Raw genomic sequence first — 72,089 nt, forward strand, 5'->3', positions numbered from 1 at the left:
GTGTCCACTTATCCTTTGAAATGAATGGGTTAATTGGAGCACAGAGAAGCATGTTCAAGACAGGATTCAGAAGACTTTAGGTGCTGTCATTGTAAATCCATCCCTTTTTTTCCACTGTGATCTACAAGGAGATGCAAATTTTATGCAAATCATCTAATGTCCTTGTGTGTCCTCCTAGAGTGGCATTCGCAGCCTAATAAAACCACACTGGTGGAAATAAGATATTCCTCTAATTACGCAAAATTAACAAAAACACGAACAAGAAGAATCGTATCATAAATCTCATTTTATTTTCTTAATACTGGCCATAAGTGCCTTCTAAAGTAACCATCAGTGTAACCCAATTAATTTTCCATAGGAGACATCACTCTAGCCAAATAATAGCTGCAGGTGCATTCGTCTCACATACAGTATATCTAATGGATATAGCCAGGACCGCAGCTTCAGCTTCATGCAACAAAGCCCCATTGGGCATTTTCTTTCCAAGCCCCAGTGGGCACTTAAACTTTTTCCCTAAAGCCTCAGTTGCCCCTTTTTCACTTTTCAATTTCTCCTTCTTCTCCGGTTCAGCTGTTTTTACTTTTTTTTGTTTCGACTCTGCATTTTAAAAAGAACCTGTCACTATTCTTAAAAATATATTATTTTACGGCATTGTTTTCCATTTGTTCCTGTGCCTCTCTGTTCCTGAGATATGGCGCCTTCTTCCCTGTCTGTAAATTTTGTTTTTTTAGCCAACTGGGCATGGTCCTCAAGAATAATCCCACAGAGAAGAATTTGGGTATCACACCCACTTGGATAACTACTAGTTTGATATTCAGGGAAGAAGGGGCCATAAATCAGGAATGAAGAGGCGCAGGAACAAAAGAAAAACAATGCTGGATTTAGGAGAACATCAACATTTACAGCAGGTAGAAAAATACATATTGATGGCAAGTGACAGGTCCAATATAGACTGTCTAGTTTAAGTTTTCACTGTATAAAAGGCAGCTTTTATAAATCTGCCCCAATTTTTCAGTTTTTCCCATGACCAAAAATGCTGCATAAAAAGCTCATGTCTTTAACTCCAGGATGCTTATCTGAGGCCTTCAAGCCCATAAGGCTAGGTTCAGATTGCGTTAGTGCAATCCCTTTAGCGCCTAGCGCTAGCGGATTGCGCTAACGCAATGTGATATAAAGGGGTCGCGGTCTGCGAGAGCGGGGAACAGACCGTGGGTGCGCCTCGGACGCTGCAAACAGCGTCCGCGGCGCGCCACAAAACACCGGCACATCGCTAGCGCGTGCCGAAAATGGCACGCGTTAGTGATGCACGTCCCCATTGCTGTTAATGGGCGTGCTAACGGACGCGTTGCACGGCGTTAATTTCGCCATGCAACGCTGTCCGTTAGGCTAGGTTCCCATTGCGTTAATGGGACCGCGCTAACGGACAGCGTTGCACGGCGAAATTAACGCCGTGCAACGCGTCCGTTAGCACGCCCATTAACAGCAATGGGGACGTGCATCACTAGCGCGTGCCATTTTCGGCACGCGCTAGCGATGTGCCGGTGTTTTGTGGCGCGCCGCGGATGCTGCTTGCAGCGTCCGAGGCGCGCCCGCGGTCCGTTCCCCGCTCTCGCAGATCGGAGATCTGCGAGAGCGGGGACGTTTAACGCGACCCTTTATATCACATTGCGTTAGTGCAATCCGCTAGCGCTAGGCTCTAAACGGATTGCACTAACGCAATCTGAACCTAGCCTTAAGCGCAGTCCCATTAACGCAATGGGAACCTAGCCTAAGACCTAAAATTGTAAATAAGAGTGTCTCTGATAATAAAGGTCAGCCATGACACCCAGATGCCTTGTGTTCCTCAACTAATTCAGTCAATGGTAGCTCAGAATGAGTAACGGTCACATCTACCCTTTGAAGGAACTTCATTGATTGGCGTCATATAAAAAGAGAATAATAATGAAAGTGCTGAATAATATATAGTAGAGTTTTTCAATTGGAGCAAGATAGGAGAGAGAACTTCAATACTGACCTTAGAAAATTGAGAACAGGCTTTTCTGTACTTTACTTCGTTGTGATTGCTAGACCGCTGCTTTTGTTTTGTGATCTCCAGCTAAAGGTTCCTTCACTTAGTAGAGCAAAGTTGGCCAAACCCACCAATTTTGGCAAAATCGGCCAATTATCTTATGTTTATGGGAAGCTATTCCCCTCTGGCAGCAGAAAGGGCATGTTGAAATTCTATCTTTTTGTTCTCAGGGAAGATAAGCCACCACCAGAGGAGTCTGGCAGATGACTACTTCCCTATCCCCATTAAAAACACATGTTGGTTCAGTTGAACTGAGCATGCATGTGGTTGGAAGAAACTGCTGTCAACAGCTAATAAGGGCACCTAAAAAACACAAAGGTTAAAGAGACCAATTCAAGGGTGTATATACCTTTAGACAGACCAATCAATGGGGCTCATATAAAATAAGGTCCTAGTCCTCATTGTCCCCATTCTCTTTGTTAGGACCCATTCAGGGCCACACACTGACAGCATCTTACTAATTCAGTTTCAGACCCCAAATCTTGTATATACCAAGTCACTATAGGCAAAAAAAAACCTGTTACTAGTCATTATATGACTTGTATATAATATAATAATAATAATAATTTTTATTTATATAGCGCCAACATATTCCGCAGCGCTTTACAAATTAAAGAGGGGACTTGTACAGACAATAGACATTACAGCATAACAGAAATACAGTTCAAAACAGATACCAGGAGGAATGAGGGCCCTGCTCGCAAGCTTACAAACTATGAGGAAAAGGGGAGACACGAGAGGTGGATGGTAACAAATGCTATAGTTATTCGGACCAGCCATAGTGTAAGGCTCGGGTGTTCATGTAAAGCTGCATGAACCAGTTAACTGCCTAAGTATGTAACAGTACAGACACAGAGGGCTATTAACTGCATAAAGTGAATGAGAACATTCATTTTTTTTTTTTTTTTATATAGGCCACACAGGGATTGTTATGTTAATGCATTGAGGTGGTAGGCCAGTCTGAACAAATGAGTTTTTAGGGCACGCTTAAAACTGTGGGGATTGGGGATTAATCGTATTAACCTAGGTAGTGCATTCCAAAGAATCGGCGCAGCACGTGTAAAGTCTTGGAGACGGGAGGGGGAGGTTCTGATTATTGAGGATGCTAACCTGAGGTCATTAGCGGAGCGGAGGGCACGGGAAGGGTGGTAGACTGAGACCAGAGAGGAGATGTAGGGTGGTGCTGAGCCATGGAATGCTTTGTGGATGAGGGTAGTAGTTTTGTACTGGATTCTGGAGTGGATGGGTAGCCAGTGTAATGACTGGCACAAGGTAGAGGCATCGGTGTAACGGTTGGTGAGGAATATGATCCTGGCAGCAGCATTCAGGACAGATTGGAGCGGGGAGAGTTTGGTAAGAGGGAGGCCGATTAGTAGAGAGTTACAATAGTCCAGACGAGAATGAATAAGTGAAACAGTAAGAGTTTTTGCAGAGTCGAAAGTAAGAAAAGGGTGAATTCTAGAAATGTTTTTGAGATGCAGATAAGAAGAGCGAGCCAGTGATCGGATGTGGGGGGTGAATGAAAGCTCAGAATCAAGGATGACCCCAAGGCAGCGGGCATGTTGCTTTGGAGTAATGGTTGAACCGCATACGGAGATGGCAATGTCAGGCAAAGGTAGGTTAGTAGAGGGAGAGAACACGAGGAGTTCAGTTTTTGACAGGTTTAGTTTCAGATAGAGGGAGGACATGATGTTAGAGACAGCGGTAAGACAATCACTGGTGTTTTCTAATAAGGCAGGCGAGATATCAGGAGCAGAAGTGTATAATTGGGTGTCATCAGCATAGAGATGGTACTGAAAACCAAATCTACTGATTGTTTGTCCAATAGGGGCAGTATACAATGAGAAGAGGAGGGGGCCTAGGACTGATCCTTGAGGAACCCCAACAGTAAGGGGAAGGTGAGAGGAGGAGGAACCAGCAAAACATACAGTGAAGGATCGGTCAGAGAGATAGGAGGAGAACCAGGAGAGAACGGTGTCCTTGAGGCCGATGGAGCGGAGCATAGTGAGGAGGAGCTGATGATCCACAGTATCGAATGCTGCAGAGAGATCCAAGAGAATTAGCATGGAGTAGTGACCATTAGATTTAGCTGTAAGTAGGTCATTAGAGACTTTAGTGAGGGCAGTTTCAGTAGAGTGTAAAGAGCGGAAGCCAGATTGAAGAGGGTCGAGAAGAGAGTTATCTGAGAGATAGCGGGTAAGACGGGAGTGGACTAGGCGTTCGAGGAGTTTAGAGATGAAGGGAAGATTAGAGACAGGTCTATAATTAGCGGCACAGTTTTGGTTGAGGGATGGTTTTTTAAGTAATGGATGTATGATGGCATGCTTAAATGAGGAGGGAAAAATACCGGAAGCGAGGGAAAGGTTGAATATTTTTGTTAGGTGAGAGGTGACAGCCGGGGAAAGGGACTGGAGGAGATGTGACGGAATGGGGTCACTGGTGCAAGTGGTCGAGCGAGAAGATGCAAGAAGCTTGCTTACTTCTTCTCCTGTAACTGGTTCAAAGTCAGAGAGTGAACTAGATGCAGTGGGGGATGGAGGACAGTGCATGGTATGAAGAGATTGGGAGATGATTTCCTGTCGAATGTGGTCAATTTTTTCTTTGAAGTAATTGGCCAGATCGTCAGCGCGGAGATCCGTGGTTGGGGCCTGCTCTCTTGGGTTGAGTAGGGACTGGAACATGTCAAAGAGACGTTTAGGGTTATTGGACAGGGAGGTGATGAGGGTGTTGAAATAGGTTTGTTTGGAGAGGTGAAGGGCAGAATTGTATGTCTTTAGCATGAACTTATAATGGATGAAATCTTCGGGTAGATTAGATTTTCTCCACAGACGTTCTGCGCACCTGGAGCACTGCTGCAGGAAACGTGTTAGCAGCGTGTGCCACGGTTGTTGCCGTCTGTGCTGAGTTGTTTTATGAATAGGAGGAGCAGCTTCATCCAGAGCACTTTGCAGGGTTTCATTGTAATGCTTCAGAGCAGAATCAGGACATGAGATGGAGAAGATTGGGGCCAATGAGGACTGCAAGTTCTTCATAAGTTTCTGGGTGTTAATGGCCTGTATGTTTCTATAAGTGTGGAAAATGGGGGTGACCTGAGCGGGATGGCAGTTCTTGATAGAGAATGAAATTAGGTTGTGGTCAGAGAGTGGGAGAGGGGAGTTTGTGAAATCATCCACTGAGCAAAGCCGGGAGAAGACCAAGTCAAGGGAGTTTCCATCTTCATGCGTTGGAGAGTTAGTATGCTGCGAGAGGCCGAAAGAGGAGGTTAGAGATAAAAGGTGAGAAGCAGATGGGGAGAGGGGAGAAGCAATGGGGATGTTGAAATCACCCATGATAAGGGTGGGGGTGTCACAGGAGAGAAAGTGTGGAAGCCAGGTGGCAAAGTGATCCAGGAACTGATGAGAGGGGCCGGGAGGACGATACACCACCGCCACTCGCATAGAGAAGGGGATGTAGAGTCTGACCACATGGACCTCAAAGGAAGGGAAGACAAGTGAGGGCACTTGGGGGATAACTTGGAAAGTACATTTGGGTGAAAGGAGCAGACCAACGCCTCCACCTGCTCTGTTGTCCGATCTTGTGGTATGAGAAAAGTGTAGTCCACCATATGAAAGAGCAGCAGCAGCGGTGGTGTCTGACTGCTGGATCCAGGTTTCAGTAAGAGCCAGGAGATTAAGAGAATTAGAAAGGAAGAAGTCATGAATGAAGGAGAGTTTATTACACACATAGCGAGAATTCCAAAGGGCACAATTGAAAGAGACAGAAGGCATGCACGGAATATTAATAAGGTTAGAGGGGTTTTTGGGTGTAGCAATTGGGAGGTTTGACTGGCTATAACATGGGGGGCCGGGGTTTGGAGAAATGTCTCCAGCGACTAGGAGAAGGAGGATAGAAAGAGTGAGCAGATGGTTAAGTGATTTGTGAGAGCGTCTCTTGTGTTGGATGGTGGGACTGAATGGATCTGTGCTGTTAAGCAATGTGAACAGAGCATGAGTGCTATACATTGGAGAGGCAAGGATAGAGGGGCCGATATGGATGTAGGATAGAGAGTTAATGCGAGGGCTGTGAATGTGAGTGAATGCAGCAGCCAGGATATAGATTATACAAATAAATATGGTGAGTATTTGTGCTGTTTCAAGGGAATAGTGAAAATATTTAGTTTTTCTTACCTGTCTCCTGCCCTGTCTAACTGCCATGTTATAACTGCCGAGTACTTAGAAAAAAAGTACTTTGAATAAAAATACACAAATAATAGTGCACGATTGCACTATAGTGCACTATAGTGCAGGGATTCAAGCTTCAGGAGGCTAATTTGCATATTCCAGGTGCCTTCTGGGAGAAGCGAAGTCTCCCTAAGCTAGAAGATCGTTGGGTACAGCCGGGACCAGCTGCTTCGAAAGCATCACCAAATTTTTGCCTGTAGGACATTATTGCAAGAGAGCTTGGCTGAGTAGATTACACAAGAAGGAAAACACACAGCAAGTCAGCAGGATCTAGGAGCAACATGGCAGATGTGACAACCTACATGGTGAGCTGCAGCATGTGCTACATGTTCACAGATCGACCAGAAGAAGAATCCAATTTCACCTGTCAGAAGTGTAGACTAGTGGCCCTTTTAGAAGAAAAGGTGCGGGGTCTGGAAGAAAGAATAGCAACTTTGAAACTCATCAAAGAGAATGAAGACTTTCTAGACAGAACAGAAGCATCTCTACTGGTCACTGAAGGTGCAAAAAGTGTCAGAGAACCTCCAAAAGCAGATGAGTGGAAGCATGTGACCAAAAGAAGCAAGAAGACCATGGAGAAATCACCAACCACACAACTGAAGAACCGATATCAAATCTTTGTAGAGGATGAAGATGGCACACCTAAGAATGAAGCAATACCAGCAAGCAAAAAAGAAAAGGGCACACAGCAACAAGTGACAGCAAAAAGTACAGCCAAGAAGCAACGAAGAGTGGTGGTGGTGGGAGACTCACTACTGAGAGGCACCGAAGCAGCCATCTGCAGACCGGACATAACTGCAAGAGAAGTATGCTGCCTTCCAGGTGCGATGATCAAGGATGTGACCGATAGGATACCAAAGCTCTTCAGCTCCAAGGACGTCCACCCATTTCTTCTGATACATGTTGGCACCAATGACACGGCAAGGAAGGACCTACCGACAATCTGCAAGGACTTTGAAGAGTTGGGGAAGAAAGTAAAGGAACTGGATGCACAGGTAGTTTTTTCTTCTATCCTTCCAGTAGACGGGCATGGCACCAGGAGATGGAACAGGATCCTTGATGCAAACAACTGGCTAAGACGATGGTGCAGACAACAAGGATTTGGATTCCTGGACCACGGTGTGAATTACTGGTATGATGGACTCCTCGCCAGAGACGGACTACACCTCAACAAACCTGGGAAACACACATTCGCCAGAAGACTCGCTACACTCATCAGGAGGGCGTTAAACTAGAAGAAGAGGGGACGGGAAGAAAAACATTAGACTCGAACAAAGACGACCCAGGAAAACATACTCAGAAGGGAGGTAAGAACATTTCTAAAACAATCCACAGTGAGGAGATTGGAACAAAACAAAATCCTCTAAACTGCATGCTCGCAAACGCCAGAAGCCTGACAAACAAGATGGAAGAACTAGAAGCAGAAATATCTACAGGTAACTTTGACATAGTGGGAATAACCGAGACATGGTTAGATGAAAGCTATGACTGGGCAGTTAACTTACAGGGTTACAGTCTGTTTAGAAAGGATCGTAAAAATCGGAGAGGAGGAGGGGTTTGTCTCTATGTAAAGTCTTGTCTAAAGTCCACTTTAAGGGAGGATATTAGCGAAGGGAATGAGGATGTCGAGTCCATATGGGTTGAAATTCATGGAGGGAAAAATGGTAACAAAATTCTCATTGGGGTCTGTTACAAACCCCCAAATATAACAGAAACCATGGAAAGTCTACTTCTAAAGCAGATAGATGAAGCTGCAACCCATAATGAGGTCCTGGTTATGGGGGACTTTAACTACCCGGATATTAACTGGGAAACAGAAACCTGTGAAACCCATAAAGGCAACAGGTTTCTGCTAATAACCAAGAAAAATTATCTTTCACAATTGGTGCAGAATCCAACCAGAGGAGCAGCACTTTTAGACCTAATACTATCTAATAGACCTGACAGAATAACAAATCTGCAGGTGGTTGGGCATTTAGGAAATAGCGACCACAATATTGTGCAGTTTCACCTGTCTTTCACTAGGGGGACTTGTCAGGGAGTCACAAAAACATTGAACTTTAGGAAGGCAAAGTTTGAACAGCTTAGAGATGCCCTTAATCTGGTAGACTGGGACAATATCCTCAGAAATGAGAATACAGATAATAAATGGGAAATGTTTAAGAACATCCTAAATAGGCAGTGTAAGCGGTTTATACCTTGTGGGAATAAAAGGACTAGAAATAGGAAAAACCCAATGTGGCTAAACAAAGAAGTAAGACAGGCAATTAACAGTAAAAAGAAAGCATTTGCACTACTAAAGCAGGATGGCACCATTGAAGCTCTAAAAAACTATAGGGAGAAAAATACTTTATCTAAAAAACTAATTAAAGCTGCCAAAAAGGAAACAGAGAAGCACATTGCTAAGGAGAGTAAAACTAATCCCAAACTGTTCTTCAGCTATATCAATAGTAAAAGAATAAAAACTGAAAATGTAGGCCCCTTAAAAAATAGTGAGGAAAGAATGGTTGTAGATGACGAGGAAAAAGCTAACATATTAAACACCTTCTTCTCCACGGTATTCACGGTGGAAAATGAAATGCTAGGTGAAATCCCAAGAAACAATGAAAACCCTATATTAAGGGTCACCAATCTAACCCAAGAAGAGGTGCGAAACCGGCTAAATAAGATTAAAATAGATAAATCTCCGGGTCCGGATGGCATACACCCACGAGTACTAAGAGAACTAAGTAATGTAATAGATAAACCATTATTTCTTATTTTTAGTGACTCTATAGCGACAGGGTCTGTTCCGCAGGACTGGCGCATAGCAAATGTGGTGCCAATATTCAAAAAGGGCTCTAAAAGTGAACCTGGAAATTATAGGCCAGTAAGTCTAACCTCTATTGTTGGTAAAATATTTGAAGGGTTTCTGAGGGATGTTATTCTGGATTATCTCAATGAGAATAACTGTTTAACTCCATATCAGCATGGGTTTATGAGAAATCGCTCTTGTCAAACCAATCTAATCAGTTTTTATGAAGAGGTAAGCTATAGACTGGACCACGGTGAGTCATTGGACGTGGTATATCTCGATTTTTCCAAAGCGTTTGATACCGTGCCGCACAAGAGGTTGGTACACAAAATGAGAATGCTTGGTCTGGGGGAAAATGTGTGTAAATGGGTTAGTAACTGGCTTAGTGATAGAAAGCAGAGGGTGGTTATAAATGGTATAGTCTCTAACTGGGTCGCTGTGACCAGTGGGGTACCGCAGGGGTCAGTATTGGGACCTGTTCTCCTCAACATATTCATTAATGATCTGGTAGAAGGTTTACACAGTAAAATATCGATATTTGCAGATGATACAAAACTATGTAAAGCAGTTAATACAAGAGAAGATAGTATTCTGCTACAGATGGATCTGGATAAGTTGGAAACTTGGGCTGAAAGGTGGCAGATGAGGTTTAACAATGATAAATGTAAGGTTATACACATGGGAAGAGGGAATCAATATCACCATTACACACTGAACGGGAAACCACTGGGTAAATCTGACAGGGAGAAGGACTTGGGGATCCTAGTTAATGATAAACTTACCTGGAGCAGCCAGTGCCAGGCAGCAGCTGCCAAGGCAAACAGGATCATGGGGTGCATTAAAAGAGGTCTGGATACACATGATGAGAGCATTATACTGCCTCTGTACAAATCCCTAGTTAGACCGCACATGGAGTACTGTGTCCAGTTTTGGGCACCGGTGCTCAGGAAGGATATAATGGAACTAGAGAGAGTACAAAGGAGGGCAACAAAATTAATAAAGGGGATGGGAGAACTACAATACCCAGATAGATTAGCGAAATTAGGATTATTTAGTCTAGAAAAAAGACGACTGAGGGGCGATCTAATAACCATGTATAAGTATATAAGGGGACAATACAAATATCTCGCTGAGGATCTGTTTATACCAAGGAAGGTGACGGGCACAAGGGGGCATTCTTTGCGTCTGGAGGAGAGAAGGTTTTTCCACCAACATAGAAGAGGATTCTTTACTGTTAGGGCAGTGAGAATCTGGAATTGCTTGCCTGAGGAGGTGGTGATGGCGAACTCAGTCGAGGGGTTCAAGAGAGGCCTGGATGTCTTCCTGGAGCAGAACAATATTGTATCATACAATTATTAGGTTCTGTAGAAGGACGTAGATCTGGGGATTTATTATGATGGAATATAGGCTGAACTGGATGGACAAATGTCTTTTTTCGGCCTTACTAACTATGTTACTATGTTACTATGTTACTATATGAATGCACCCCTGCACGAATGCATCCCCAAGCTAAGTCTACATTTATAGAAGGCTAGCTCTTAGATCTCCCTTTTTTTTTTTTTTTGGTTAAAGCTCGTTAGCAATCAATCTAACTCAGTTGAGACAACAGGACACAATAAATGTAGTGATCAGATAACAAATGTCCAGGTCTACATGGATCATAAACCGCTTTGAAACAGTTATGTGATCTCTCTGAGTAAGGACATGCAAAAGTCAGTTAAATATCTATAAACACAAACAAATGCATAATAGGATGACTAACATATATAGATACATGCAGGATTCAATGCCGAAGATAGAATGAGTCAGATACCATCCAAGCTGCTTGCTGTCAGGGAATGGAGCAATAGACATGCAGGATATTTCAGTTCAGAGAATGAATGATAAGTTTACCATCCAAGCTGCTTGCTGTCAGGGAATGGAGCAATAGTATCCCACAATGTATCCCACATTTTCAAAAGTGTTCCTCTCTGCGGGCTCTATTCTTCTGTCTCTATGTAGTACATGTTCAGAAGTAGCAGCAGCGTGGAATACATCATACAGCAAAATTGAGCAGTGTAGCTGTGAATCCAGCACTTGTGTGAACACCTAATAAAAAGCAGCACCATGATCTTTATATGTATATGCCTCTTTCTCACTATGCTCCCCTTCACCAAAGACTCCAAAAGGCAGCTTCAACACTTCAAAGGGCTATCAGATCTTCTTTTGAGCAGGACTGATATTTTGCAGGTTTACAGAACAAATGGTGAGTTTAGGAAATAGGGGAGAAGGAAAGAAATGGCTCAGAAGTAGAGAAAGAAGCAGATTTTTCTGGTAAGATATATAACGAAGTTTCTTATATTCACTTGTACTGTTGATTTATTTCAAGCTTATTAAAGCAATATTGACCTTTTAAATCCTGTAAAACTCCTTTAACCCCTTAACAACCGCCAATACGCCTTTTAATGATGGCAGTTAAGGGTACTTATTCCTCAGCTCCGCTTTTTAATGGTGCTGAGAAATAAGTGTATAGCGCCTCCCAGCGTCAGACAATCTCCAGGTTTTGGCTACCTGGGGTAGCTAAGACCCTGGCGAACATGATTCGGGTTGTTTTTTTCTTTCCCCTGTGGCGTGATCACCGTTATTCAGTGAATAACGTTGATCAAAAAAAAAGTCTGGTTTTCCATTCATTTATCTCTCCTCTGATATGATCTAGCATACCATGGGAGAGAGAAATGGAGTCCTCTGATCCCCCCCATCCCCCGGTAACTCCGCCATCCCCAGACCCTCCTGCTTCGGCCCCCCCACCTGATCTTCCTGGAAGAAAATGGCGGGCGCATGCGCAGTGCGCCTGCTGAGATCTGCTGTCCGGTACCAAGCAACAATGGGAGATTTTTCCTATTGGTTCATTTTGACCACTGTGATAGGGTCTATCAGAGTGATCAAAATAAAAGAAATAGTAAATCAAACCTCCCTTTGTCACCCCCTTAGTTACATAAAAATAATGCAATAATTTTTTTATTTTTTCCATTTTTTGCAGTTAGGCTTGGGGTTGAGTTGGGATTAGGGTTGTTGTTATATTTAGGTGTGTGAGGGTTGGGGTTGGGTCTAGGGCTGTGTTAAGGTTGGAGTTAGAATTGGTGGGTTTCCACTTTTTAGGCACATCAGTGGCTCTCGAAACGCAACATGGTGCCCACCATCGATTCCAGCCAATTTTTCGTTCAAAAAGTCAAACGTGCTCCTTCCCTTCTGAGCCCTGCCATGCACCCAAACAGTGGATTTCCCCCATCCCCCACATATGGGGTACTAGTTTACTCAGGAGAAATTGCTCAACAAATTTTGGGGTCAATTTTCTCTTGATACCTTTGTGAAAATACAAACGTTTGGGTCTAAAGTAATTTTTTTCTGGAAAAAAGTTAAATATTATTTTTTTTTCCTTCCACATTGCATTAGTTCTCGTGAAGCACCTGAAGGGTTAATAAACTTCTTGAATGCGGTTTCGAGCACCTTGAGGGGTGCACTTTTTAGAATGGTGTCACTTTGGGGTATTTTCTTTCATATAGACCCCTCGAAGTCACTTCAAATGTGATATGGTCCTTAAAAAAAATGGTTTTGTAAATTTTGCTGGAAAATTGAGAAATTGCTGGTCAACTTTAAACCCTTAAAAAAAAAGTTTCCAAAATTGTGCTGATGTAAAGTGGACATGTGGGAAATTTTATTTATTAACTATTTTGTGTGACATAATTCTCTGACAAAAATTAAAAGTTTGAAAATTGCAAAATTTGCAAAATTTTTGCCAATTTTATTTTTTTCACAAATAAACACAAGTATTATCAAAGAAATTTTTACCACTAACATGAAGTACAATATGTCACGAAAAAACATTCTCAGAATTGTAAAAATTGGCCCGGTCATTAAGGTCAAAATTGGCTCTGTCACCAAGTGATTGAGTTACTTCTAAAATGTGAGACAAGACTCTAGACCTCTGTGCAATTTTCTTACTAGATTTATGCCACTTTCCTTGGTTTTTACCCTCACCAGGTTTATGATAAGTTACTATTATTCATCTCCCTTTAAATTCTCCTTTGCTTGCGCCTTTTAGATCCCGTTAATTAATATCTTGGTTCATACGTATTCAGCCCTCATTTCCATCTCGGGAGCATTTCCTCGGCACAGACATTAATTTTGTTCAGTCATTCCCTTTATGTCCAATAGACTTGTCTCGAACAAAAAGACTAAGGTTAGAGGAATATGATCCATGTTCAAACTAACTCTTCAAACACAGGCAATTTTCTTCTGAAACTTCTTCCTAGCTACATGGTACTTGGAGAAGTTTAAAGGTTTTTTTTTTTCTCTTCTGCAGTTCCCCCCTAGTAGGCGGGGAAAATCCCTGGTGTCAAACTTCAAAGGAAATCCTGAGTTCACGTTGCATTCATGTTGAACTCACAGCTTAACCACAGACTTCTAAAGCACCCACGCCCAAAAACATGCTGCTTTTTAAGCGGTGCTAGAAGCCGTGTGGACATGTCAAACTAGAAAGGAAGGAACACTGCTCTTGTCGAATTACTCCAGCAACCCCCTGTGATAAAAGCCAATATACATTCCTTTCAGGTAGAACATCATTTACTCCATCTAGTTACGAAAGTGATACCCATAACCCAGAGATGTTCTGCCAGTTACCAGGTCCCACTCTCGAGGACTCTCGAAAAAGCAGAAAATCAAAATTGATCTTGTCATTTTTCTTTCATTCGTTTTACTGCACCGGTATGGTTCTAATGAGGAGTTATAGTCTTCCGAGCTTGGAAAGAGGAAAAAAATAATACAGCGTCATACAGAGTTCCCAGAGAACAATCCAATCTAGGGCTGCATGGTCAGACAACATGAAAATCGCCATGTCACATAATGAGGACGCATTGTAGCATGTGACTGACCCACCGCAATCATGACATGACTGTCCAAAAAAATCCTGACGTTCCTGAAGATACCTGAACTATTATTTTATCTCACAAATGTCCATTTCTAAAAAAAAAATCCTCAGTGCCACAATCGATAACCACTGCTAGGCAATTATTACGTAACAATGTAGTAAAACTCCCTGTGCCCTCATAAAAGTAATAGTCACTTTGCCTCCATAGTAGCAATAATCACTGTTCCCCCATCATATTAATATTTCCTGTACCCCATAATAGTAATAGTCTCAGTGCCCCTCAATATAGTAATAGTCCCAGTGCATTAATAAAAGTAATAGTCACTTTGCCTCCATAGTAGCAATAATCACTGTTCCCCATCATATTAATATTTCCTGTGCCCCATAATAGTAATAGAACCAGTGACCCTCAATATAGTAATAGTCCCAGTGCCTTAATAAAGTAATAGTCACTTTGCCTCCATAGTAGTAATAATCACTGTTCCCCATCATATTAATATTCCCTGTGCCCCATAATAGTAATAGTCACAGTGCCCCTCAATATAGTAATAATCCCAGTGCCTTAATAAGAGTAATAGTCACTTTGTCTCCATAGTAGCAATAATCACTGTTCCCCATCATATTAATATTCCCTGTGCCCCATAATAGTAATAGTCACAGTGCCCCTCAATATAGTAATAATAATCCCAGTGCCTTAATAAGAGTAATAGTCACTTTGCCTCCATAGTAGCAATAATCACTGTTCCCCATCATATTAATATTCCCTGTGCCCCATAATAATAATAGTCACAGTGCCCCTTAATATAGTAACAGTCCCAGTGCCTTAATAAAAGTAATAGTCACTTTGCCTCCATAGTAGCAATAATCACTGTTCCCCATCATATTAATATTCCCTGTGCCCCATAATAGTAATAGTCACAGTGCCCCTCAATATAGTAATAGTCCCAGTGCCTTAATAAAAGTAATAGTTACTTTGCCTCCATAGTAGCAGTAATCACTGTTCCCCATCATAGTAATATTCCCTGTGCCCCATAATAGTAATAGTCACAGTGCCCCTCAATATAGTAATAGTCCCAGTGCCTTAATAAAGTAATAGTCACTTTGCCTCCATAGTAGCAATAATCACTGTTCCCCATCATATTAATATTCCCTGTGCCCCATAATAGTAATAGTCACAGTGCCCCTCAATATAGTAATAGTCCCAGTGCCTTAATAAAAGTAATAGTTACTTTGCCTCCATAGTAGCAGTAATCACTGTTCCCCATCATAGTAATATTCCCTGTGCCCCATAATAGTAATAGTCACAGTGCCCCTCAATATAGTAATAGTCCCAGTGCCTTAATAAAGTAATAGTCACTTTGCCTCCATAGTAGCAATAATCACTGTTCCCCATCATATTAATATTCCCTGTGCCCCATAATAGTAATAGTCACAGTGCCCCTCAATATAGTAATAGTCCCAGTGCCTTAATAAAAGTAATAGTCACTTTGCCTCCATAGAAGCAATAATCACTGTTCCCCCATCATATTAATATTTCCTGTGCCCCATAATAGTAATAGTCACAGTGCCCTTCAATATAGTAATAGTCCCAGTGCCTTAATAAAAGTAATAGTCACTTTGCCTCCATAGTAGCAATAATCACTGTTCCCCATCATATTAATGTTTCCTGTGCCCCATAATAGTAATAGAACCAGTGACCCTCAATATAGTAATAGTCCCAGTGCCTTAATAAAGTAATAGTCACTTTGCCTCCATAGTAGTAATAATCACTGTTCCCCATCATATTAATATTCCCTGTGCCCCATAATAGTAATAGTCACAGTGCCCCTCAATATAGTAATAATCCCAGTGCCTTAATAAGAGTAATAGTCACTTTGTCTCCATAGTAGCAATAATCACTGTTCCCCATCATATTAATATTCCCTGTGCCCCATAATAGTAATAGTCACAGTGCCCCTCAATATAGTAATAATCCCAGTGCCTTAATAAGAGTAATAGTCACTTTGTCTCCATAGTATCAATAATCACTGTTCCCCATCATATTAATATTCTCTGTGCCCCATAATAGTAATAGTCACAGTGCCCTTCAATATATTAATAGTCCCAGTGCCTTAATGAAAGTAATAGTCACTTTGCCTCCATAGTAGCAATAATCACTGTTCCCCATCATATTAATATTCCCTGTGCCCCATAATAGTAATAGTCACAGTGCCCCTTAATATAGTAACAGTCCCAGTGCCTTAATAAAAGTAATAGTCACTTTGCCTCCATAGTAGCAATAATCACTGTTCCCCATCATATTAATATTCCCTGTGCCCCATAATAGTAATAGTCACAGTGCCCCTCAATATAGTAATAGTCCCAGTGCCTTAATAAAAGTAATAGTTACTTTGCCTCCATAGTAGCAGTAATCACTGTTCCCCATCATAGTAATATTCCCTGTGCCCCATAATAGTAATAGTCACAGTGCCCCTCAATATAGTAATAGTCCCAGTGCCTTAATAAAGTAATAGTCACTTTGCCTCCATAGTAGCAATAATCACTGTTCCCCATCATATTAATATTCCCTGTGCCCCATAATAGTAATAGTCACAGTGCCCCTCAATATAGTAATAGTCCCAGTGCCTTAATAAAAGTAATAGTCACTTTGCCTCCATAGAAGCAATAATCACTGTTCCCCCATCATATTAATATTTCCTGTGCCCCATAATAGTAATAGTCACAGTGCCCCTCAATATAGTAATAGTCCCAGTGCCTTAATAAAAGTAATAGTCACTTTGCCTCCATAGTAGCAATAATCACTGTTCCCCATCATATTAATATTTCCTGTGCCCCATAATAGTAATAGAACCAGTGACCCTCAATATAGTAATAGTCCCAGTGCCTTAATAAAGTAATAGTCACTTTGCCTCCATAGTAGTAATAATCACTGTTCCCCATCATATTAATATTCCCTGTGCCCCATAATAGTAATAGTCACAGTGCCCCTCAATATAGTAATAATCCCAGTGCCTTAATAAGAGTAATAGTCACTTTGTCTCCATAGTAGCAATAATCACTGTTCCCCATCATATTAATATTCCCTGTGCCCCATAATAGTAATAGTCACAGTGCCCCTCAATATAGTAATAATCCCAGTGCCTTAATAAGAGTAATAGTCACTTTGCCTCCATAGTAGCAATAATCACTGTTCCCCATCATATTAATATTCCCTGTGCCCCATAATAGTAATAGTCACAGTGCCCCTTAATATAGTAACAGTCCCAGTGCCTTAATAAAAGTAATAGTCACTTTGCCTCCATAGTAGCAATAATCACTGTTCCCCATCATATTAATATTCCCTGTGCCCCATAATAGTAATAGTCACAGTGCCCCTCAATATAGTAATAGTCCCAGTGCCTTAATAAAAGTAATAGTCACTTTGCCTCCATAGTAGCAACAATCACTGTTCCCCCATCATAGTAATATTCCCTGTGCCCCATAATAGTAATAGTCACAGTGCCCCTCAATATAGTAATAGTCCCAGTGCCTTAATAAAAGTAATAGTCACTTTGCCTCCATAGTAGCAATAATCACTGTTCCCCATCATATTAATATTCCCTGTGCCCCATAATAGTAATAGTCACAGTGCCCCTCAATATAGTAATAGTCCCAGTGCCTTAATAAAAGTAATAGTCACTTTGCCTCCATAGAAGCAATAATCACTGTTCCCCCATCATATTAATATTTCCTGTGCCCCATAATAGTAATAGTCACAGTGCCCCTCAATATAGTAATAGTCCCAGTGCCTTAATAAAAGTAATAGTCACTTTGCCTCCATAGTAGCAATAATCACTGTTCCCCATCATATTAATATTTCCTGTGCCCCATAATAGTAATAGAACCAGTGACCCTCAATATAGTAATAGTCCCAGTGCCTTAATAAAGTAATAGTCACTTTGCCTCCATAGTAGTAATAATCACTGTTCCCCATCATATTAATATTCCCTGTGCCCCATAATAGTAATAGTCACAGTGCCCCTCAATATAGTAATAATCCCAGTGCCTTAATAAGAGTAATAGTCACTTTGTCTCCATAGTAGCAATAATCACTGTTCCCCATCATATTAATATTCCCTGTGCCCCATAATAGTAATAGTCACAGTGCCCCTCAATATAGTAATAATCCCAGTGCCTTAATAAGAGTAATAGTCACTTTGCCTCCATAGTAGCAATAATCACTGTTCCCCATCATATTAATATTCCCTGTGCCCCATAATAGTAATAGTCACAGTGCCCCTCAATATAGTAATAGTCCCAGTGCCTTAATAAAAGTAATAGTTACTTTGCCTCCATAGTAGCAGTAATCACTGTTCCCCATCATAGTAATATTCCCTGTGCCCCATAATAGTAATAGTCACAGTGCCCCTCAATATAGTAATAGTCCCAGTGCCTTAATAAAGTAATAGTCACTTTGCCTCCATAGTAGCAATAATCACTGTTCCCCATCATATTAATATTCCCTGTGCCCCATAATAGTAATAGTCACAGTGCCCCTCAATATAGTAATAGTCCCAGTGCCTTAATAAAAGTAATAGTTACTTTGCCTCCATAGTAGCAGTAATCACTGTTCCCCATCATAGTAATATTCCCTGTGCCCCATAATACTAATAGTCTCAGTGCCCCTCAATATAGTAATAGTCCCAGTGCCTTAATAAAGTAATAGTCACTTTGCCTCCATAGTAGCAATAATCACTGTTCCCCATCATATTAATATTCCCTGTGCCCCATAATAGTAATAGTCACAGTGCCCCTCAATATAGTAATAGTCCCAGTGCCTTAATAAAAGTAATAGTCACTTTGCCTCCATAGTAGCAACAATCACTGTTCCCCCATCATAGTAATATTCCCTGTGCCCCATAATAGTAATAGTCACAGTGCCCCTCAATATAGTAATAGTCCCAGTGCCTTAATAAAAGTAATAGTCACTTTGCCTCCATAGTAGCAATAATCACTGTTCCCCATCATATTAATATTCCCTGTGCCCCATAATAGTAATAGTCACAGTGCCCCTCAATATAGTAATAGTCCCAGTGCCTTAATAAAAGTAATAGTCACTTTGCCTCCATAGAAGCAATAATCACTGTTCCCCCATCATATTAATATTTCCTGTGCCCCATAATAGTAATAGTCACAGTGCCCCTCAATATAGTAATAGTCCCAGTGCCTTAATAAAAGTAATAGTCACTTTGCATCCATAGTAGCAACAATCACTGTTCCCCCATCATAGTAATATTCCCTGTGCCCATAAAAGTAGCAGTCACAGAGCCCTGACAAAAGTAAGTCAGTGTTCCCATAATAGTTATTATTACAGTGCACCCATTATAGTAATCGTCAGTGTCTCCATAACAGAAAAGTTCCCTGTGCTCCCTAAAAGTAAGTCATAGTGCCCTCTTAATAATGAAAGTCACATTGCACCCATAACAGTAATATTCAGACTGTGTCCATAATAATAAGTCATAGTGACCCCCATAATAATAATAATAGGCACAGTGCCCTTATAATAGTAACGGTCACATTGCCACCATACTAACAATAGTTATTGTGCTACCATGATGGTAATAGTCACATTGCTTCCATAATAATAGTAATCATTGTGCCCCCATAATTGTAATAGTCACAGTGCCCCCATCACAGTGATAGTCACAGTGCCCCTAGGTTATAGTCACATATTATTTTTGTGCAATTGTTTTTTTTTTTTGGCTTCTGGTAAAACGCACAATCATTTTGATGTGTTTTTACTATAGCTTTTTGATGGTGCTCTTTTTTTTACGCACTTGCTTATTTTTAATATCTACCCATGGAGAACTGCACAGAAAAATAATGCCACAATGCATGATATAGTAAATTAAAAAAAAGCCAAAGGATGGAAAAATTGCACCAAAAGTTTACAGAAATGCCATAATGTAGGGCATTTCAGCTTTTCCTGCTGATTTACAGCAAACTTCTGGCTGCAGATGCCACTAAAAACGACAGCAGAAATGAGAGTTCATCCTTTTGAGCAGTTTTGCAGCATTTTCTGCTCAAAAAAACCTTAGGGTGTGTTCATACTGAGACTTTTTGCTGAGTTTTGGGAGTGGAAACTATCCACAGTGTTACTCAGACTGGTCAATCTTTGCAGACGATTTATCTCCACCGAAACCAGAGTGCTGGCAGAAAAAACACTGCATACAATACGTGCATTTTCACTATGTGTTTTTTTTCCGTTTTTTCTTATTTATTTAAATCAGTTTTAAAAAATCTATAGAACTGACGTGCTGTAGATTTGAAAATAAATCAAAACACTTTAATGGGTATAACCTGCAAGGAAAAAAATCAGCAGTGTGTGCATGAGATTTCAGAACACTTTTTCATTTTGCTGATATTGTAAATTGCAGCGTATCCAAGGCTTAAACACTGAGAAAAACGCAACGCGTAAATAATCCCTTAATGTAAAGAGTGGTTTAATGGGTTTTGCATGCCCTCAGCACAATCCAACGTGTTTCCCACTTTCCCTACAGCTGGATTCATTGAGTGATCAGAGCCGGTCTCGGACTGGCCCACAGGAGAACAGGAGAATCCTCCGGTAGGCCCCTCTGCAGGACTGCTAATGGGTAATGCTGTTACACTTGATTCACAATTTGCAGAAAAAGGTGTCTAATCATTCATTAAACAAGCTAGCCAAATGAATATTATTTAGAAGCATATGTAAATTTGTCTACTAGGTTCAGGTTATTTATTTTTGAATAGTGAACAGTGGGCCACAGGAGTCAATGTTACTGGTGGGCCTTTACCAAGCCAGTCCGACACTGATCAGAGCAGACCTTGTCCCAATTCTTCATTGACTTACAATCCGCATTATGAGGGGTCACGTGTCTTCAGAATGGTCCTCCACTAGAAGAATGCATTCACGAGCCAAACACATCCCTACAATCATCTTACAAGCTAAACTTAAGTCTTTATTGTGGGCTCAGTGCCAGGAGACTACAAACACACACAAATGAATGGGAAAAGCCGTGAAAGTTACACAGTTTACATCCACTACGCAGGCTACGACAGGGCTCACATGGCAGGTAAACAATGGGCTCAGGATCACGTTGCCTTTGAAGACAGATAGAGCTTTCACTTTCTTTTGTCTCTTTAATACAACAGTATTGGGAAATAAATAAATCGTCCTCCATCCTTGGAAAGAGTTCAGGTCAATGCTGCTAACTACTTCCTGTTCTTGATACTTAAAGGAAGTAATATTAAATATTTTATACTGCCTAAAATAAAGATGCAAATCGTCTTGATTAAAAAAAAAAAGAAAAATCAACCATTTTGTGTATACAGCTGTTATGCAGACCTATAGAATTAGGGCTTGTTTACATTGCACGACCCCATAAAACAACCACCGATCGGCTGCATGTTTGAGCATCTGCTGTTGTTTAATGCCATGCTACTAGTGATGTATACTCATTACTCGAGTTTCTCCGAGCACGCTCGGGTGGTCTCCAAGTATTTCAGCGTGCTTGAAGATTTAGTTTGTCGACACGCAGCTGCATGATTTGCGGCTGCTAGACAGCTTGAACACATGTGGGGGTTGCCTGTTTGTTAAGCAACTCCCACGTGTATTCAGGCTGTCTAGCAGCCACAAATCATGCAGCTGCGTGTCGACAAACTAAATCTCCAAGCACGCTCCGGTGGTCTCCAAGTATTTCAGCGTGCTTGGAAATTTAGTTTGTCGACACGCAGCTGTATGATTTGTGGCTGCAAGACAGCCTGAATACATGTGGGAGTTGCCTAACAAACAGGCAATCCCCACATGTGTTCAAGCTGTCTAGCATCCGGAAATCATGCAGCTGCATGTCGACAAACTAAATCTCCAAGCACGCTGAAATACTTGGAGACCACCCGAGCGTGCTCGGAGAAACTCGAGTAATGAGCATACTCGCTCATCACTACATGCTACCAATGGGCACAGAATGAAAGATATAATAAATCATGTTGTGCGCATAGGCTACCATTTTTCTCGGCGGCACACATCCTTCATATTGTGCTGCTGAGAACAAAGTTTAAAAATGAATTCACTCGATGAACAAGAGTTTTGATCATCCATCAGGTGATTGGCAGCCTGTTAACACCGGCCGATTATAGGAAAGCAAGCACTTGTTCACGGTAATCTGCTAGTGTTAGTTAGTTAGTGTGAACGACTTTTTACTTTTTTCAATCTGTCCCTTTTTTTTTGCAAGAAATGAGGGAAAAATGGACAAAGGCAAATTTCAGGCCCTTTTCACACGGAATGATTATTGTTCCTGTTAATACTCGTTCCCGATCACTTTCCTGTGTAAACATGGCGTCGATCAACCATCGAATGAGCAGACATTTGTTCACTGGCCGATCACATCTTTCATGTGGCCAAAAACATAATTATAATTAACAGCACATCTCCCCCGTAAACAAGGACACGCAACTATATGGAAATCTACCTATTAAGTTGTACGATAATGGACCTTTAAGTGAGCGACAAACGACGTGTTATAATATCAACACTCAATGATACAACAAGGTGACCCATTTGAAGGTTGATGCAAACTTGATATCATACAGTTTGCAGACTATCAGCAGCACATTCACTGATTATACAGGGCGATGTGCTGCCGACAACAAAGATTATTAAGGCACATAAAAACATGGTCAGTGGATCAGTTCCTTTATCTTATGCCAGGTTTACAATGGGGAGAATGATCAGGAGCATGACCTCTTCCGATTACTTGTAAAAGTACCTTTTGACTTTTTTGACTGAGGGATCAGACTACACGGTGCTTGTTTGTAGTCTGTAATCACAGAGACACAAAACAGTGCATCTTTGAGCTAGTGATTAACAGATATTCCCCTTACCAGTCCTCTGCTGCTCTTATTGTATATGCACACAACCAGCGTCGGACTGGAGCACCTTGGACCCACCAGAGAAAATCATTCTTGGGGCCCACTATAAAGCTACATAGAAATAAATACAAGACCACCAATTGTGCGGTAAAACACGTTAATATCAGGGTATAATATAAGGTAGTACACGTCTTAATGATATAGTAGGGTTTGGGTAGTCCCCTCATAGGGTATAATGCAGCCCCCCATAGAATATAATGTAGAGCCTCAGAGTATAATGCAGCCCAACATAGAATATAATGTAGCCCCCTCTATAGAATATAATCCAGCCGCCCTACAGTGTTATAGCCACCAGTACTAATTTCTGATATATATAAAAAAAAAACCACAATACTCATCTCTCCTCCTTGTTTCCCCGCTGATCCCGGCTCTACTCCGGTCTCAGCAGCTACAGTGCCGTCTGCCCAGCACCCAGCATGGTGCGTGAGGAAGTGGCGTCATCGTGTACGCTGTGTGTCAGAGGGAGAGGGAAATGATGGGGGAGGGAGAGTCATGTGACGCCCTCTCCTCCATTATTGCTTTCAACTGTTTCGGCATCTATGATGCCGATATAGTTTAATGCAGCACGATGGGGGGCCCCCCTGACTCACGGGCCGCATAGCGGCCACTGGCTGGTGGAACCTGGGGAGTGGGGACCCTAGTTTGCTTGTCCCTAACACCGGTTCTGATAGCGGGCAGTGTTAGTCACAGTCGCAGGCTTCCTGCTGCTGGGCGATCACGTGAGCCCACTACTAAAGGGAATGAATATTCACTGCTCTCTACTCCCATTGGCGTGGAGAGCAGTGAATATTCATTCTCTTTAATAGCGGGTACACCGCGTTCGCTCAGCTGCTGCAAGAACCGGTGGCTGCGGCTAACACCGCCCACTATTAAAATTAAATTAATATTCACTGTTTGGAGCACTGAATATTAATTTCTCTTTAGCATCAGGCTGTGCTAGCCGCAGCATCCAGCTCCTGCCACCCGCTGCTCCACCCCTGCTGGTCTGCTGGCTCCAGGCGGGCCCCGCTAACTCACAGGCCTCATAGTAGTTGCGTGGTGTGTCGCTATTAGTGACACGCCACTGGCTGGGGCCCCTGGGGCAGCGGGGGACCTAGGCAGCTGTCGGCCCTGTATCTGTATGCCAGCAGATGTAAGTGTCTGGGCCCACCGGAGAATCCTCCGGTTCTCGGTTGGGCCAGTCCGACTCTGCACACAATGTCTTTTCAGGGTGATTCAATCTGTCTTCACCTTGAAAAAGTCAGCGGGCATGCCAGCGTCTAAAAGATTACCTACAAGTCTCTGTACTTTCTTCTCCATCTGGATGGACATTTGGCCAACACATCACTGATACGGCAGTCAAATTTCCATCCAGATGGAGCAGAAAGTAGAGACTGGCAGGTTAGTCAGGAAGCAGTGGAGGAAAAGGAATGGAAGAGCGGAAAGGTGAGGATTTCTTATTTTTCTATTTTACATAACTCTGAGCTTTTTTTTTTAAGTAGCCATAAAAAAGTAAGACCATTTGTAAAGTAAAATTTTATTTTTAGATGCTTTGAACAATAGGAAAATTGATGTGAAAGTGCACACACCCCTTAAAGGAGAAGTCCAATCAAGTGACTTACCCACATGGTTTCCAGATTATAGAAATAAGGGATCTTTGGAGCTCGGAGTTGAGCACTGAACACCAAGACATTATCACCAGAGCATCAGAGGCTGCTCCGTACATCGAAGTGTGGGACTGAGCTCTTGTCAGGCTGCATTTGGTATTGCATCCCAGCCCCAATCAAGAGAAAAAAGGCGTGATTGTTATATGAACTGAGGTGTACAATCCATGCTTGATAAATTTAGAGTGTGGAAGTCAGGGAGCTGTCTCAGAGAATAATCGAGTTACACCCATAGTCTGACTCAATGCTGCTCTGCAAGTTGTGTTGTGCAATGGCTCCTAATGCCTCCGTACACAGGGCAGGAGCATTTGTGTAATCCTTGTCCCCTAGTGCAAAGAAAAAGCTGTTCACAGTCAGGTTTCTATTGCAAATGATGAAAGTTGTGTTTTTCTTTAGAACTGTATCATGTATTTTAGACTTTTCTTTAACCTCTCAGTGACGAGACCAAATTTTTCAAATCTGACCAGTGTCAATTTATTCAGCAATAACTCTGAAAAGCTTCAACATATCCCGGTGATTTAGAGATTGTTTTTCTGGCACATTATATTTTATGATGATAGTAAATTTAGGAGCGATATGTTTTGGGTTTATTTATAAAAAATATCAAAAGTTTGACAAATTTCTAAAAATGTGCAATTTTCGAACTTTGATTATCTCTTTTAGTCCTGGTTTTGATTTAGGCCGGTGTCAGGCCTGACGTATAAAAATACGGTCTGTTTTTTACAGGCCTAATACGCAGGAATGTTCCCAGAACAGTGATCCGAATGTAATCCGTAGGCAAGGTGTGGCTGCGTTTTTTGCTCACGTAATCCTCCGTATGGCATCCATAAAGCATTTTTTTCTCGGATCCTTCCAAAATGGACATTTAACGATTTTGAGGCCTGAAAATAATTTAAATAATCATCAGCAACCCTATTTATTGCCTCTAAAACTGGTGTCAGCCTCCTATCTGGCCATTTTGTTGCTGTGCTTGTGTTGGTGTATTGGTGGTTTGTTGGCAACATGTCAGACAGACTTAGGTTCACCTCAGCTGAGTGTGTCCTATACAACTGGGCAGAGGCGTAGCTAGGGTTTCAACTTAGGGGGGGCGAAACATCTGAGCTGGCCCCTGACCAGCTAACCCTGATTACAGCTACGGTTGCGCACTCTAATTATGACTAGAGTGGAACCTCAGAATACGACCGCGCTGTTATTGAAAATAAATCTATATACAAAAACGAACATTGACTTTACTGCCATATTGTGACCATATGCAACTTTGATGGTCACAATACTCTGAGTGCCCCTATAACAATGATGTTTAAGTGCCCACTTTACATTTAATAATGTCCCCTAAGTTCCCCCATGTACTGCTCCATTATACACAGTATGGTGAGCTCAAAGCTTCCCTATACACAGTCTAAGGCCCCCACAGCTCCCCTATACACAGAATAATGATTCTACAACTCCCCTATACACCGTATGATGTTCCCACTGCTCCCCTTTACACAGTATAATGCTGACAGAGCTCCACTATAGAAAGTATAATGCCCCCCAGAGCTCCCCTATATACAGTGTAATGGGCCAACAGCTCCCATATGCACAATATGCCTTCACAGTTCCCTATACACAGTATGATGGGCCTGCAGCTCCTGTCAAACAGTATGATGTCCCCCACAGTTCCCCTATACACAGTATGATGGGCCCACAGCTTCCTTATACACAGTATGAGGAGCCCACAGCTCCTTTATACACAGTATGATAGGCTTGCAGCTCCCTTATACACAATATGATGAGCCCACAGCTCCCTTATACACAGTATGATGAGCCTGCAGCTCCCTTATACACAGTATGATGGGCCCGCAGCTCCCTTATACACAGTATGATGAGCCCACAGCTCCCTTATACACAGTATGATGGGCTTGCAGCTCCCATATACACAGTATGATGAGCCTGCAGCTCCCTTATACACAGTATGATGAGCCCACAGCTCCCTTATACACAGAATGATGTGGCCACAGCTTCCTTATACACAGTATGATGGACTCACAGCTCCCTTATACACAGTATGATGGGCTTGCAGCTCCCATATACACAGTATGATTGGCCCGCAGTTCCCTTATACACAGTATGATGGGCCCGCAGCTCCCTTATACACAGTATGATGGGCTTGCAGCTCCCTTATACACAGTATGATGTGTGCACAGCTCCCTTATACACAGTATGATGGGCCCACAGCTCCCTTATACACAGATTGGCCCGCAGCTCCCTTATACACAGCATGATGAGCCAACAGCTCCCTTATACACAGTATGATGGGCTTGCAGCTCCCTTATACACAGTATGATGGGCCCGCAGCTCCCTCATACACAGTATGATGGGCCCACAGCTCCCTTATACACAGTGTGATGGACCCGCAGCTCCCGTATATATAGTATGATGGGCCCGCAGCTCCCTTATACACAGTATGATGGGCCCACAGCTCCCTTATACACAGTGTGATTGGCCCGCAGCTCCCTTTTACACAGTGTGATGGACCCGCAGCTCTCTAATACACAGTATGATTGGCCTGCAGCTCCCTTATACACAGTATGATGGACCCGCAGCTCCCGTATACACAGTATGATGGGCCCGCAGCTCCCTTATACACAGTATGATGGGCTTGCAGCTCCCTTATACACAGTATGATGTGTGCACAGCTCCCTTATACACAGTATGATGGGCCCACAGCTCCCTTATACACAGTATGATGGACCCGCAGCTCCCTTATACACAGTATGATTGGCCCGCAGCTCCCTTATACACAGTATGATGAGCCCGCAGCTCCCTTATACACAGTGTAATGGACCCGCAGCTCCCGTATACACAGTGTGATGGACCCGTAGCTCCCGTATACACAGTGTGATGGGCCCGCAGCTCCCTTATTCACAGTATGATGGGCCCGCAGCTCCCTTATACACAGTATGATGGACCCGCAGCTCCCGTATACAGTGTGATGGACCCGCAGCTCCTGTATACACAGTGTGATGGGCACGCAGCTCCCTTTTACACAGTGTGATGGACCCGCAGCTCTCTTATACACAGTATGATTGGCCTGCAGCTCCCTTATACACAGTATGATGGACCCGCAGCTCCCGTATACACAGTATGATGGGCCCGCAGCTCCCTTATACACAGTATGATGGGCTTGCAGCTCCCTTATACACAGTATGATGTGTGCACAGCTCCCTTATACACAGTATGATGGGCCCACAGCTCCCTTATACACAGTATGATGGACCCGCAGCTCCCTTATACACAGTATGATTGGCCCGCAGCTCCCTTATACACAGTATGATGAGCCCGCAGCTCCCTTATACACAATGTAATGGACCCGCAGCTCCCGTATACACAGTGTGATGGACCCGTAGCTCCCGTATACACAGTGTGATGGGCCCGCAGCTCCCTTATTCACAGTATGATGGGCCCGCAACTCCCTTATACACAGTATGATGGACCCGCAGCTCCCGTATACAGTGTGATGGACCCGCAGCTCCCGTATACACAGTGTGATGGGCCCACAGCTCCCTTATTCACAGTATGATGGGCCCGCAGCTCCCTTATACACAGTATGATGGACCCGCAGCTCCCGTATACAGTGTGATGGACCCGCAGCTCCTGTATACACAGTGTGATGGGCCCACAGCTCCCTTATACACAGTATGATCGGCCTGCAGCTCCCTTATACACAGTATGATGGTCCCACAACTCCCTTATACACAGTATGATGGACTCACAGCTCCCTGTCATGATTTGGATGTCCCGGTCATTTACTCATCCTCCGGCGTATTCACTATTTTGTGGCACTGCTGCAGTCCCATGGCTCAAACTTGTGAGCGCAGCTTCTGACTGGCCAGAAGTTAGAAGCTATGTCACAAGCGCTCAATGTAAGACTATGAGGCTTTGTGCACCTGTTGCGGATTCGTGTGCGAAATTACCGTGGATTTCCTGTGTTTTTTGTGCAGATGTTGCCTGCATTTTAACACCTGCAGATTCCTATACAGGAGCAGGTGTAAAACGCTGCGAAATCCGCAAAAAGTATTGACATGCTACGGAAAATACAACGCAGCATTTCCACGCGATATTTTCCGCACCATGTGCACTGCGGATTTGGTTTTCCATAGTACTGTAAACCAGACGGAAAACTGCTGCGAATCCGCAGCGGCCAATCTGCAATGTGTGCACATAGCCCGAGAGTGAGAAAGAGGCCAGAACGAGGCTCCCATAGACTCACATTGATTAGTGACCTCTGCGCTGCTCCATGAAACACTGGAGCAGCGGACAGGTCACAAACTGCAGGAGACAGAGCCGAGCAGCGACAAAAACAGATGAAGACGCCAGAAGGTGACTATCAGACAGGGGGCAGGGGACGTGGATTTTCAGCACCGCTCCAGCAATGAAATAAAAAATAATAATGGAGAGGTGCTGTAAATGTGATGCAGCTCTTGGTTACTGTATGCGGGCTCCTTATACTTAGGGTACCGTTACACTATACGATTTACCAACGATCACGACCAGCGATACGACCTGGCCATGATCGTTGGTAAGTCGTTGTGTGGTCGCTGAGTAGCTGTCACACAGACAGCTCTCCAGCGACCAACGATGCCGAGGTCCCCGGGTAACCAGGGTAAACATCGGGTTACTAAGCGCAGGGCCGCGCTTAGTAACCCGATGTTTACCCTGGTTACCAGCGTAAATAAAAACAAACACTACATACTTACATTCCGGTGTCTGTCCCTTGCCGTCTGCTTCCCGCACTGACTGACTGCCGGCCGTAAAGTGAAAGCAGAGCACAGCGCGCTGTGCTCTGCTTTCACTTTACGGCCGGCAGTCAGTCAGTGTGGGAAGCAGACGGCAAGGGACCTGACGGACAGCGGAATGTAAGTATGTACTGGTTTTTTTTTTTTACATTTACGATGGTAACCAGGATAAACATCGGGTTACTAAGCGCGGCCCTGCGCTTAGTAACCCGATGTTTACCCTGGTTACAAGCGAACGCATCGCTGGATCGGTGTCACACACACCGATCCAGCGATGACAGCGGGAGATCCAGCGATGAAAGAATGTTCCAAACGATCTGCTACGATGTACGATTCTCAGCAGGGTCCCTGATCGCTGCTGCGTGTCAGACACAGCGATATCGTATGGATATCGCTGGAACGTCACGAATCGTACCGTCGTAGCGACAAAAGTGCCACTGTGAGACGGTACCCTAATTCTCATAAAAGACCCAGGTGGTACGTATCAAAAGCCCCCTAACCCCTCACCCCCAATCTCCAGCCTCCCCAGACAGCAAATATTACATGTGATGGAGCACATATAATATCATAACAAAACATTATAATATTCAGCCCCCAGTAACCTCCCCCACTTCAGCCCCAATACCCCCATCATCTCACATCCACCCCTCAGTGCCCTGACCCACCTCACCCACTAGGACCCAGGGTGCCTGGGCCAATCCCAGCGTGCACAGAGTGAAGAAAAGAAAAACTGCAGCCAGGAAAAGCTTCATGATCAGGTCAGACCGGCGAAACCATTCACTGCAAGGGGGAGACTGCAGCCGGCCACTGTGCTAGCAGCCTGCAGACATCAGATAGAAGCAGACATTATACTGCTCTGCTCCTATGCGGTGTTCTGCCTCCTCACAGAAGTGGCCCTGCCCTGGCTCCCAGTGGGCCCCTTCATGCAACGCTACTGCAACTGGGTTTTGTCACGCCGCTTTGGGCAGCCATACCCAGTGATAGTGGATCCGAGGAGGAGAAGACGAATGTGGGTCCATCCGCTTCTGAGGAAACGCCTCACTAAAGACCATTTTCACCGGCTATATGAATCTCTGCGGACACATCCTGACAAGTTTTTCCAGTATTGTCGCATGAGTATTGCCACCATTTGATATTTTATTGGAGACAGTGCCCTGGGATAACCTTTCAGGACACCGGGATGCGGAAATGTATATCCGCAGAGGAGTGTCTTCTCCTTACGTTACAGTATGTATTCCTCCTCCTCACATACTCTATGTTGATGATGTGTCTCTAAATGTTTTATCTAGTTCTGCTTACCAGTTTTGATTCTTTTATTCTTAATATATCTCTAATCTATACTCTTAGTAATAAGTATATGTTATTTATGTTAAATTCACATAGCCAGTGTAAATTTTTTAAGGTAGTGATAGCCTGGCTTGTTAGGTCCACACAGTACTTGTGCTGTATATGAATGTTTTAAAACCTTCAAACAGTTTAAATGTTTTTTTTGTTGTTTTATTTTAGCATCCTGACAACTGGTCTTTCATATGCAGCACTCCATCTTGAATTTTTGATTGGGAGGTCTGGGAGGTCTACAATCTCAGGAACGAGAACGGTCATAACATCACATGATCACAAGAGCGGTGAGCAAAAATCCCAGAACCACACGGGGGAACCTAGTGAATAACCTGCATAGAGCTGGGACCACCGTAACAAAGGCTACCATCAGTAACACACTACGCCACCAGGGACTCAGATCCTGCAGTGTCAGACGTGTCTCCCTGCTTAAGCCAGTACATGTCCGGGCCTGTCTGAAGTTTGCTAGAGAGCATTTGGATTATCCAGAAGAGTATTGGGAGAATGTCATATGGGCTGATGAAACCAAAGTAAAACTATTTGGTAGAAACAAAACTCGTGTTTGGACCGGACAGAATGCCGAGTTGAATCCAAAGAACACCATACCTACTGTGAAGCATGGGGGTGGCAACATCATGCTTTGGGACTGTTTCTCTGCAAAGGGACCAGGATGACTAATCCAAGTCCATGAAAGAATGAATGAGGCCATGTATCGTGAGATTTTGAGTGCAAACCTCCTATCAGCAAGAGCATTGAAGATGAAACGTGGATGGGTCTTTCAGCATGATAATGATCCCAAGCACACCGCCAGGGCAACGAAGCAGTGGCTTCGTAAGAAGCATATGAAGGTCCTGGAGTGGCCTAGCCAGTCTCCAGATCTCAACCCCATAGAAAACCTTGGGAGGGAGTTGAAAGTCCGTGTTGTCCAGCAATAGGCCCAAAACATCACTGCTCTAGAGGAGATCTGCATGGAGGAATGGGCCGACATACCAACAACAGTGTGTGCCAACCGTGTGAAGACTTACAGAAAACGCTTGACCTCTGTCATTGCCAACAAGGATATATAACAAAATATTGAGATGAACTTTTGTTAATGACCAAATATGTATTTTCCCCCATAATTTGAAAAATAAATCTTGCCAAATCAGACAAGGTGATTTTCGGGATTTGTTTTCTCATTTTGACTCTCATAGTTGTGATCTACCTATGATGTCAATTACAGGCCTCTCTCATCTTTGGAATGGGTGAACTTGCACAATTGGTGGCTGACTAGATACTTTTTTTCCCCACTGCAACATATCATGCAATTGCTATTTATGCAGTTTTATAATAATAGTTGTACAGCAGCACCTTTATCTAGCAGTATACACATTATATAGCTTGTGAACATCAATGATTAGAAAATACAACCCCAGATGTGCTGTAGACCACCCTGCCAACTTCGCAGCGTCTACAAAAATGTGAGAAAATCTTCTTAAACTTGATAACAGTAAAGATGCTGCGGGAAAAGCGGTGAATATTGATATAATCCAATATAGCGAGGAGTGATAAATATGCCGCCACTAACACAGGTAAACTGAGACAAGCAGATTCTTAGCTGTAGATTACAACTAACAATGTGGGATAATTACTGGCTGCTGGTGCCAAGAACACAAATAATAACAGCAGCTCAAAACACCAGAACAGAAAATACGAAGATTGCCTTTAAAGACGACCTGTCACTTACCAGAAATATGAAGTATTTTATTTTCATGTAAATGCCGCTGTTCTGCTGAATCCGCCGCTGTTTTTCTTTTCTTCCAGCTCCTCTTTGATCCCGCGATGTGGCCCTTTATTCCCTGTCTATAAATCTAGTCTTTTTAGACAAATGGGTGTGATCATCAACTCTTCTCTTTGAGGACCACACCCACTTGGCTGGCAAGAATGGATTTTTTATACAAGGAAGAAGAGGCCGTATCTCAGGAACAGAGAGGCGCAGGAACAAAAGAAGAACAACGCCGGATACAGGAGAACATGAGCAATCCATTGGGTAATAGCAGCAAGTGTTCCATCCCCCTGCTGCAGCGCCACCACAGGGGAATTGATGCATTACATTGTGTCCACTTAAATTAATGGACGTATTCGATCCTCCAGAGAGAGGCACTGCTCATTGTAACCACTCACTACTCTGTCCACCTGGGCATTTAGGAATGGTTTTCCCATTTGAGTCAAGTGAGCCATAAGCCCGTGTCAACATGCCGATGAACAAGTAAAACTCTCCGCCGCCACCACAGGGGATATGAAGATTTCACAGTTCCATTGAAATCTCATGCTCTAGAGCAGGGGTGTCAAACTGCATTCCTCGAGGGCTGCAAACAGGTCATGTTTTCAGGATTTCCTTGTACTGCACAGGTGATAATTTGATCACCAACTCATTATTTGTGTAGGCGATTAAATTATCACCTGTGCAGTACAAGGAAATCCTGAAAACATGACTTGTTTGCAGCCCTCCAGGAATGCAGTTTGACACCCCTGCTCTAGAGACTAAGATGCATTTTTGCAGCCGCTCCCTGCTGCCATTATTAAGTGGTCCTGAATAGGGGGGATTCACAACCATTAACTCAGATTTCACTAACGGAGTTGGTACTCTCTCTTTTTAGCCGCCTTTGAGCCGTGGTTGCAGTTAACCTTTGCAGGCAATTCAGGGGGGAAGATGTGTCCTATGTGGGAAGAATAGAGCTGCTCTGTCCTGTAGCTCAGCATCCTGTGTGACACTTCATAGTGAGGCTTGACACGCGGGAGGGGAGTGGGGAATGTCAGTGACAAGATGTGCCAGTCATGAGTGGGTTGGTCCTCCAGCCTGGAGGTCATGTGATACCAGAGAGCCATGTGCTGATTGTAATTAGCTGTTTTGGATGATCATAGGCGGCAATCCTTACAGCTTGTGACACATCTAACATACACTGGAGGGAGATGTGCAGCCGTGTGCTGTGTGCACGCACTGTCCAGGTCACGGAGCATTGGAACAGCGGATCGGCTCTGCATATCTGTGTTCAGTGCATATCAGCAGGGGAGACCATCCTAAAACGCTCTGCAAATTAAATCACATTGAGATATTTACTATTATTATTATTATTATTTTTTGTTCCATTTTTTTAATACTTTTTTTTCTGTAATGGACAAAAACTCAGCAAATCCAGCACATGAGAATGTGTCCTAATAGTAATCTGAAAACCTGCACTAATTTCCACACTAAAACCAATGTTTGTAACACGCAGAATATAACCCTTTGCAACGATATAAGTGAAACCCATGGCAAACATTCAGACATCTCATATAAGGCAGTAGCACACCTATAATCTGCAGCAAGTTTTTTTTACGCTGTATGTGAATGGCATTCAGCGTACTTACATTGTAGAGCAGCACGGTGGCTCAGTGGTTAGCAATGCAGCCTTGGGGTCCTGGGTTCAAATCCCACCAAGGACAACATCTGCAAGGAGTTTGTAAGTTCTCTCCGTGTTTGCGGGGTTTCCTCCGGGTTCTCTGATTTCCTCCCACACTCCAAAGGCAGAGACTTTGTTGTGCATTTTCAGGTTAGGGGTATGTGCACACAACATCTTTTTGAGGCAGATTTCGTCTTCAACCCAACCTGAAGAAGGGCTGCAAACCTGCCAAAACAAATGACCATACTTCCACGCTGCCGTGCACATGTTCAGTCTTGTATTCCTTCTTTTATCCGTTTCAGGGTTTAGAAACTGTGAAGCGGTTAAAAGAAGTAACATGTTATTCTTAAAGGGATTGTACAGCCTTAGGGTATACAGCTCTGGCAAAAAATAAGAGACCAGTGCAAAATGTTCAGTTTGTCTGATTTTTCTCGTTGTAGGTATATTTTGAGTAAAATGTAAATTGCTCTTTTATTCTATAAATACTGACAACATGTCTCCGAAGTTCCAAGCAATATATTTTGTATTTATTTTCTGAAAATGAGAAATGGAAATAACAAAAAAGAAACAGTGCTTTCTGACCTCAAATAATGCAAAGAAAACAAGTTCATAATCATTTAGAAACAACAATACTAATGTTTCAACTCAGAAAGACTTCAGAAATCAATATTTTGTGGAATAACCATGATTTTTCATCACAGTTTTCCTGTGTCTTGGCATGCTTTCCACCAGTCTTTCACACTGCTTTTGGGTGACCTTATGCCACTCCTGGTACAAAAATTCAAGCAGTTCTTTGTTTGATGTCTTGTGACTATTCATCATCCTCTTGATTACATTCCAGAGGTTTTCAATGGGGTTCAGGTCTGGAGATTGGGCTGCCCATCACAGGGATTTTATGTGGTGGTCCTTCATCCACACCTTGATTGACCTAGCTGTGTGGCATAGCGCATTGTCCTGCTGGAAAATCCAGTCCTCAGAGTTGGGGAACATTGTCTGAACAGAAGGAATCAACTGTTTTTCCAGGATAACCTTGTATGCGGCTTGATTCATACGTCCTTCACAAAGAACAACCTGCCCAATTCCAGCCTTGCTGAAGCATCCCCAGATCATTACCGATCCTCCACCATATTTCACAGTTGGTGCAAGACACTATGGCTTGTATGTCTCTACAGGTCTCCATCTAACCATTAGGCAACCAGGTGTTGGGCAAAGCTGACAATTAGACTCATCAGAGAAGATTACCTTACTCCAGTCCTCTATGGTCCAATCCTTATGGTCTTTGGCAAACTTCAGCCTGGCTCTCCTTTGCTTCTCATTGATGAAAGGCTTTTTTTCTAGCTTTAAATGACGTGTGTACTGCCTCTTGGAGCCTGTTACGAACTGTTCTATCAGTAAACCTCACCCCAGCTGCCATTTGCCATTCCTTTTGCATGTCACTTGATGTCATTCTGCCAGTAGCGTAGCTACCAGGGGGGCAGAGGGTGCAGGCACCCCGAGCCCGGTGCTCTGAGGGGGCCCACCCGGAGCTACGCAACTGTAACAGTATCAGCGCGCGCAGCTGCGGGGGTCTGACTATGGGGGCTGCCTTATTACAGGTTCTGACTATGGGGGTGCTGCTTTATTACAGGGTCTGACTATGGGGGCTGCCTTATTACAGGGTCTGCCTATAGGGGTGCTGTCTTATTACAGGGTCTGCCCATGGGGGGCTGCCTTATTACAGGGTCTGACTATGGGGGTGCTGTCTTATTACAGGGTCTGCCTATAGGGTGCTGCCTTATTACAGGGTCTGACTATGGGGCTACCTTATTACATGGTCTGCCTATAGGGGTGCTGCCTTATTGCAGGTCTGCCTATAGGGGTTCTGCCTTATTAAAGGGTCTGACAATGGAGGTGCTGCCTTATTACAGGGTCTCCCTATAGGGGGCTGCCTTATTACAGGGTCTGACTATGGGGGTGCTGCCTTATTACATGGTCTGACTATATGGGTGCTGCCTTATTGCAGGTCTGCCTATAGGGGTTCTGCCTTATTACAGGGTCTGACTATGGGGGTGCTGTCTTATTACAGGGTCTGCCTATAGGGTGCTGCCTTATTACAGGGTCTGCCTATAGGGGTGCTGCCTTATTACAGGGTCTGACTATAGGGGCTGCCTCAGTACAGGGTCTGCCTATAGGGGTGCTGCCTTATTACAGGGTCTGACTATAGAGGCTGCCTTATTACAGGGTCTGAAAATGGGGGCTGCCTTATTACAGGGTCTGACTATAGGGGTGCTGCCTCATTACAGGGTCTGACAATATGGGTGCTGCCTTATTACAGGGTCTGACAATATGGGTGCTGCCGTATTACAGGATCTGACTGTAGGGGTGCTGCCTTATTACAGGGTCTGACTATGGGGGCTGCCTTATTACAGGGTCTGACTATGGGGGTGCTGCCTTATTACAGGGTCTGCCTATAGGGGTGCTGCCTTATTACAGGGTCTGCCTATAGGGGTGCTGCCTTATTACAGGGTCTGACTATGGGGGCTGCCTTATTACAGGGTGTGACTATAGGGGTGCTGCCTCATTACAGGGTCTGCCTAGAGGGGTGTTGCCTTATTATATGCTCTGCCTATAGGGGTGCTGCCTTATTACAGGGTCTGCCTATGGGGTCCTGCCTTATACTATAGAGTCTGCCTATGGGGGTACTGCCTTATTACAGAGTGTGCCTGGATCGCCCCCAGTAGGGCAGTGGGGTGCTCGGAGCCGGGCCCTTCGGTTCTCAAGGTGATGTCATGGTGGCTGACCCGGTCCATGGCCCTAGGGGCGTCCGTTGATAAAGGGGGAAAGTGTTGTGAATTCCGCTCTTGGGCTCCTCCGGTGGTTGTAAGTGGCACTTTTGTGAGTTCTGCTCTTGGGCTCCCTCCGGTGGTTTTAAGTGGAATGGCTGCTCCTTGGATTTAGCAGTCAGCAGCTGCTTCCACTGATTGTCTATTCTGCTCGGCTATTTAGCATGGCTCTTTCCTTCAGCTTGTGCCACTTGTCAATGGTTCCTGGTTGGATTCACATCTCTTTGGATTTCCCTGTTATCCTGACCAGTTCAGCAAAGCTAAGTCCTTGCTTGCTCTTTTCTGTCCACAGGTTGTGGACTTATCCGTTCTGTGCTTTCTATGTTTGTCCAGCTTGTCAGTATGAATTAATTCTGTGCAGCTGGAAGCTCTGGGAAGCAGATTTACCCTCCACACCTTTAGTCAGGTGTGGAGATTTTTGTAACTCTGTGTGGATTTTTTGTAGTGTTTTATACTGACCGCACAGTATTCCATCCTGTCCTATCTATCTAGCTAGACTGGCCTCCTGTGCTCATCCTGGTTTCATTCTGTGTATGTCTTTTCCCTCTCCACTCACAGTCATTACTTGTGGGGGGCTATCTATCCTTTGGGGATTTTATCTGAGGCAAGATAGTTTTCCTGTTTCTATCTTTAGGGGTAGTTAGTTCTCAGGCTGTGACGAGGTGCCTAGGGAGTGTCAGGAGCATCCCACGGCTACTTCTAGTGTTGTGTTGAGCTTAGGGACTGCGGTCAGTACAGGTACCACTTCCTTCAGAGCTCGTCCCATGTTGCTCCTAAACCACCAGATCATAACAGTACAAGTGGCCAAAAATTAATTAAATGCATCTCAAAAGAAGAAAAAAATTCTGAGCCATTTTTTTTTCTGTGCTCTGTTCTGTCTTTTTTTTCCTCTTGATCTCTGGGTGGTTCAGGATTTATGCTCTGGCATGGATGTTCAGGGTTTGTTTTCTCGTGTGGATCAACTTGCTGCAAGAGTACAGAGTATCCAAGATTATGTTGTCCAGACTCCGGCTTTGGAGCCTAGAATTCCTACTCCTGATTTGTTTTTTGGGGACAGATCAAAGTTTTTGAACTTTAACCCCTTCATGACCTTGGGATTTTTCGTTTTTCCGTGTTCGTCTTTCACTCCCCTCCTTCCCAGAGCCATAACTTTTTTATTTTCCCGTCAATTTGGCCATGTGAGGGCTTATTTTTTGCGGGACGAGTTGTACTTTTGAACAACATCATTGGTTTTAGCATGTCGTGTACTAGAAAACGGGAAAAAAATTCCAAGTGCGGTGAATTTGCAAAAAAAGTGCAATCCCACACTTGTTTTTTGTTTGGCTTTTTTGCTAGGTTCACTAAATGCTAAAACTGACCTGCCATTATGATTCTCCAGGTCAGTACGAGTTCATAGACACCTAACATGACTAGGTTATTTTTCATCTAAGTGGTGAAAAAAAATTCCAAACTTTGCTAAAAAAAAAAAAAAAAAAAAATTGCGCCATTTTCCGATACTCGTAGCGTCTCTATTTTTCGTGATCTGGGGTCAGTTGAGGGCTTATTTTTTGCGTGCCAAAATGACGTTTTTAATGATAGCATTTTGGTGCAGATACGTTCTTTTGATCGCCCGTTATTGCATTTTAATGCAATGTCGCGGCGGCCTAAAAAACGTAATTCTGGCGTTTCAAATTTTTTTCTCGCTACACCATTTAGCGATCAGGTTAATGCTTTTTTTTAATTGATAGATCGGGCGATTCTGAGCGCGGCGATACCAAATATGTGTAGATTTGATTTTTTTTTTATTGATTAATTTTGATTGGGGCGAAAGGGGGTGATTTAAACTTTTATATTTTTTTTATTTTTTTCACATTTTTTTTAACTTTTTTTTTTTTACTTTTGCCATGCTTCAATAGCCTCTATGGGAGGCTAGAAGCAGGCACAACTCGATCGCCTCTGCTACATAGCAGCGATCTGCTGATCGCTGCTATGTAGCAGAAATGGAGGTGTGCTGTGAGCGCCGACCACAGGGTGGCGCTCACAGCCCCGGTGATCAGTAACCATAGAGGTCTCTAGGACCTCTATGGTTACCATCCTGACGCATCGCCGACCCCCGATCATGTGACAGGGGTCGGCCGGAAGCGGTAGTTAAATGCCGCTGTCTGCGTTTGACAGCGGCATTTAACTAGTTAATAGGTGCGGGCAGATCGCGATTCTGCCCACGCCTATTACGGGCACATGTCAGCTGTTCAAAACAGCTGACATGTCCCGGCTTTGATGCGGGCTCACCGCGGAGCCCTGCATCAAAGCAGGGGATCTGACCTCAGACGTACTATCCCGTCCGAGGTCAGAAAGGGGTTAAAAATAACTGCAAATTGTTTTTTGCTTTGAAACCCCGTTCTTCTGGTGATCCCATTCAGCAAGTTAAAATCATCATATCCTTGCTGCGTGGTGACCCTCAGGACTGGGCATTCTCCCTTGAATCAGGGGATCCGGCATTGCTGAATGTAGACGCATTTTTTCAAGCGCTCGGATTATTGTATGACGAACCTAATTCTGTGGATCATGCAGAAAAAACCCTGTTGGCCTTGTCTCAAGGTCAGGAAGCGGCAGAAGTATATTGCCAGAAATTTAGGAAATGGTCTGTGCTCACTAAATGGAATGAGGATGCTCTGGCTGCTATTTTCAGAAAAGGTCTTGCTGAAGCCCTTAAAGATGTTATGGTGGGCTTCCCTACACCTACTGGTTTGAGCGAATCTATGTCTCTAGCCATTCAGATTGATCGGCGTCTGCGCGAGCGCAAAGCTATGCACCATATGGCATTGTCCTCTGAGCAGAGTCCTGAACCTATGCAATGTGATAGGATTTTGACTAGAACAGAACAGCAGGAATTCAGACGTCAGAATAGGCTGTGTTTTTACTTTGGTGATTCTGCTCATGTTATTTCTGATTGCCCTAAACGTACTAGGAGGGTCGCTAGGTCTGTTACCATTAGTACTGTACAGCCTAAATTTCTCTTATCTGTGACCCTGATTTGCTCATTGTCGTCCTTTTCTGTCATGGCATTTGTGGATTCAGGCGCTGCCCTGAACTTAATGGACTTAGAATTCGCCAGGCGCTGTGGTTTTTCCTTGCAGCCTTTGCAGAGCTCTATTCCTTTGAGGGGCATTGATGCTACACCATTGGCCAAGGATAAACCTCAGTACTGGACGCAGATGACCATGTACATGGCTCCTGCACATCAGGAAAATTGCCGTTTTCTGGTGTTGCATAACCTGCATGATGCTGTTGTACTGGGTTTTCCATGGTTACAGGAACATAATTCGGTGCTGGATTGGAAAACTATGTCTGTGACTAGTTGGGGTTGTCAAGGGGTACATAGTGACGTTCCTTTGATGTCAATTTCCTCTTCCCCCTCTTCTGAGGTCCCTGAGTTTTTGTCGGATTTCCAGGATGTATTTGATGAGCCCAAGTCCAGTTCCCTTCCTCCACATAGGGACTGTGATTGTGCTATTAACTTGATTCCTGGTTGTAAATTCCCTAAGGGCCGACTTTTCAATCTGTCTGTGCCAGAGCATGCCGCCATGCGGAGCTATGTTAAGGAATCTTTGGAGAAAGGGCATATTCGGCCGTCTTCGTCACCATTGGGAGCGGGTTTCTTTTTTGTTGCTAAGAAGGATGGCTCCTTGAGACCCTGTATAGATTATCGTCTTCTTAATAAGATCACGGTCAAATTCCAATACCCCTTGCTTTTGCTTTCTGATTTGTTTGCTCAGATTAAGGGGGCTAGTTGGTTTACTAAGATTGACCTCCGAGGGGCATATAATCTTGTTCGTATTAAACAGGGTGACGAATGGAAAACTGCATTTAATACGCCCGAAGGCCATTTTGAATACCTTGTGATGCCATTCGGGTTCTAATGCTCCATCTGTGTTCCAATCCTTCATGCATGATATTTTCCGCAATTATCTTGATAAATTCATGGTTGTATATTTGGATGATATTTTGATTTTTTCCGATGATTGGGAGTCTCATGTGAAGCAGGTCAGGATGGTGTTCCAGATCCTTCGTGATAATGCTTTATTTGTGAAGGGGTCTAAGTGCCTATTCGGAGTTCAGAAGGTCTCTTTTTTGGGTTTTATTTTTTCTCCCTCGTCTATGGAAATGGATCCTGTTAAGGTCCAAGCTATTCATGACTGGATTCAACCCACATCTGTGAAGACCCTTCAAAAATTTTTGGGCTTTGCTAATTTCTATCGCCGTTTCATTGCCAACTTTTCCAGTGTGGTTAAGCCCCTTACTGATTTGACGAAGAAAGGCGCTGATGTGACGAATTGGTCCTCTGCGGCTGTTGAGGCCTTTCAAGAGCTTAAATGCCAATTTACTTCTGCCCCTGTGTTGCGTCAGCCGGATGTTTCTCTTCCTTTTCAGGTTGAGGTTGACGCTTCTGAGATTGGGGCAGGGGCCGTTTTGTCTCAGAGGGATTCTGATGGTTCTTTGATGAAACCGTGTGCTTTTTTTTCCAGAAAGTTTTCGCCTGCGGAACGCAATTATGATGTCGGCAATCGGGAGTTGTTGGCTATGAAGTGGGCGTTTGAGGAGTGGCGACATTGGCTTGAGGGAGCTAAGCACCGCGTTGTGGTCTTGACTGATCATAAGAATCTGATTTACCTCGTGTCGGCCAAGTGGCTGAATCCTAGACAGGCTCGATGGTCCCTGTTTTTCTCCCGTTTTGATTTTGTGGTCTCGTATCTTCCGGGATCTAAGAATGTTAAGGCTGATGCCCTCTCTAGGAGTTTTTCACCTGATTCTCCTGGAGTCCTTGAGCCGGTTGGCATTCTTAAGGAAGGGGTGATTCTTTCTGCCATCTCCCCTGATTTGCGGCGGGTGCTTCGGGAATTTCAGGCTGATAGGCCTGACCGCTGTCCAGTAGGGAAGCTGTTTGTTCCTGATGGATGGACAAGTAAGGTGATTTCTGAGGTTCATTGTTCAGTGTTGGCTGGTCATCCTGGGATTTTTGGTACCAGAGATTTGGTTGTCAGGTCCTTTTGGTGGCCTTCCTTGTCGCGCGATGTGCGTGCTTTTGTGCAGCCCTGTGGGACTTGCGCCTGGGCCAAGCCTTGCTGTTCCCGCGCTAGTGGGTTGCTTTTGCCTTTGCCGGTCCCTGAGAGGCCCTGGACGCATATTTCCATGGATTTTATTTCGGATCTTCCTGTTTCCCAGAAGATGTCTGTTATCTGGGTTGTTTGTGACCGGTTCTCTAAAATGGTCCATCTGGTACCTTTGCCTAAGTTGCCTTCCTCTTCAGATTTGTTTCCATTGTTTTTTCAGCATGTGGTTAGTTTGCATGGCATTCCGGAGAATATTGTGTCTGATAGAGGTTCTCAGTTTGTCTCTAGCTTTTGGCGGGCCTTTTGTGCTAGGATGGGCATTGATTTGTCTTTTTCTTCGGCGTTTCATCCTCAGACTAATGGCCAAACTGAGCGAACTAATCAGACCTTGGAGACCTATTTGAGATGCTTTGTGTCTGCTGATCAGGATGATTGGGTGGCTTTCTTGCCGTTGGCCGAGTTTGCCCTTAATAATCGGGCTAGTTCGGCTACTTTGGTTTCACCTTTCTTTTGTAATTTTGGTTTTCATCCTCTTTTTCTTCTGGGCAGGTTGACCCTTCTGATTGTCCTGGTGTGGATTCTGTGGTGGACAGGCTGCAGCAGATTTGGACTCATGTGGTGGACAATTTGACGTTGTCTCAGGAAAGGGCTCAACGTTTTGCTAACCGCCGTCAGTGTGTTGTTCCCCGGCTTCGTGTGGGGGATTTGGTTTGGTTGTCTTCTCGTCATGTTCCTATGAAGGTTTCTTCCCCTAAGTTTAAGCCTTGGTTTATTGGTCCTTATAAGATTTCTGAAATTATCAATCCGGTGTCTTTTCGTTTGGCTCTTCCAGCCTCTTTTGCCATTCATAATGTTTTCCATAGATCTTTGTTGCGGAGATATGTGGTGCCCGTTGTTCCCTCAGTTGATCCTCCTGCCCCGGTGTTGGTTGAGGGAGAGTTGGAATATGAGGTTGAGAAAATTTTGGATTCTCGTTTTTCGAGGCGGAGGCTTCAGTATCTTGTCAAGTGGAAGGGTTATGGTCAGGAGGATAATTCTTGGGTTGTTGCCTCCGATGTCCATGCCACCGATTTGGTTCGTGCTTTTCACTTGGCTCGTCCTGATCGGCCTGGGGGCTCTGGTGAGGGTTCGGTGACCCCTCCTCAAGGGGGGGGTACTGTTGTGAATTCCGCTCTTGGGCTCCCTCCGGTGGTTGTAAGTGGCACTTTTGTGAGTTCTGTGTTATGACCTGGTGGTCAGGACAATAATGGACCTGGTGGTTAAGAGCACACGGAATGACCTGGTAGTTACTGATAATAAAGGACGAGCTCTGGGACGTGGGAACTCTGCTGACCGCAATCCCTAATCCTATCACACACACTAGAAATAGCCGTGGATTGCTCCTAATGCTCCCTATGCAACTCGGCACAGCCTAAGAAACTAGCTAGCCCTGAAGATAGAAAAATAAAGCCTACCTTGCCTCAGAGAAATTCCCCAAAGGAAAAGGCAGCCCCCCACATATAATGACTGTGAGTAAAGATGAAAATACAAACACAGAGATGAAATAGATTTAGCAAAGTGAGGCCCGACTTACTGAACAGACCGAGGATAGGAAAGGTAGCTTTGCGGTCAGCACAAAAACCTACAAAAAGACCACGCAGAGGGCGCAAAAAGACCCTCCGCACCGACTCACGGTGCGGAGGCGCTCCCTCTGCGTCCCAGAGCTTCCAGCAAGCAAGTAAACAACAAAATAGCAAGCTGGACAGAAAAATAGCAAACCAGAGAAAAACAGGCAGGCACTTAGCTTCTACTGGGAAGACAGGTCACAAGAACGATCCAGGAGTGAACAAGACCAATACTGGAACATTGACAGGTGGCATGGAGCAAAGATCTAAGTGGAGTTAAATAGAGCAGCCAGCTAACGAATTAACCTCGTCACCTGTGGAAGGAAACTCAGAAACACCCACAGCCACCAGAGGAATTCCATGGATAGAACCAGCCGAAGTACCATTCATGACCACAGGAGGGAGCCCGACAACAGAATTCACAACAGTACCCCCCCTTGAGGAGGGGTCACCGAACCCTCACCAGAGCCCCCAGGCCGACCAGGATGAGCCAAATGAAAGGCACGAACCAGATCGGCAGCATGAACATCAGAGGCAAAAACCCAGGAATTATCTTCCTGACCATAACCCTTCCACTTGACCAGGTACTGGAGTTTCCGTCTCGAAATACGAGAATCCAAAATCTTCTCCACCACATACTCCAACTCCCCCTCAACCAACACCGGGGCAGGAGGATCAACGGATGGAACCACAGGCGCCACGTATCTCCGCAACAACGACCTATGGAACACATTATGGATGGCAAAAGAAGCAGGAAGGGCCAAACGAAATGACACAGGATTGATAACCTCAGAAATCTTATACGGACCAATGAAACGAGGCTTAAACTTAGGAGAGGAAACCTTCATAGGAACATAACGAGACGACAACCAAACCAAATCCCCAACACGAAGTCGGGGACCCACACAGCGCCGGCGGTTAGCGAAACGTTGAGCCTTCTCCTAGGACAATGTCAAATTGTCCACCACATGAGTCCAAATCTGCTGCAACCTATCCACCACAGTATCCACACCAGGACAGTCCGAAGACTCAACCTGCCCTGAAGAGAAACGCGGATGGAAACCAGAATTGCAGAAAAACGGCGAAACCAAAGTAGCCGAGCTGGCCCGATTATTAAGGGCGAACTCAGCCAACGGCAAAAAGGACACCCAATCATCCTGATCAGCAGAAACAAAGCATCTCAGATATGTTTCCAAAGTCTGATTAGTTCGTTCGGTTTGGCCATTTGTCTGAGGATGGAAAGCCGAGGAAAAATACAAATCAATGCCCATCCTAGCACAAAAAGATCGCCAAAACCTCGAAACAAACTGGGAACCTCTGTCAGAAACGATGTTCTCCGGGATACCATGTAAACGAACAACATGCTGGAAAAACAATGGCACCAAATCAGAGGAGGAAGGCAATTTAGACAAGGGTACCAAATGGACCATCTTAGAAAAGTGATCACAAACCACCCAAATGACCGACATCTTTTGAGAGACGGGGAGATCTGAAATAAAATCCATAGAAATATGCGTCCAGGGCCTCTTCGGGACCGGCAAGGGCAAAAGCAACCCACTGGCACGAGAACAGCAGGGCTTAGCCCGAGCACAAGTCCCACAGGACTGCACAAAAGAACGCACATCCCGCGACAAAGACGGCCACCAGAAGGATCTAGCCACCAAATCTCTGGTACCAAAGATTCCAGGATGCCCAGCCAACACTGAACAATGAATCTCAGAGATAACTCTACTAGTCCATCTATCAGGGACAAACAGTTTCTCCGCTGGGCAACGGTCAGGTCTATCAGCCTGAAATTTTTGCAGCACCCGCCGCAAATCAGGGGAGATGGCAGACAAAATTACCCCCTCTTTGAGAATACACGCCGGCTCAGGAACACCCCCGGAGAGTCAGGCACAAAACTCCTTGACAGGGCATCAGCCTTCACATTCTTAGAGCCCGGAAGGTACGAAACCACAAAATCAAAACGGGAGAAAAATAACGACCATCGAGCCTGTCTCGGATTCAACCGTTTGGCAGACTCAAGATAAGTCAAATTCTTGTGATCTGTCAAGACCACCACGCGATGCTTGGCTCCTTCCAGCCAATGACGCCACTCCTCGAATGCCCACTTCATGGCCAACAATTCACGATTACCAACATCATAGTTACGCTCAGCAGGCGAAAACTTTCTAGAAAAGAAAGCACATGGCTTCATCACCGAGCCATCAGAACTTCTTTGCGACAAAACAGCCCCAGCTCCAATCTCAGAAGCATTAACGTCAACCTGAAACGGGAGCGAAACATCTGGCTGGCACAACACAGGGGCAGAAGAAAAACGACGCTTCAACTCCTGAAAAGCCTCTACAGCTGCAGAAGACCAATTGACCACATCAGCACCCTTCTTGGTCAAATCAGTCAACGGTTTAGCAACACTAGAAAAATTAGCGATGAAGCGCCGATAAAAATTAGCAAAGCCCAGGAACTTTTGCAGGCTCTTCACAGATGTCGGCTGAGTCCAATCGTAAATGGCCTGGACTTTAACAGGGTCCATCTCGATAGTAGAAGGGGAAAAAATGAACCCCAAAAATGAAACCTTCTGAACTCCAAAGAGACACTTTGACCCCTTCACAAACAAGGAATTCGCACGAAGGACCTGGAACACCATTCTGACCTGCTTCACATGAGACTCCCAATCATCCGAAAAGACCAAAATATCATCCAAATACACAATCAGGAATTTATCCAGGTACTCTCGGAAGATGTCATGCATAAAGGACTGAAATACTGACGGAGCATTGGAAAGCCCGAATGGCATAACCAGGTACTCAAAATGGCCCTCGGGCGTATTAAATGCTGTTTTCCATTCATCGCCTTGTTTAATACGCACAAGATTATACGCCCCTCGAAGATCTATCTTGGTGAACCAACTAGCCCCTTTAATACGAGCAAACAAATCAGACAGCAACGGCAAAGGATACTGAAATTTGACTGTAATTTTATTGAGAAGGCGGTAATCAATACAAGGTCTCAAAGAACCATCCTTCTTGGCCACAAAAAAGAACCCTGCTCCTAACGGTGATGACGACGGGCGAATATGGCCTTACTCTAAGGATTCCTTTATATAACTCCGCATAGCGGCGTGTTCTGGCACAGATAAATTGAACAATCGGCCCTTAGGAAACTTACTACCAGGAATCAAATTAATTGCACAATCGCAATCCCTATGAGGAGGTAGGGCACTGGCTTTGGGCTCATCAAATACATCCCGATAATCCGACAAAAACTCTGTAACTTCATAAGGAGTGGAAGACGAAATAGACAAAAATGGAACATCACCATGTACCCCCTGGCAACCCCAGCTGGACAAAAACATAGATTTCCAGTCCAATACTGGATTATGGACCTATAGCCATGGCAACCCCAAAACGACCACATCATGCAGATTATGCAACACCAGAAAGCGGATATCCTCCTGATGTGAAGGAGCCATGCACATGGTCAATTGGGTCCAGTACTGAGGCTTATTCTTGGCCAAAGGTGTAGCATCAATTCCTCTCAATGGAATAGGATACTGCAAGGGCTCCAAGAAAAAACCACAGCGCCTGGCATACTCCAAGTCCATCAAATTCAGGGCACTGCCTGAATCCACAAATGCCATAACAGAATAGGATGACAAAGAGCAAATCAGAGTAACGGACAATAGAAATTTAGACTGTACCGTACCAATGGTGGCAGACCTAGCGAACCGCTTAGTGCGCTTAGGACAATCGGAGATAGCATGAGTGGAATCACCACAGTAAAAACACAGCCCATTCCGACGTCTGTGTTCTTGCCGTTCAGCTCTGGTCAAAGTCCTATCACATTGCATAGGCTCAGGCCCATGCTCAGATAGTACCGCCAAATGGTGCACAGCTTTACGCTCACGCAAGCGTCGATCGATCTGAATGGCCAAAGACATAGACTCATGCAGACCAGCAGGCATGGGAAATCCCACCATGACATCCTTAAGGGCTTCAGAGAGACCCTTTCTGAAGATCGCTGCCAGGGCACATTCATTCCACTGAGTGAGCACAGACCACTTTCTAAACTTCTGACAATATATCTCCGCTTCATCCTGACCCTGACACAGAGCCAGCAAGATTTTCTCTGCCTGATCCACTGAATTAGGTTTGTCATAAAGCAATCCAAGCGCCAGGAAAAACACATCAACATCACGCAATGCCGGATCCCCTGGCGCAAGGGAAAATGCCCAGTCTTGAGGATCACCACGTAACAAAGAAATAATGATCTTTACTTGTTGAACAGGGTCACCTGAGGAGCGAGGTTTCAAGGCAAGAAACAATTTACAATTATTTTTGAAATTCAAGAACTTAGATCTATCACCAAAAAACAAATCAGGAATTGGAATCCTAGGCTCTGACATCGGATTCTGAACCACAAAATCTTGAATGTTTTGTACACTTATAGTGAGATTATCCATCAAAGAGGACAGACCTTGAATGTCCATGTCTACACCTGTGTTCTGAACCACCCAGATGTAAAGGGTAAAAGAGAGACAAAACACACTGCAAAGAAAAAAAAATGGTCTCAGAACTTCTCTTATCCCTCTATTGAGATGCATTAATACTTTTGGCCACCTGTACTGTTATGACCTGGTGGTCAGGACAATAATGGACCTGGTGGTTAAGAGCACACGGAATGACCTGGTAGTTACTGATAATAAAGGACGAGCTCTGGGACGTGGGAACTCTGCTGACCGCAATCCCTAATCCTATCACACACACTAGAAATAGCCGTGGATTGCTCCTAACGCTCCCTATGCAACTCGGCACAGCCTAAGAAACTAGCTAGCCCTGAAGATAGAAAAATAAAGCCTACCTTGCCTCAGAGAAATTCCCCAAAGGAAAAGGCAGCCCCCCACATATAATGACTGAGTAAAGATGAAAATACAAACACAGAGATGAAATAGATTTAGCAAAGTGAGGCCCGACTTACTGAACAGACCGAGGATAGGAAAGGTAGCTTTGCGGTCAGCACAAAAACCTACAAAAAGACCACGCAGAGGGCGCAAAAAGACCCTCCGCACCGACTCACGGTGCGGAGGCGCTCCCTCTGCGTCCCAGAGCTTCCAGCAAGCAAGTAAACAACAAAATAGCAAGCTGGACAGAAAAATAGCAAACCAGAGAAAAACAGGCAGGCACTTAGCTTCTACTGGGAAGACAGGTCACAAGAACGATCCAGGAGTGAACAAGACCAATACTGGAACATTGACAGGTGGCATGGAGCAAAGATCTAAGTGGAGTTAAATAGAGCAGCCAGCTAACGAATTAACCTCGTCACCTGTGGAAGGAAACTCAGAAACACCCACAGCCACCAGAGGAATTCCATGGATAGAACCAGCCGAAGTACCATTCATGACCACAGGAGGGAGCCCGACAACAGAATTCACAACAGTTCTGCTCTTGGGCTCCCTCCGGTGGTTATAAGTGGAATGGCTGCTCCTTGGATTTAGCAGTCAGCAGCTGCTTCCACTGATTGTCTATTCTGCTCGGCTATTTAGCATGGCTCTTTCCTTCAGCTTGTGCCACTTGTCAATGGTTCCTGGTTGGATTCACATCTCTTTGGATTTCCCTGTTATCCTGACCAGTTCAGCAAAGCTAAGTCCTTGCTTGCTCTTTTCTGTCCACAAGTTGTGGACTTATCCGTTCTGTGCTTTCTATGTTTGTCCAGCTTGTCAGTATGAATTAATTCTGTGTAGCTGGAAGCTCTGGGAAGCAGATTTACCCTCCACACCTTTAGTCAGGTGTGGAGATTTTTGTAACTCTGTGTGGATTTTTTGTAGTGTTTTATACTGACCGCACAGTATTCCATCCTGTCCTATCTATTTAGCTAGACTGGCCTCCTGTGCTCATCCTGGTTTCATTCTGTGTATGTCTTTTCCCTCTCCACTCAGTCATTACTTGTGGGGGGCTATCTATCCTTTGGGGATTTTCTCTGAGGCAAGATAGTTTTCCTGTTTCTATCTTTAGGGGTAGTTAGTTCTCAGGCTGTGACGAGGTGCCTAGGGAGTGTCAGGAGCATCCCACGGCTACTTCTAGTGTTGTGTTGAGCTTAGGGACTGCGGTCAGTACAGGTACCACTTCCTTCAGAGCTCGTCCCATGTTGCTCCTAAACCACCAGATCATAACAGGAAAGGTCTTTAAAGGGGAAATGTTCGTGAAACCACCTGTGGTATTTGGTCAGGGTGACCAACGCTGCTTAGGGGTCCGCTGGGGTGATGTGATGGCAGCCAGTTGGTATACCTTCCCACAGGTGAAGTGTGTCCCCAGGGCTTCCCAGAGTGTGGATGGTGGATGCTGAAAGGCACAGTGAAGAATGAGGACACAAGGTTGCAGTCTCTTTACCTTTACTGAAGGCTTCAGCGTCCACAGTCCAGAGCAGGGACCACAGGGTAGGCAGAGTCCGGCCGGTCTGAAGGCAAATCCAGAGTCCCCTTATCCAGGTGGAAATCAGTAGCCTTCCTCTAGCGCCTGAATATTGTAGTACCTCCCTGCTGTGCGTCTCGGTAAGGTCCTCACAACTGTTGTAGATGTTCTAGATGTTATGTTTCTTTCACTCTCTGTCCCCCTGATGGATAGGATAGGACAAACCCGTATGACTAATAGCCTGAGGCTTTTTAGAGGGACCCTATCACGCCCCGACCCCCACAGTTGCCACCGTGCCTCCTGGGTATAAGGTCGAGATGGAACTAGCTGTCCTGCCGGTCTCTGGAGCCAGGTTTGGAGACGATGACTCCCTTGGTGTTCCGGCTACCGTCTTCTGCGCCTCAGAAAGGAGGCAGCCTGTTACAGGGCAGAACTCCTTCTGGTTTCCTCTCCTTTTTGCTATGACCTCGTTTCTCACTCTCAGCAATGCAATTCCTTTCAATGTCTCTTTCCTTGGATGCTGCCGCATTGGTAAGCAGGCGTAGCTCCGTATCCTTCTGTCTAGGCCTCTGACAGGATCGCCCTGTCAGGGACCCACTACCTGAGTGGAGCTCAGATAGCAGCTCACTGGGTGAAGCCCAGCCAGCGTCCACCAGACTGGTGCTGCCTGGGTGAAACCCAGCTCGCTTCTCTCTACTTCCTGTCCAGCCCACCAGTTTTACCTGATTGTGAGGCGTGCCCTAATAGATAGGAGCATAGCTCCCCCTGGCAGACTGGAGTGTGAAGTGTGTTGTGTGGTTTGTGATACCTGGTAAAGTGATCTCCTTTATTGCCTTCAGACATAACATCACTCCCCCTGGTGGAAGAATGACATTACTGCAACGACCAGGACCCTGGGGCGCTGCATGCCTATATGGGGGTGCGGCCTTATTACAGGGTCTGCCTATGGGTTGCTGCCTTATTACAGGGTCTGCCTATGGGGGTACTGCCTTATTACAGGGTCTGCCTATGGGGAGTGCATTATACTATGTTGTGGACTATTTGGTGCATTATGCTAGTGTATATGGAGGCTATCTATGGGGCCATCATTTGGAGCTCGTTGTTGGGGCATTATACTGTGTATTAGAGAGCATCATACTGTGTATAGGGGAGCTGTACAGGGGGCAGACTCGGGACATTATTAAATGTAAAGTGAGCACTTATTGTTAGAGGAGAACTCAGGTTACTGTGGCTATCAAAGGGGCACACAGGGCAATATTACTTTCTAGGGGGCAAAATGTGGGCACTTGCACCCGTCAATACTATATTATAGAGGGGTGCTTTAGAATTTAGAGGGCACAGAGAACCACACAGCAGGTGCAGTAATAGGGACACATACGGCAGCAGCGGCTCAGTATTGGGGTATCAGGGGCAGTAATAGGGAGACATACGGCAGCAGCGACTCAGTATTGGGGTATCAGGTGCAGTAATAGGGACACATACGCCAGCAGCGGCTCAGTATTGGGGTATCAGGTGCAGTAATAGGGACACATACGGCAGCAGCGGCTCAGTATTGGGGTATCAGGTGCAGTAATAGGGACACATACGGCAGCAGCGGCTCAGTATTGGGGTATCAGGTGTAGTAATAGGGACACATACGCCAGCAGCGGCTCAGTATTGGGGTATCAGGTGCAGTAATAGGGACACATACGGCAGCAGCGGCTCAGTATTGGGGTATCAGGTGCAGTAATAGGGACACATATGGCAGCAGCGGCTCAGTATTGGGGTATCAGGTGCAGTAATAGGGACATATACGGCAGCAGCGGCTCAGTATTGGGGTATCAGGGGCAGTAATAGGGACACATATGGCAGCAGAGGTTCAGTATTGGGGTGTCAGGTGCAGTAATAAGGACACATACGGCAGCAGCGGCTCAGTATTGGGGTATCAGGTGCAGTAATAGGGACACATATGGCAGCAGAGGTTCAGTATTGGGGTATCAGGTGCAGTAATAAGGACACATATGGCTGCAGCGGCTCAGTATCGGGGTATCAAGGGCAGTAATAGGGACACATACAGCAGCATCGGCTCAGTATTGGGGTATCAGGGGCAGTAATAGGGACACATATGGCAGCAGCTGCTCAGTATTGGAATATCAGCAGGACCAGGAGTTTGTACAGGTTGGGAATAGATGGTGATGGGCTGGAATATGAGAAGTTAAATGTGTCTTTGTTATATTCTCTGCAGACGAGTCATGGCTGGAAGAAGTTGTCATTTCGGTCTGGGCCAGATGGAAGGATGGGAAAAATGAACGATTCCATCAGAAAGATCATCAGCGGTAAGACATTATCTGTAACTGTGCTGTGATCTCTTATATGTTCTGTAGGACTGGTATCTACCACTGACCATATGGCGGTAATAACTATGTTGGTCTTTGCATAGAGATTATCTTCAGTAACAGCGCAGTCATCTGCTGAGGTTCTCCTCCACTATTAGGGCGCGTCACTGAGTTGTAATCAAGGTCACTTGGTTAGAGGCCCACTCAGAAGCTTCGGCCCCCCTGGACCAAAACCCTAGCTACGCCTCTGCATCCTGCTGTTGCTGAGTGACATTCGAATAAGATGATGGTCATCCCGGTCAGTGGAGAGTCATTTTTGCCCTCTGCCGGTCTGTAGCTTTGTTGTCCCCAATGTCTGCTGCTTGACCTTGTTGTAATGGACTGCCGTCTTAGACATTTTAAGGATGGAGGCAACATGATGCTCACTGAGTCCCTCTGCTAGTAAACCCAGAATTGAGCCCTTCTTTTCCTCACTCAAGACTTTTCTTTTCAACTCCTTTGGCATGGTTAAAAGTAATTTTTTAATTCTCATTACTTTGGGATATTACTAGCACTTGTTTTGCCATCCAGCTTGTCCTATTGCAAGAGGACTGTGAACACCACACCAGTGTTTTTTTTATACTTCCCTTTGTTAATAAGATTTGGTTCAGGTGATCACCTAATCAGAAGCACATTAAGTAGAATGAGGTGTACTCTGGTTGGAATTCATCTGACGCTGGAATGGAATGGCTGTCAGACATGTAGAGAAGCTGATTTTTTATAAAACTGTGTAGTCGTCTCTTAATTTTTGCTAGAGCTGTAAGACTTCACATTGTTTGCACTGCAATCAGGGGTTGCATGACGACAAGTGTGTAATTTACATAAATGCGGTGATGTGGCAACTAGATATGTGTAGCCTCGCTCACTGCAAGTGTATTGACCGAGGCCAGACAAGTCTAGTCGGAATGTGGCCGAAAGTATGCAAATCACATACTTGTGGTCACATGACCATCCACTCCTGGGGCCGTAACTGGAGAATCCTCATAGCATGCAATTTGCACACTGTAGGGATTTATGAGTCGGCAATCACATAGAGTGACTGCAGAGTTGTACCCTAAGGCCAGACAACTTCCGTAAGGTGGCAACTACAACAATAACAAAAATACCAGCAACTGAGGCAATCCAAGAACAGTGGACAAATCGCCAGCGGAGCAATTCAGGAAAATGACCGCTGGCTTTTTCCTGGATCGGCTTTACCTAGGAAAACCTAGGCAGATGGGCAAGCATCTTAAAGACATTATGTGTACATAGCCTAAGGCTTTTTCACACGTCCGTGGTCATCGGTGCGATCTTGAATCACAATGCACGGAATGGCCGCACGTCTCCCGTCCCCGAGCGTGACCGCTTCATATATTTCTATGAGGCCATCATGCTTGGGTCCAGAGACGTGTGGCCAGTCTGTACATGGTGATCCAAGATCGCACCAATGAACACGGGCCGGTCATAGAGCCCTCAGGCTTTCTTAAGTCATGATTTAGATGAACATATTTTGGTCCGTGTGTTGCTCTTAAGTTAATGGACTTGTTCAGAAGAGTGCTTGTCTACAAGGACCAAGTGTCCATGTAAAAAAGGATGTAGCATATTCTACCCTCTTTGGTTTTCAGATGAGACTTAACAATAGAATTCAATGGGTTTATAAAAAATGGATGCCAAACTGACACCATTCATATGGCATTTGTTTAGAGATTAATTAGATTTTTTTTTTGTTTTTTTTAAATAGTGGATGCAAAAAACGGTTAAAAATGGACCACCATACAAATGAAAAGTGGTCCCTAATATTCCCTCTTGCTTTTCTCTTTTTTTTTTAATTTGCCTCTAGCATTCCCTTTTTTCTCAGTTACATTGATCCGTGTGCTAACCGTTTCGCACATAGACAGCAAACAGACCCGAAAATATGCTCTCTGAAAGTTAGCCTAAGGGTGGCCTCGCGTGTCCAAGTTTCATATGCCCAGTATGGAGAAAGACTTCCAGATGAACAGTCCCAAGGGCACACTCAGATATCTGTATAAATCATAATAACATCAGACCACAGAGCACGGACTGACCAGTGGCTCTCTCCACTTGAGCGTGACTGCTCCATGTATTTCTAGGCAGATGTCACGCTCGTGTCAGGAGACCCACCAGCCAGTCTGTGACTGGTAAATGAAAGCAGTTGTCCATAGCATAGGTCCTGAGCATATCCAACATTCACACCCCTAGTACTACCACAATGACCCGACCAGTCATTGGTCTCCTAGCCTGAAATCGACTGCCTCATAGACATATGAGCCTGTCGAATCCGGATCAGGAGACCCACCGGAAATCTGGACTGCAAATGTCTGATGTGTGAAGCCAGATGGACTATGAGTGATATGGCCGGAACGTGTAAGCAGAGTCGGACTGGGGTGCCAAGGGCCAACCAGTAAGCAACTACAGGGTCCCACTTTTCAACTACATGCAAACTGAAAATTTGGCCCTTTTAATAATTGTAGAGGATATAAATGTAATTAAAATGAATCTGCAAATTATGGTATACTTAGGCTTACGTCTTATAGACTCTTCACTCTTTTAATTGACTATGTTCCCAGATATTGAACCTCAGGATTCCTACCTATCTCAGATCCAATGTTATTAGGCATGCAGCTTCTACATATGGGTAAGTGGTCTTTAAAACTTCCTTTGGAAGCCTCAAAGCATTTCTTTACTCTAATGTCCTAGTCCGATAATCCATCATTTGTTTTTAATGCTGTACTGCAATGTGTGATATTTCAGGATTTCTACAAAATCCCAAGGAGCTTGGATTAAATAGGACATTAATACGGAGGACCTATCCTTAGGCTATCATACTTCACTTGTATAGGAAAGAGCTGCAGTACCATTTATGACCACTAAACAATATATGGAGCTGTGCCATTTCTGGGGTATGGCAGTCCCTTCAATCAGTGATTGACTGCAGTGGTCACATGTCCTTGAGTTTGGACATCTTAGCTACAGCAAAAAGTATAGAGGGCTGCAGGACCATATAGCATCAGAAATCGTTCCAAAGAGTATTATTATTTTTTTTCACCAACTGCAAAATATATATTTTTTCACCAACTGCAAAATATTTTTTCTTCACATCCCCTTTAAATCCCAGTTTCCTGAAAAAGAAGGTAGCCATAGAAAGTTTTTGCACTGCAATGTCGGAGATCGATAAGGTTAATGTCTTATTTTTCTATTCTAGATATTTTAGGTATTTTCCGTGAATGCCTATTTATGCCTACCTATGTATTTTCTTCCACATTGTATTGTATGAATCATATTTATTAATTTTATGAAGCTTCAAAACTCAAAATTTAATATGTATGATATTGTAAGTTTTTGGGAGTCTGCACACCAGTCACAATGAAGATAGTGCTGGAGTAAGAGGCGCCACATGTATTAGAAAACATGCGCTTCTTAATGAGTTTGGCGCATCTTTTAGCTACAGTGCTCCACCGCAAAAAAATAAAAGGACTTATGTCTGGGACTGGATTATGGCCGCATTTTATGCAGCTTTTTTGGTGTAAATGCTGATGAATTTGTCAACACCCTCTTGGCTAGTGGTGCGCCCACTACTCAAAGTTGGAAAACCTCGTAAAAAACTGTTTGTGTGTGGGGGTCGAGGGAGAGGGAAAAAAGGTTGTGACATTTTTGTGCAATTATGGATTGCGCAAAAACTTAGCAACATTTTAAGCACTTATATGTTAAAAGGACTGAGCCCTATAACCCTAATTCATCCAGCAGCTGTTGCTAGTTTTCTATGTGAAAAAAAAAAACCTGGGGAATTTCCAAGATGCCGGAAATCCTCTGTGGGAAGATTGGAAGCAATTCTCATTTTATCCAATGAGATAAGTCAATGTAGGCTTAGAACTAAGTAGATATTGTACTGCTGACCATATATGATAGAGCCCAATCCCAATAATAAGAAGGTTCAGCTCAGGGAATGCTCATGTTATGGCTGTGGAGGAAGCCAGGACTATATGAAATCAGACACTTAGGGCTCATACTCACTTGCGTGAAATACGGCCGAGTCTCGCATGTTAAAACCCGGCTCTGCCGCCGGCACTCTGGAGCGGAGCATGCGGCCGCATAGCAATACATGGAGCTGCATGCTCCGATCCCAAGTGCCAGCGGCAGAGCCGGGTGTTACCATGCGAGACTCGGCCGTATTTCACGCAAGTGAGTATGAGCCCTAAAGGCATCAATGAGGAACATAAGTCCAACATGGCTGACTTTTTATCAAAAGAAGGTCTATGACATACACATGAAAATATTGCAAAAGTCCATAAAAATGGCATTGCCTAACTGTTGTATATGGATGGGTTAAGGTGAAGACCACAAGGCTTAGCAGTATGCCGCTGATCAATATGTAAATGGGTGACCGAGACGGTCATGTGCTTCTCCCTTGTTTAAAAAAACAATTATAACCTGTGAATACGAAAAAGTATATTTATATTGCATAGAACCTTATAGGCACAAAGGTGAACGGTTAATGTATTGCTATAATATGTGGATGACTCAATGTGTTTTGATAAATGTATTAGATACAGGGAAAAGATAAGATTATTGAACATTACATAGGTTAAGATTTAGTTAGAAGATATGATTGGGTATAGTGCAGTTGTGGGCACAATAAGTTTAGGATAGAAACAGTTAATGTGTTCAGGAACAGCCCATTGTGGGAGGGTCAGAGCCAGGTAACAAGAGGAACACTTCCTGTTTAGTGCAGTGAGAGTAAGAGATTAGATGGAGAGAAAGGAGTAGTTTGAGGTCACAAGGTAGCTGGGCACAAAGAGAATGTCAGCCATAAATTCAGAGTGTATAAAGGCACGGATGATTGACCTCGTGGAGACCAAAACATCCAACACCGCGGAGACACCATCACGTGTTTCTCAACGCAGTGATCCAGAACACTGCCCCCAAATATGCAAATGCAAGTAGAGGAGCTGCGGAGACACCATCACGTGTTTCTCAACGCAGGCAGTGAATAGCCAGGCCTTTCACCGGGAAGGAACAACCAAGGGAAGGGCAGCATCCAATAAAGGAAAACATCCAATAAAAGAAAACCACCTATGCCAAGCATGGTATCCATCCACAGACAGCTGTTTCGGGGTTTTTGCCCCTGATAGCCAGTTTCCTACTCCACACTGATGAGGGGCAAAAACCCCGAAACAGCTGTCTGTGGATGGATACCATGCTTGGCATAGGTGGTTTTCCTTTATTGGATGTTTTCCTTTATTGGATGCTGCCCTTCCCTTGGTTGTTCCTTCCCGGTGAAAGGCCTGGCTATTCACTGCCTGCGTGGAGAAACGTGATGGTGTCTCCGCAGCTCCTCTACTTGCATTTGCATATTTGGGGGCAGTGTTCTGGATCACTGCATTGAGAAACACGTGATGGTGTCTCCGCGGTGTTGGATGTTTTGGTCTCCACGAGGTCAATCATCAGTGCCTTTATAGACTTTCTACTAGGCACTGCTCCTGATAGCCAGTTTCCTACTCCACACTGATGAGGGGCAAAAACCCCGAAACAGCTGTCTGTGGATGGATACCATGCTTGGCATAGGTGGTTTTCCTTTATTGGATGTTTTCCTTTATTGGATGCTGCCCTTCCCTTGGTTGTTCCTTCCCGGTGAAAGGCCTGGCTATTCACTGCCTGCATTGAGAAACACGTGATGGTGTCTCCGCAGCTCCTCTACTTGCATTTGCATATTTGGGGGCAGTGTTCTGGATCACTGCGTTGAGAAACACATGATGGTGTCTCCGCGGTGTTGGATGTTTTGGTCTCCACGAGGTCAATCATCCGTGCCTTTATAGACTTTCTACTAGGCACTGCTCCTGATAGCCAGTTTCCTACTCCACACTGATGAGGGGCAAAAACCGCGAAACAGCTGTCTGTGGATAGATACCATGCTTGACATAGGTGGTTTTCCTTTATTGGATGTTTTCCTTTACTGGATGCTGCCCTTCCCTTGGTTGTTCCTTCCCGGTGAAAGGCCTGGCTATTCACTGCCTGCGTTGAGAAACACGTGATGGTGTCTCCGCAGCTCCTCTACTTATAAATTCAGAGTGGACATTCCTGGAACGTCCGGGACCTACGGTCCAACTAAGGCACTGAGAAGCGTGCCTTAATATCTTCCTAGGAGAGGAAGTTGGGACAGGACTCATGGAAGCTGCAGAGCTGGACAGAGTATCCCAGGGGTCAGAGATGCCCGAGAGGGAAGGGATAGCTCAGGGCGAGTGAACAGCGGACATCAGAATGTGCTGTGCTTTGAACTTTGAAAATGGAAAATTTTGTACCCAATACTGCGTGTTTCCATATGATGAAAATGGACAGTTAAGTAAACTTCTTTATTATAAAAGAATTTGATGACCCCTAATGTGTGCGGCGGTTCCTGAACCTGCGTCCAAAACATCAGTGTTATGCACCACACACATGGTACAGGAAAATCGGGACACCGTTTATTTGAACATGAAGAGGAAGCAAGGACTGCAGTTTATCCCGGACTTCATCTTCATGTTCAGTTTGTCCGAAGGCAGAGACAGTGACGCCAGCGCTGATTGGGCACCGGGCATCACGTGTCATTCCACCGCATCACAGCCCCAAGACCACGAGTGCCGTTACCGCTGGAACAGAGCCGCCATGGGAGCTGAGTATAAGCTTTATTATTTTATCAGAGACAAACATTTAGTTAAAGAAGGGTTTGTCCTTGTATTGGACAACCCCTTTAATCAAGAAGTTTGCAAGCCATGGCACTGTCACAAATCTCCCTGAACATGGACAACAGAGAAAAATTGGTGAAATGTTGCAATGCAGGATGGTCCAGATGGTGGATAAGCAGTTCCAATCAAGTTCCAAAGAAATTCAAGCTGTTGTGCAGGCTCAGGGTGCATCAGTGCCAGTGCGAACTATCCATCGACATTTTAATGAAAGGAAACTGTTATGAACAGGTGATTCAGAACCACAATGGACCTAGTGGTTAAGAGCACACAAAGTGACCTGATAGTTACTAACATAGGACGAGCTCTGAGACGTGGGAACTCTGCTGACCGCAATCCCTAATCCTATCATATCACACTAGAGGTAGCCGTGGATTGTGCCTAACGCTCCCTATGCAACTCGGCACAGCCTGAGAAACTAACTAGCCCTGAAGATAGAAAAATAAGCCTACCTTGCCTCAGAGAAATTCCCCAAAGGAAAAGGCAGCCCCCCACATATAATGACTGTGAGTTAAGATGAAAATACAAACACAGAGATGAAATAGATTTAGCAAAGTGAGGCCCGACTTACTGAATAGACCGAGGATAGGAAAGATAGCTTTGCGGTCAACACAAAAACCTACAAACAACCACGCAGAGGGGCAAAAAGACCCTCCGTACCGACTAATGGTACGGAGGTGCTCCCTCTGCGTCTCAGAGCTTCCAGCAAGCAAGAAAAACCAATATAGCAAGCTGGACAGAAAATATAGCAAACAAAAGTAACACAAGCAGAACTTAGCTTATGCAGGGCAGACAGGCCACAAGAACGATCCAGGAGAGAGCCAGACCAATACTGGAACATTGACTGGAGGCCAGGAACAAAGAACTAGGTGGAGTTAAATAGAGCAGCACCTAACGACTTAACCTCGTCACCTGAGGAAGGAAACTCAGAAGCCGCAGCCCAACTCACATCCACCAGCGGAAGCTCATAGACAGAACCAGCCGAAGTACCACTCATGACCACAGGAGGGAGCTTACCACAAAATTCACAACAGTACCCCCCCTTGAGGAGGGGTCACCGAACCCTCACCAGAGCCCCCAGGCCAACCAGGATGGGCCAAATGAAAGGCACGAACCAGATCAGCAGCATGAACATCAGAGGCAAAGACCCAGGAATTATCTTCCTGACCATAACCCTTCCACTTAACCAGGTACTGAAGTTTCCGTCTCGAAATACGAGAATCCAAAATCTTCTCCACTATATACTCCAACTCCCCCTCAACCAAAACCGGGGCAGGAGGATCAACGGATGGAACCACAGGTGCCACGTATCTCCGCAACAATGACCTATGGAATACGTTATGGATGGAAAATGAAGCTGGAAGGGTCAAACGAAAAGACACAGGATTAAGAACCTCAGAAATCCTATACGGACCAATGAAACGAGGCTTAAACTTAGGAGAGGAAACTTTCATAGGAATATAACGAGATGACAACCAAACCAAATCCCCAACACGAAGTCGGGGACCCACACAGCGCCTGCGGTTAGCGAAACGTTGAGCCTTCTCCTGAGAAAATGTCAAATTGTCCACCACATGAGTCCAAATCTGCTGCAACCTATCCACCACAGTATCCACACCAGGACAGTCAGAAGACTCAACCTGCCCTGAAGAGAAACGAGGATGGAAACCAGAATTGCAGAAAAACGGCGAAACCAAAGTAGCCGAGCTGGCCCGATTATTAAGGGCGAACTCAGCCAAAGGCAAAAAAGACACCCAATCATCCTGATCGGCAGAAACAAAACATCTCAGATATGTTTCCAAGGTCTGATTGGTTCGTTCAGTCTGGCCATTTGTCTGAGGATGGAAAGCCGAGGAAAAAGACAAATCAATGCCCATCCTAGCACAAAACGCTCCCCAAAACCTCGAAACAAACTGGGAACCTCTGTCTGAAACGATATTCTCTGGAATGCCATGTAAACGAACCACATGCTGGAAGAACAATGGTACCAAATCAGAGGAGGAAGGCAATTTAGACAAGGGTACCAAATGGACCATCTTCGAGAAGCAATCACAAACAACCCAAATGACCGACATTTTATGAGAGACGGGGAGATCCGAAATAAAATCCATAGAGATATGTGTCCAGGGCCTCTTCGGTACTGGCAAGGGCAAAAGCAACCCACTGGCACGAGAACAGCAGGGCTTAGCCCGAGCACAAATCCCACAGGACTGCACAAATGAACGCACATCCCGCGACAGAGACGGCCACCAAAAGGATCTAGCCACCAAATCTCTGGTACCAAAGATTCCAGGATGACCAGCCAACACCGAACCATGAATCTCAGAGATAACTCTACTCGTCCATTTATCAGGGACAAACAGTTTCTCCGCTGGGCAACGGTCAGGTCTATTAGCCTGAAATTTTTGCAGCACCCGCTGCAAATCAGGGGAGATGGCAGACAAAATTACCCCCTCCTTGAGAACACCCGCCGGCTCAGACAAACCCGGAGAGTCGGGCACAAAACTCCTAGACAGGGCATCCACCTTCACATTTTTAGAGCCCGGAAGGTACAAAACCACAAAGTCAAAACGGGAGAAAAACAGCGACCAACGAGCCTGTCTAGGATTCAACCGTTTGGCAGACTCGAGATAAGTCAAGTTCTTATGATCAGTCAAGACCACCACGCGATGCTTAGTTCCTTCAAGCCAATGACGCCACTCCTCGAATGCCCACTTCATGGCCAGCAACTCTCGATTGCCAACATTATAATTACGCTCAGCAGGCGAAAACTTCCTGGAAAAGAAGGCGCATGGTTTCATCACCGAGCCATCAGAACTTCTTTGCGACAAAACAGCCCCTGCTCCAATCTCAGAAGCATCAACCTCGACCTGGAACGGGAGCGAAACATCTGGTTGACACAACACAGGGGCAGAAGAAAAACGACGCTTCAACTCCTGAAAAGCTTCCACAGCAGCAGAAGACCAATTGACCACGGCAGCACCCTTCTTGGTTAAATCAGTCAACGGTTTAGCAATACTAGAAAAATTATTGATGAAGCGACGATAAAAATTAGCAAAGCCCAGGAACTTTTGCAGACTTTTCAGAGATGTCGGCTGAGTCCAATCATAAATGGCCTGAACTTTAATAGGGTCCATCTCGATAGTAGAAGGGGAAAAAATGAAACCCAAAAATGAAACCTTCTGAACACCAAAGAGACACTTTGACCCCTTCACAAACAAGGAATTCGCACGCAGGACCTGGAACACCATTCTGACCTGCCTCACGTGAGACTCCCAATCATCCGAGAAGACCAAAATATCATCCAAGTATACAATCAGGAATTTATCCAGGTACTCTCGGAAGATGTCATGCATAAAGGACTGAAACACTGATGGAGCATTAGAAAGCCCGAATGGCATAACCAAGTACTCAAAATGGCCCTCGGGCGTATTAAATGCTGTTTTCCATTCATCGCCCTGTTTAATGCGCACAAGATTATACGCACCACGAAGATCTATCTTGGTGAACCAACTAGCCCCCTTAATCCGAGCAAACAAATCAGACAGCAGCGGCAAGGGGTACTGAAATTTGACCGTGATTTTATTTAGAAGGCGGTAATCAATACAAGGTCTCAGCGAACCATCCTTCTTGGCCACAAAAAAGAACCCTGCTCCCAATGGCGACGACGACGGGCGAATATGACCCTTCTCCAAGGATTCCTTTACGTAACTCCGCATAGCGGCGTGCTCAGGCACAGACAAATTAAACAGTCGACCTTTAGGAAACTTACTACCAGGAATCAAATCGATAGCGCAATCACAATCCCTATGCGGAGGTAGGGCACTGGACTTGGGCTCATCAAATACATCCCGGTAATCCGACAAGAACTCTGGGACCTCAGAAGGGGTGGATGATGAAATACACAGAAATGGAACATCACCATGTACCCCCTGACAACCCCAGCTGGACACAGACATTGATTTCCAATCCAATACTGGGTTATGGACTTGTAGCCATGGCAACCCCAACACGACCACATCATGCAGATTATGCAACACCAAAAAGCGAATATCCTCCTGATGCGCAGGAGCCATGCACATGGTCAGCTGGGTCCAGTACTGAGGCTTATTCTTGGCCAAAGGCGTAGCATCAATTCCTCTCAATGGAATAGGATACTGCAAGGGTTCCAAGAAAAACCCACAGCGCCTAGCATACTCCAAGTCCATCAAATTCAGGGCAGCGCCTGAATCCACAAATGCCATGACAGAATAGGATGACAAAGAGCAGATCAAAGTAACGGACAAAAGAAATTTCGACTGTACCGTACCAATGGTGGCAGAGCTAGCGAACCGCTTAGTGCGCTTAGGACAATCGGAGATAGCATGAGTGGAATCACCACAGTAAAAACACAGCCCATTCCGTCGTCTGTGCTCTTGACGTTCAGCTCTGGTCAAAGTCCTATTGCATTGCATAGGCTCAGGTTTATGCTTAGATAATACCGCCAAATGGTGCACAGTTTTACGCTCACGTAAGCGTCGATCGATCTGAATGGCCAAAGACATAGACTCATTCAGACCAGCAGGCATATGAAATTCCACCATGACATCCTTAAGGGCTTCAGAGAGACCCTTTCTGAAAATTGCTGCCAGAGCACATTCATTCCATTGAGTGAGCACAGACCACTTCCTAAATTTCTGACAATATATCTCTACCTCATCCTGACCCTGACACAGAGCCAGCAAGATTTTCTCTGCCTGATCCACTGAATTAGGTTCATCATAAAGCAACCCGAGCGCCAGAAAAAACGCATCAATATCACATAATGCAGGATCTCCTGGCGCAAGGGAAAATGCCCAGTCTTGAGGGTCGCCACGTAATAAAGAAATAATGATCTTTACTTGTTGAACTGGGTCACCAGAGGAGCGGGGTTTCAAAGCCAGAAATAGTTTACAATTATTTTTGAAATTCAGAAACTTAGCTCTATCTCCAGAAAATAACTCAGGAATAGGAATTTTAGGTTCTAACATAGGATTCTGAACCACTAAATCTTGAATGTTCTGAACACTTATAGCGAGATTATCCATCAAAGAGGACAGACCTTGAATGTCCATGTCTACACCTGTGTTCTGAACCACCCTGATGTAAAGGGGAAAAGAAAGACAAAACACAGTGCAAAGAAAAAAAAATGGTCTCAGAACTTCTCTTTTCCCTCTATTGAGAAGCACTAGTACTTTGGGCCTCCAGTACTGTTATGAACAGGTGATTCAGAACCACAATGGACCTAGTGGTTAAGAGCACACAAAGTGACCTGATAGTTACTAACATAGGACGAGCTCTGAGACGTGGGAAATCTGCTGACCGCAATCCCTAATCCTATCATATCACACTAGAGGTAGCCGTGGATTGCGCCTAACGCTCCCTATGCAACTCGGCACAGCCTGAGAAACTAACTAGCCCTGAAGATAGAAAAATAAGCCTACCTTGCCTCAGAGAAATTCCCCAAAGGAAAAGGCAGCCCCCCACATATAATGACTGTGAGTTAAGATGAAAATACAAACACAGAGATGAAATAGATTTAGCAAAGTGAGGCCCGACTTACTGAATAGACCGAGGATAGGAAAGATAGCTTTGCGGTCAACACAAAAACCTACAAACAACCACGCAGAGGGGCAAAAAGACCCTCCGCACCGACTAACGGTACGGAGGTGCTCCCTCTGCGTCTCAGAGCTTCCAGCAAGCAAGAAAAACCAATATAGCAAGCTGGGCAGAAAATATAGCAAACAAAAGTAACACAAGCAGAACTTAGCTTATGCAGGGCAGACAGGCCACAAGAACGATCCAGGAGAGAGCCAGACCAATACTGGAACATTGACTGGAGGCCAGGAACAAAGAACTAGGTGGAGTTAAATAGAGCAGCACCTAACGACTTAACCTCGTCACCTGAGGAAGGAAACTCAGAAGCCGCAGCCCCACTCACATCCACCAGCGGAAGCTCATAGACAGAACCAGCCGAAGTGCCACTCATGACCACAGGAGGGAGTTTACCACAGAATTCACAACAGGAAACACTATGGCAGGAGATCCAGGAGGACTCCACTGCTGACACAGACATATAAAAGCTAGACCTCAGTTTGCCAAAATGGACATAAGTAAGCCACAATCCTTCTGGGAAAGGGTATTGTGGACAAATGAGACCAAGAGCTTTTTGGTAAAGCACATTATTCTACTGGTTACCAAAAATGGAATAAGGCCTACAAAGAAAAGAACACAGTGCCTACAGTCAAATATGGGGGAGAGTCAAAGATGTATGGAGGTTGTATTGCTGTATCTTACACTGGAAGCCTTGATTGTGTGCAAGGCATAATGAAATCTGAAAATTCCGAAGGATTTTGACGTCGCAATGTAGTGCCCAGTGTCAGTTAAGATTTACTAAATGAGCGTGATTCGAGGTAGTTAGTGATGGGTATAGGCTTAACCCCTTTCTGCCATTAGACGTACTATTCCGTCCATGTGGGGTGGGCCCTACTTCCCAAGGACGGAATAGTACGTCATAGGCGATCGGCCGCGCTCACGGGGGGAGCGCGGCCGATCGCGGCCGGGTGTCAGCTGCTTATCGCAGCTGACATCCGGCACTATGTGCCAGGAGCGGTCACGGACCGCCCCCGGCACATTAACCCCCGGCACACCGTGATCAAACATGATCGCGATGTGCCGGCGGTACAGGGAAGCATCGAGCAGGGAGGGGGCTCCCTGCGGGCTTCCCTGAGACCCCCGCAGCAACGCGATGTGATCGCGTTGCTCCGGGGGTCTCCTACCTTCCTCCCTGCAGCAAGTCCCGGATCCAAGATGGCCGCGGATCCGGGTCCTGCAGGGAGGGATGTGGCTTACCAAGTGCCTGCTCAGAGCAGGCACTTGGTAACGCTGCAGCACTCTTTGACAGATCGGTGATCTGTCAGAGTGGTGTACAAACTGGCAGATCACCGATCTGTACTGTCTCCCCCTGGGACAAAGTAAAAAAGTAAAAAAATTTTTTTACAAGTGTGTAAAAAAACTTAAAAAAAAAAAATCCTAAATAATGAAAAAAAAAAATAATATTATTCCCATAAATACATTTCTTTATCTAAATAAAAAAAACAACAATAAAAGTACACATATTTAGTATCGCCGCGTCCGTAACGACCCGACCTATAAAACTGTCCCACTAGTTAACCCCTTCAGTAAACACTGTAAGGAAAAAAAAAAAAACGAGACAAAAAACAACGCGTTATTATCATACCGCCGAACAAAAAGTGGAATAACACGCGATCAAAAAGACGGATATAAATAACCATGGTACCACTGAAAGCATCATCTTGTCCCGCAAAAAACGAGCCGCCATATAGCAACATCAGCAAAAAAATAAAAAAGTTATAGTCCTCAGAATAAAGCGATGCAAAAATAATTATTTTTTCTATAAAATAGTTTTTATAGTATAAAAGCGCCAAAACATAAAAAAATGATATAAATGAGGTGTCACTGTAATCGTACTGACCCGAAGAATAAAACTGCTTTATCAATTTTACCAAACGCGGAACGGTATAAACGCCTCCCCCAAAAGAAATTCATGAATAGCTGGTTTTTGGTAATTCTGCCTCATAAAAATCAGAATAAAAAGCGATCAAAAAATGTCACGTGCCCGAAAATGTTACCAATAAAAACGTCAACTCGTCCCGCAAAAAACAAGACTTCATATGACTCTGTGGACTCAAATATGGAAAAATTATAGCTCTCAAAATGTGGTAACGCAAAAAATATTTTTTGCAATAAAAAGCGTCTTTCAGTGTGTGACGGCTGCCAATCATAAAAATCCGCTAAATAACCTGCTATAAAAGTAAATCAAGCCCCCCTTCATCACCCCCTTAGTTAGGGAAAAATAAAAAAATTAAAAAAATGTATTTATTTCCATTTTCCCATTAGGGTTAGGGCTAGGGTTAGGGTTAGGGTTAGGGCTAGGATTAGGGTTAGGGCTAGGGCTAGGGTTAGGGCTAGGGTTAGGGCTAGGGCTAGGATTAAGGCTACAGTTAGGGTTAAGGCTACAGTTAGGGTTGGGGCTAAAGTTAGGGTTAGGGTTTGGATTACATTTGCGGTTGGGAATAGGGTTGGGATTAGGGTTAGGGGTGTGTCTGGGTTAGAGGTGTGGTTAGGGTTACCGTTGGAATTAGGGTTAGGGGTGTGTTTGGATTAGGGTTTCAGTTATAATTGGGGGGTTTCCACTGTTTAGACACATCAGGGGCTCTCCAAACGCGACATGGCGTCCGATCTCAATTCCAGCCAATTCTGCGTTGAAAAAGTAAAACAGTGCTCCTTCCCTTCAAAGCTCTCCCGTGTGCCCAAACAGGAGTTTACCCCAACATATGGGGTATCAGCATACTCAGGACAAATTGTACAACAACTTTTGGGGTCCAATTTCTCCTGTTACCCTTGGGAAAATACAAAACTGGGGGCTAAAACATAATTTTTGTGGGAAAAAAAAAGATTTTTTATTTTCACGGCTCTGCGTTATAAACTGTAGTGAAACACTTTGGGGCACAAAGTTCTCACAACACATCTAGATAAGTTCGTGGGGGGGTCTAGTTTCCAATATGGGGTCACTTGTGGGGGGTTTCTACTGTTTAGGTACATTAGGGGCTCTGCAAACGCAATGTGACGCCTGCAGACCATTCCATCTAAGTCTGCATTTCAAATGGCGCTCCTTCCCTTCCGAGCCCTCCCATGCGCCCAAACGGTGGTTTCCCCCCACATATGGGGTATCAGCGCACTCAGGACCAATTGCACAACAACTTTTGGGGTCCAATTTCTCCTGTTACCCTCGGGAAAATACAAAACTGGGGGCTAAAAAATAATTTTTGTGGGAAAAAAATTTTGTTTTATTTTTACGGCTCTGCATTATAAACTTCTGTGAAGCTCTTGGTGGGTCAAAGTGCTCACCACACATCTAGATAAGTTCCTTAGGGGGTCTACTTTCCAAAATGGTGTCACTTGTGGGGGGGTTTCAATGTTTAGGCACATCAGTGGCTCTCCAAACGCAACATGGCGTCTCATCTCAATTCCTGTAAATTTTGCATTGAAAAGTCAAACGGCGCTCCTTCCCTTCCGAGCTCTCCCATATGCCCAAACAGTGGTTTATCCCCACATATGGGGTATCAGCGTACTCAGGACAAATTGTACAACAACTTTTGGTTCCAATTTCTTCTCTTACCATTGGGAAAATAAAAAATTGGGGGCGAAAAAATAATTTTTGCGAAAAAAAATGATTTTTTATTTTTACGGTTCTGCATTATAAACTTCTGTGAAGCACTTGGTGGGTCAAAGTGCTCACCACACCTCTAGATAAGTTCCTTAGGGGGTCTGTTAGGGGTCGAGTTCCCGCTTCTGCACAGGGGGAATCTCGAGCCACTTCCGCTGCGGTCTCCCATTCTTGTCCAGCCGCAGTGGAGCCTGCTCAGCAAGGACGTCGGTCCCAGCGTCTTGCTCATTCTCACTCTGTTCTGAGAGTTAGTGCTGCTTCTCCAGTCTCTGCCTTTAAAGTCAGTGCTGGTCAGCAGCGAGCGGACTTCTCTGGGACTAAGTCCTTGTCTGCATGTACTGAGCATGCCCAGCGTAAGGTCTCCCGTTGGAGATCGAGGGTCATGTGCTCAGGCTCTGCAGCACATTCCATTGGTCCTCTTGGCAGGTCCTAGAAGGGCAAAAGTGCTGTGGCCACTTCCTGTGCTGCTGCTATATAAACTGCGCATGACCGCACGGCCATGCGCTAGTATTGTTTTACAATTGCTTATGTGTGTATGTTGTGAGTGCAAGTCGTCCTTGGAAACCCCTACCCTATTGAATGTCTGTTCGCGGAAGGTGTATGGCTGCTACCTAGCGCCCGACTTAGCCTACAGCACTAACACACATCACAGCGTCCTGTAGCTGTGCCTGCCAGTACGGCGCCGTGCGCCTGCCTTGCGCTTTCCATACCCGAGTCTGGGTGGTTAGTGGCGTCCGTTAGTGCGGCATCGCTCGCACTCTTGTGCACATAGATTGCTTAAGGTTCTCTACACACCCAGTTGCGGTGTTACGCCAGCAAGGGTCTAATCGGGCTCCAATCCCTTCTGGGGTTAAGTCCGCTGACCACTTGCTCGCGCACTAGTGCGGTACTGCGGTCCTGTGAATTAACAGGATCGCGTTCTTCACGCTGGGTGAGGTTTAACCCACGCGTGTATACTTTAGTGTACCGCCATATTGTCTGCTAATTGCTAGCAGCAGGTTCTCACCTGCACGGTGGACCCCGGACTGCGAACGCACCTTTATCATCTGTCTTGGTGCGTTCCGCCAGTCCTAACAGAATACTAGCGCCAGGGTCTGGCTAGTAAAATGGCGGACGATCAGCGTTTACAGCGGTACATCCAGCAGCTGGAGGGAAGGTTGGCGGCTTTTGAGCGTTCAACCTCAGCTGTGGATGTTACTGCTGTCGCTGTTCAGGCTGCAAGTGTGGCTGCAGCTACCTTGTCCACTGCCGCTCCTGTACCGACGCTATCTCGCCTCCCGCTACCAGAGAAATTTTCTGGTGACAGTAAGTCCTGTAGGGGTTTCGTGAGTCAGTGCTCAATACATCTCGAGCTTCTGGCCTCTCGTTTCCCTACAGAGCGGGCTAAGGTGGGCTTTATAATTTCCTTATTGTCGGACAGGGAGTTGCAGTGGGCTACGCCGCTGTGGGAGCGTGGCGATCATGTGGTGCAGAGTGCTCCGTTATTCCTGAGCACTCTGAAACAGGTCTTTCTTGGACCTCGTGTCACCCATGACACGGCGCTCCAACTGTTGGCACTGACTCAGGGCTCGTCCTTGGTCAGCCTTTTTGCCGTCCATTTCCGCACTCTGGCATCTGAGCTGGAGTGGTCGGATAAAGCCCTTATCCCTATATTTTGGAGGGGGCTGGCTGACCATGTTAAGGACGCTCTGGCCACTAGGGAGATTCCCGCCACACTGGAGGAGTTAATAGCAGTATCTACTCGCATTGACCGCCGTTTTCACGAGCGGAGGTTAGAGCGAGCCCAGTGTAGGCAGAGGTTTCGGCTGGCTCCCACCTTCGCCAAACCTTTGGAATCTCCAGTTCAGGCTCCTGAGTTTCAGGAACCTAAGGTGGTGTCACGAGCGGGATCTAAGTCCCAGACTGCTCGTGCACTCCAGGGTTGCCAGGTTTGCCAACAGTCAGGACATCTTGCCACCAGATGTCATCAGCGGTTGAGGAAACGTCAGCGTCTAGTGGTAGTAGGTGGAGGTGCACTAGACACTGCGACGTTTGCCTCCAAATTGTCCTTTAAGGGGACAATTACCTTTGGCTCATCCTCCCACTCGGTAGACCTCTGCGTGGATTCTGGGGCGGAGGGCAATTTTATGTCTTCTGCCTTCGCCCAACGTCACGCAATACCCCTGGTTATGCTATCCCAACCAGTAACGGTACGGGTGGTGAATGGGTCGACACTCCCCGCACAGATAACACATCAGACCATCCCTGTTACTCTGTCCCTGTCGCCATCCCATCAGGAGATTATTTCTCTACTCGTCATTCCTGAGGGTATTGATGAGGTCCTGTTGGGGATACCTTGGCTACGGTACCACTCTCCTCACATCGAGTGGTCCTCAGGCAGAATTCTGGGATGGGGTGAATCATGTGGGGGTAGGTGTCACCGAGAGTGCGTTCAGGTTGCTACTACTGAGGTACCCGCAGATCTATCCTCTCTCCCCAAGCAATATTGGTCTTATGCAGACGTGTTCTCCAAGAAGGCGGCGGAGACCCTTCCGCCCCATCGCCCCTATGACTGTCCTATCGATCTCTTGCCTGGTGCTGAGCCTCCCCGGGGTCGAGTCTATCCATTATCTCTCCCGGAAACGGAGGCAATGTCTCAGTACATACAAGAGAATCTGGCAAGAGGGTTCATTAGGAAGTCAGTGTCACCTGCTGGGGCAGGGTTCTTCTTCGTGCAGAAGAAGAATGGAGAACTACGTCCATGCATAGACTACAGGGGTCTTAATGCTATCACAGTTAAGAACAAGTACCCTTTGCCGTTGATATCTGAGCTTTTCGATAGGCTTCGGGGAGCTAGAGTGTTTACGAAACTAGATCTGCGGGGTGCTTACAACCTGATTCGCATCCGTGAGGGGGACGAGTGGAAAACGGCATTTAACACCAGAGATGGGCACTATGAGTATCTGGTGATGCCCTTCGGGCTCTGTAATGCACCTGCCGTTTTTCAAGACTTTGTCAACGACATCTTCCGGGATATGCTTTCCACCTCGGTTGTAGTCTATCTGGATGATATTCTCATCTTTTCTCCAGATATTGACTCCCACCGGAGAGATGTTGGCAGAGTCTTCGACCTCCTACGGGCAAACTCTCTTTACGCAAAGTTGGAGAAGTGTGTGTTTGAGCAGGAGTCCTTACCTTTCCTGGGCTATATCATCTCCGCCCAGGGATTGGCTATGGATCCTGCCAAACTACAGGCTGTGATGGACTGGCAAGAGCCCCATTCTCTTAAAGCGGTGCAGCGCTTTATGGGGTTCATAAACTATTACCGCCAGTTCATTCCCCACTTCTCAACTCTGGTGGCTCCCTTGGTAGCCCTCACCAAGAAAGGAGCGAATCCCAAATTGTGGTCGGAAGAGGTCTCCAAGGCCTTCACTTCTATTAAGTCCCACTTTGCTAGCGCTCCCATCTTACATCGTCCCGATGTGGATAAGCCATTCCTACTGGAGGTGGATGCCTCGTCCGTTGGTGCTGGAGCAGTCCTCTACCAAAAGGATGCTCAAGGTCGGAAGCATCCATGCTTCTTCTTCTCCAAGACCTTCACGCCAGCGGAGAGGAACTACTCCATCGGGGACAGGGAGTTGCTAGCAATGAAGTTGGCCTTTTCGGAGTGGAGACACCTTCTGGAAGGTGCGCGGTTTCCCTTCCAAGTTTACACGGACCACAAAAATTTGGTC

This window comes from Ranitomeya imitator, chromosome 2 (assembly GCF_032444005.1).
Source record: "Ranitomeya imitator isolate aRanImi1 chromosome 2, aRanImi1.pri, whole genome shotgun sequence".
Lineage (NCBI taxonomy): Eukaryota > Metazoa > Chordata > Amphibia > Anura > Dendrobatidae > Ranitomeya > Ranitomeya imitator.